Below are 72,089 nucleotides of genomic sequence, written 5' to 3' on the forward strand. Positions count from 1 at the left end.
GGTAAAGAGTGGGGAGGGAAAGTGTTATGGTGTTGCAGACAACTTGCTCCTAGGAACATGACTTCTCCTTTAATCAATTTATTCCAGGTCCAAAAAACTGGTTGTAGAACTAAAACTAAAATGGAGTTGTGTTGGGGACAAACTGGAGTTGGCCCATGCAGGTGTATTAAAGAAAAATGAAACTCAGCCTTACCTACCATAATTTGCAGATATTTACAGCTCTCCACAGAAGTCAGCAGAGGACTCCAGCCAATTTCCAAATGTCAAGTCTGTTCATGCCATCTCCGGTCTTTCTTGCTCCTCTGACTCAGCTACTCTGACCCAAATAAGGAAGGAAGCCAGTAGGGAACCAATCAACTAAAAAGGCAAGTAACTTTTGCATTTGTCCCATAAAAAATACTTTACTAGTCTTTGAGCAACTCATAACTCATTGCTTCAGTAGCCTTGAGTTTCCCAGCTTGCAGGTCAAAATCCTTGCAATGAACGCATCTTTCTGTTTTGTTTTACTTAGTGTGTGGAATTTGGTTTTTGTCATGGTTCAAGTGCAGAAACTGGGCACGTTTTCATTGAGGCAACTGCTCTCAATCTTTTGATCATCGATTCTTAACTTACTTTGGTTGTTCAGACTAAGAACTTGCTATGATGGTTGACCATCCATTTTGCCCTAGAGGTTACATTCTAGTTACCTCTGTGAGACAGGGCCCCTTGACTACACTGCTACCTTGTAGTATCCACCTGGCTGCTGATGTTTAAACGCCACCATATGACCTCTATGTTACAGACCCTTATCATCTCTACTGCTCTCAAGGAGCCTGGTTCTGAAATGTCATCTTCTATCTTCAGCACTGGACTACAGGGAGAGCCACCACTGACTGAATTTCTGAGTCATGTTGATACCTCCCTCACCAAAAGATTCCTTACTGATTTGGAAAGTGGTACACCCTCTGAACTTTCCTGTGGAATATATTCATATGCCCGGTTTTCCACCATTATGTAAGTATTTTCACTCTAGCACATTTACTTCTTTGAGCTTTATAATCCCCTCTTACACTGTCAATCACAGCAGTTCTGGCATTTTTACTTAACTTGGTGCACTGCGGGCAATTGCTTTTGCCATGCTTCTAGATGACATCTTAAGTGTGTTCACACCATCGCCTGGGTTTCTTTTATATGTGAAATCCTGTATCTTGTGATAGTACTCCCAAATTGATAGATTCTCCATTTTTAACTTTATGTTCCAACTCCACCCTCCCTTCTTTATCCAGAACCTTCAGAATTCAGTCCCATGCAGACTTTCCTGGCACCTACTGGAACCTCTTGGCAGAGTTCTACAGCTTCTTTGTTGTCATCTTTCAATATTATCAGTTCCAGAAGTCCCTGGAATAACCTGTGTTGTGACTTAAACCTAATTATTGCCTAGTGGCCAGCAGGGGAAGTGGGGGTGAATCCTGAGAAAGGTGCATTTTAAAAAATTTATCTTTATTATGGAAAGTATTACAGATGTCTCCCTTGCCCCCCTACTGACCCCCTCTGCCCCACTCCCATCCTAGGTCTTCCCTGCACTAATGTCTGTCCATGGACTATGTGTATATGCATATAAATTCATTGGTTAATTTCTTCTCATTGCCCCCTTCCCTCTGAAATACGTCAGTCTGTGGCATGCTTCAATGTCTCTGGATCTTTTTTGTTCATCAGTTTATTTTGGTCATTAGATTCCATACATAGGTTCGATCATGTGATACTTGTCCTTTCTCTGACTGGCTTATTTCACTTAGCATAATACTCTCCAGGTACCTCCATGGTGTTGCAAAGGGTAAGAGATCCTTATTTTTTACAGTTGCATAGTATTCCATTGTGTAAATGTACCAGAGTTTTTTAACCCATTCATCTACTGATAGGCACTTGTGCTGTTTCCAGATCTTAGCTATTGTAAATTGCACTGCTATGAACATCGGGGTGCATATGAACATCTGATTGGTATTTCTGGCTTCTTAGGATATATTCCTAGAAGTGGGATCACTGGGTCAAATGGCAGTTCCATTTTTAATTCTTTGAGGAAACTCCACACTGTTTTCCATAGTGGCTGCACCAGTCTGCATTCCCACCAGCAGTGCACTAGCAGGCCCTTTTCCTCCACATCTTCACCATCACTTGTTTGTAACTTATTGATGGGAGCCATTCTGGCAGGTGTGAGGTGGTATCTCATTGTCGGTTTAATTTGCATCCATTTGTATGTCCTCTTTGGAGGATCGTCTATTCAGATCCGCTGCCCATTTTTTAATTGGGTTGTTTGTCTTCCTTTTGTTGAGTTGTATGAGTACTTTATATATTTTGGAAATTAACCCCTTATCAGATATATCATTGGCAAGAAAGGTTCATTTTATTCCGCAGAGAGGAGTTCTTTGATTATCTCACAAGGAAAGAGGGCTAGCTTTTAATAGGGAGGAGTGGGGCATGTTGGGAGGCTCACCAGGTGGATTTAAGATTTTTCAGGTCTATCAACCATTCCATGAGTCAGAGGCCCATCTTTCCCAACCAGGGTCCTAACCTTGACATATCATGCCTGCCTATGTGGAAATTTTAATCTTCTTTGGAAATTTCCACTTGGCCTTCTGCTACTGTTATATTTAAATCTGGGGAATGGCCATCTTCCCACTGCAGGAGATGAGAACCTGTTTATATGCTCCCCTGGAGGTCTTCTGGCTTTCACACTTAGCTTTGAATTGCTGATTAATCACTCTAAGACTTTCATTATCTGTCTCCAAAATATCAAGTCCCCTTAGCAATAATCAAATTCCAATATTCCTATAGTTATTATTTCCTCCATACTTTGACGACAGTGCATGTTCTTTCCCAGTATACCATCGGTGAAAGTTTTGACAATCGCCCTGCTTTCTTGTGGCAACTATGTTCAACCAGCAGTGGGTAGCCCACTCCAGAATCCAATCCTAGTGTCTGCTTTCTTGGACCATTCCTGGCACCAAAGCTTTTAGGTCGGGTTCCATGGAAAGTAGAATCTGAAACAAAGGTTAGTGCACAGGAAGTTTATTCAGGAGTACTTAGGATCAACACCAGTGGAAAGGAAGACCTGAAAGTAGGATCAGACAGAGGAAAAAACTGGGCTGTGGTGCTGTAGAGGGGGGGGCTGGTGGACGGCTCTTCTCTATTCTTGGGACCATTCTATCTGAAAATCTAGGGTGGATTACCTAGACCCAGAACTGTGCCCTTCCTCAGAGGGAGTGTGAACATTCTGGAAGATTCTGGCCCTTTGTTCCCCTTGTAGATTCCAGAAAGAACCACTGTTACAGCTTTCTTTGAATATGAACTGGGCCCAAGGAGAAAATCTTCAGTTCCTCCTTTACCAAGTCTTTTCGTCACTTATGAGAGGCTGATACCTCCAAGGGTAGAGAACTTCTACAGGTAGAATTCTAACCTTTTTCCTCATTATTTCACCAAAATTTTAGAGTGCTTTATAGTCGCTTTCAAACTGGGAACCTGGAATAGAGTGAAATATGGATTTTAATTCTGACTTTGGCACTAACTGGCTGTATAAACTTGGCCATGACCTGGGGCTCAGGTTTACTCATTTTTTTTTTTAATATATCTTTATTGATTTCAGAGAGAGGAAAGGAGAGGGAGAGAGAGATAGAAATGTCAATAATGAGAGAGTCATTGATCGGCGGCCTCCTGCACGCCCCCGACTGGGGATGGAGCCTGCAACCCGGGCACGTGCCCTGACCGGGAATCGAACCCTGATCGCCTGAATCCTAGGTCAATGCTAGGTCAATGCTGAGCCACGCCCAGCCGGGCAGGTTTACTCATTTTAAAATGACGTAAAAAGAGAAAATCAGCTGGAAACTCTTCTCTAGGTTTACAACTCAGTGATTATGTATCATGACCTCTGAAAAAAGTCAATATACTGTTAACGTACATTTAGGGTAGAAAGTTGTACTGTATATTTTAAAAGGGAAGCTATTCCCTTTGTGCTGATTTGGAATATAGATTTGGTACAAAGATTAAAAAACAACAACACTTTATCAGCTACAATACTAAGCTTGTATTTAACCTTAGCAATTGCAGTTCTAAGGATTGGATAAGAGCTTGACTATGGTCTTCCCAGGCATCCGAACATCCATTTCCCATAGTAGGTAGACCGCCCAGCCTGGGTTGGTGCACGGATCTTTCTCTTGTGCATTTTTCCCTGAGGATGAATGCAACTGAACAAGCAGATAGGGTCTCCGCAGGGGAGTAACAAGTCATCTTAACCCCCCAATTTGCTATGGCTTTAGGGACAGCCCTAATGGCTCTGTGACTTCTCAACCCCCCTCGGCCTTAGCGTCCACATCTATAAAATAACACTTATCTTGCAGGGTTACTGTAAGAAAGAGGCTAGAGGTAGAGTTAACACCACGGAAGTGTATAAAAAAGCATGGGGGGGGGTGGCTAATTACGTCCTTATTGCCAATTTTCTCCATTCCATATTAATTCATTTTAAAAACATCCATACATTGGTTGTATGTTGTCCTTGGGTGAAAAGGAAAAAAGAAGAGAAAGTGGATTAGAGCAGGTTTTGACATTTTTCTCATCCGCTTTTCCCAGGGCAGCTGAGCGCCGGCCGGTGAGATAGCTGGGCTGCCATCGGGCTCTGCGCAGCGGTGTGATCTCGGCCGGCTTCTCACCCTCTCTGAGTCTCAGACCCTCCTAATGCCAGGGACACACAGGGGCTCAGGAGTTCCTGACTCGGGCTGATCATTTTCCTCTCCGTTTCCCAAACCAGGGCGCCGTGAAGGCCGCCGGGGACCGCCCGGCCCGGGAGCCGCGCAGGGGCCCTAAGACGCCGGGAGCAGGAGGCCAGCGGGGAGCAGGGAGGGCGGGCCTGGACTTCCCGCCTCCGGTGCGTGCGCGCTCACCACGCACGCAATCACGCACGCACGCACCGCTGCGGAAGCGCGCACGCAGGCCCAGCCCTCGTCGCCGCCGCCATTTTAGCTGCTGGTTCCGGCCGCACGGTGTAGGCTGTTGTAGCGGGAGGGGTGGGGGTCCTCCGGAGTGAAGTCGCTGCCGTCGACTGCGCCGCCCAGGCCGCCAGCTCCTCTTTTTTACTTTCTTCGTAATCACCCGCTTGAAGATGTCCAAGCGGCACCGGTTGGACCTGGGGGAGGATTACCCCTCCGGCAAGAAGCGTGCGGGGACCGATGGGTAAGCCAGGCCGGGGGCGCGAGGCAGCGGCTCGGGCTTTGTTGGAGTCCCGGCGGGGAGCGGGCCAGGGCCGGCCTGGCGGAGCGGGGCCCGGAGCCCGACTCTTTGTCGCCCTTTGGGCTCGGTTTACTAGCGGCGGGTCGGGGCGAACGGCGCCTCTCCGGGTGTTCGGCCCGGCAAGGGCGCGGGGAGATGTGGTGCGCGGCGGCCGCCGGGCCCAGTCGGGAGGGTGGAGAGGCCTGTCGTGGCCACGAGGGAGCCTCTGCCCGCCTCTCCCCGGACGGAGCTAAGCAGGAGTCATTTCTAGGGGAGCGGGCGGGAGGAGGCCGCGGACCTCGTGGCCGGGGATCCCGGGTGAGGCCTGGGGCCCGGGGAGGGGACGGGGGAGGGTGCGGCGCGAGTATTGTCTCCCAAGGGCAGCAGGTACTTCTCGGGCAGAGGGCCGGGGAGAGGGCCTTGGGGGCGGGTGGGTGCCCATCCCGGAGAAAAGAGGAGGGCGGGAAGGGAGCGAAGCGCGTGGATTCCTGGCGGCCGGTATGGGGGTGGCGGGAGTTGAGTGAGGCGTGCGGACGGGGAGTTCCCGGGGGAAGGGAGAGGAGAGGGCCTGCGGGAGAAAGGAAAACGTGGAGTACACCTGATGGCAGCAGGCTGGTGGTTTGGGGCCCCCCGCGTTTATGCTTTGGCGGGAGAGCGCGAGCTGATTCCATTCAAACACTACAAAGTAGACGCTGGGCAAACTTCCGCTCCCTGCCCACTCTCCCGCCATCTCCTTTATTTCCTGCTTTGGCTCAAGCAGTGGGTAGGCGCTCCTGGGGTAGGAATTAGAAGGCATTGTTTTTGCCAGCAAGTTCTTGATTTCTACCCCACCCGCCGTCATTCATACATAGCTTCTGAAACAAGAAGAGCCTTTTCAAAAAAATGTTTTTAGTATTTATGGCAAAAGAATCGCCCGCGGGGAGGCTGAGAGTCGAAATTCCACACGGAGACTCGTGGTGTTTCAGATTCCTTTCCCTTAGCGTTTCTTTTTAAAGGTACAGATGAATTTAAGGGTGACGTCAAAAGCGTTTCTTGTCCAGTGTGAGTTTTCATTCCTGAAGTGAAGATACTTGGATAATTCAGGCAAAGACACAAAAGCCTGAGTATCCAAATACTTTGAATAGTTTTATTATTTTATTGTGTGTGTCCATGTTTCAGAATTACTGTGTCAGGTTATCTGTATAACTTTTGTGAATTTTTGTTCACCCAAAAGCCCTTCATTTGCATTGATTTCCAGGTAACTGTGTCTGGAGTATAATCCAGAGTAGGTTAGAGTGTACCCTTGATACCTTCCCTTGTATTGAATATGGGAAGTAGAAGTGTGTAACATTTTAATCTTGTAAATTTTTTAGTTTGCAATGTTAGACTTTAGTTTTCTCTCTTTAGTCTGTGCGCCTCCCGCCCCCCAACAAAACTTTGGAGTATTAGAGGTGCTTGTCACAGACTGTTTAGAGCTGGAGGCGACTTTAAAAGAGTGAAATCAGCTCCATTTAAGGGATGAGAAAGGGAGACCCAGAGTTGTTAAGGTGGCTTGTGCAACCTTACACAGTTCACAGCTGGATTTAGTCCTTGACTTTCCATTTTTACTCTTAGCCTCTTGCTTTTTCTATTACAGCACACATACTGTGACTAGTTAAGAGTCATTAAAGCCTATTTTAGTGACATTCGTGATGTGTCAGTAAAGTGGGGAACACTTGGTTCTTGGTTCCTGTGAACCAAAATAAATTATTATCTGGCTCAGATGCAATTGTTGTCTCTCACAGTTCAGACTGAAACAAAATTCACTGGGAGGGAATGAATTTACTTATTCATATTTGTGTGTCTGAGTATCATTTAAATGATTTTCTTGGGATTAGTGGTCCTATTATACGTACATGGATTGGTCCCTTTCTCTTGCAAAACAGATATCCTTTGTAAAACTGGACTTTCTAGGTCTATATGATTGGATCTCTTGGTTATTATATGACATCTACCTGTAATAAAGCCCAAGTTCTGAGATATTTTGGAGGGACATTTGTGTAGTCATTTCTATGTCACCTGAATATTATTTCGCAAAACTAATTTTCTTGAGCAGTGAGCTTACCACATTTAGTAGTGCTCGTTTTTCCCCCTTGCATATTTTATAACTTTAAAAAGTTACTTTTGTTGACTGTTGTGCAGATTACTTTTTTAAAACTTGGTAGTTAGCAGGTGGTTTTATCTGAGAGGGTAGGCTTGTCAGTTTTTGAACTTAACTGCCAAACGTGGCTGTACCATTTCCCCAGTACTGAGGGAGATTTCACTCACAATTCAAGCTTCCAAACTGTATACAGGGTGGGCAAAAGTAGGTTTACAGCTGTGAGTACACAAAACATAGTTTATTCTTGTATTATTTTCCATATGAACAACTGTAAACCTGCTTTTTCTCCATCCTGTGTGGCTTTACTTATTCCTGGTATATCTTAATTTTGGAGAAGTTAAAAGTTTCTGTTACAAACTGACCTCATTTTTCCTCCCATCATTCCACAAATTTACCGAAAAGACAACCTACTGTTGAAGTGTGGGAAAAACTGTTAGTTTTCTATATTCTTCCTGATGAGAGCTTTTTCTGTTAATTGTGGAAATGTGGAACAAATATGCTAATAATAAAACATCTGTAGAGTACATAATACTGTGCTCTGAAAACTATTCTAGGTGCTTTATATGTATAAGCACATTTTCTCTACAGTCCTCTGAAATACGTGAAGTTAAGTAACTTGCCCACAGGAACACAAGAATGTCCATACACCAAGATATAAACAAAAAAAGCAAAACATTCCTGGAAATGTTATTCCTTTCTTTAATCCTTTGATGAACTTTTTTTTTAGATTTCTGAATATTTGTCCACAAATATGAACTATAATATTTATTCAGTGGAATGTTTCAATATATGTTTTCTTTGATTTTTATTTATTCACAAATATGTCAAACTACAGAATAGGTCTCCATTATCCTTTTCGTTGGCTCCATAGTATTCCACTTGTGAAGGTGTGTGATAACTTATTTGACCAATTTCCTGTTCAGTGATGCTTTGGTAGTTTCCCAGTCTTTTATTTTGTAAGTGGAAAGTATGGTGAACATTCTATGTGTACATTACTTGCACACTTACATCCTTACAAAAGAAGTTCCTGGAAGGGAGATTGCCAGATTAAAAAGCAATGCTTGTGTAAAATATTCTAATTTTGATGACTAGTTTACATTTCCATTAGCATTCTAGTTCCTGTTATTCCATGTGGAATTTTAACATGGTATTATAAATTTTTTAAAAAGTACCTTGAATGATAAGCATTATTTCATTTAATTCTTGAAATAACCCACAGGACATATGAGTAACTACGTTTTATAGATGAAGAAATAAATAATTGGTTATCTAGTTAGCCTAAGTGCTGAGCTAGGATTGAGCTGAGAGTTCAGAACCACCTGTTCAACTGTCATATTGTCTCTCTCTGCCAGTGTTGTGGCTAAGCATTATCAAGCACTGTTTTGATAGTTTTAAAGCATTATACCTCTAATACTATATCTTTCATAACAGTGGAACTCCTTTATAATAAAAGTACCCATTTAAAAAAAGAAAACTTGCACATGAGCAAGTCTGCACTTATTTAAGCTGTGGTTTTGAGCCCTCCCAAAATGACCTTTAGTTTTTTTTGTTTTTTTCCTCTTCCGGTTGATGGTAGACAGTTTGAATCATAAGCAGCATTTTGAGGTGATTGCATTTGCCTTCTGCAGCTCAGTGCTGCGTTTACTTTTATAGCAGGACAGTTACCCTCATTTCATGGTCAGCAGTTAATCTTTGTGTCTTCAGAATGTATTTTATGCTGCATAGGCTCTTGAAAAACATCTTAGTGTAGGTATTACTGTAACAAAGCAAGGTGATAATGTAATTTACTTTGTCCATGACTCTCCGTCCGCCATATTTTATACCCTAGAAAGGTTTGGTCCATATGTTAAGTGCTGGTGCTGTGCTAGAAGTATAGAAGTTCCCCAAACTTTGCTGTTTTGTGCCCCCCCCCCCCCCCCCCCCCAGCCTGCGGAGTACTAGAAACATGAGCTCTTTTTATTTAGATCAGATGTTCTTTAAGGTTCTTTTATGTTCTATGATTTTTAAAGATATCCAGTCTTTGAACCATTTGTGGCTACAGTGCTTCTCCCTTTGCTGGGCATGTTTCTATGTACTCTATTATAAACTGTTCCTCATTCACATTTGGAGGTAATATAAATACTTATTTAATTAATGAGCACCTTAGACCAGAGGCAGAATGAAAGAAGCAAAGAAAGGATGACTGATGGCATGTGTTTCAAAGATAGGCTAGGAAGCTCTAGTGTTGAATTGTGAGACTTCAGTTTGTGTGTTTATTAGGTTTTCCTTTTTCCCTTTGATTTCCTTTCTCTTTATGCCAGGTGGGATGAGAGACTTTCATCCTAGCTTGTATGTTCTGTGGTTTTGTAGAAGGTGAGCATTGGCATATGTATGTGAATGTATGTAATAGTGATTGTATATGGGGAAGGGGTGTGTGTGTGTGTGTGTGTGTGTGTATGTATAAAATAAGGCTTTTCTCTCTTACCTATTTATCATAGTAAATTCCTATGGAGTAGAATTATATATTTTGGGAAGGACAAAATCAAATGTAATTAGTTAGCTTATTTCTATAATTGGGGAACCATCCTTCTTCCTGTTGGGTTTAGCATTTTAGCTGTATTCTACCAAGGGGAGTTACTGTTACCCAGCTGATGTGCTGTTACAGAGAATGGAGGGTCTTTTGTACTCAGCTTCTGGTAATCGGGATGTGGGGAATTTGTATGTCTTGTGTGTTATGAATAAGGAGCAGTGGCATTCTAGTGGCTTGTGTCATAGCTCCATGTTTGACTATTTCAAGTCTAGGTCCAAACACCTTGTGGCAAGTTTGCTGTAGGACTTGTCTGAAGTAAACTGATTAGTGGAATGAATGAACATAGTTTATTTTAAAATTATTATTGTGTTAGGGATCTTCTGTAGTAACTGGAAGTAGATACTGGAATTGACTACTTAAAATTGGCCTAAATTTAATATAGTGCACATCTGCAGACTTTTAAGCAACGAAGCTTGTTTTTAATGGGCTATGTTTCAGTTTATGGATGACCAAAGTGTGCATAGATTTACAAAGTATTTCCAGTGTTTCACTACTGCTTTTAAGGCTATCATGCAATAATAAGTGAAACAAGAATAAAAAGTATTCTAGCTTCAGTTTTTCTTATATAGCAATGTATGCTTATTGAACAAAATTTGAAAAGTGCTGGGAAGTATAACTTAAGAAAATTCATTTACAATCCTTTAACTCATATTATTACAGTGTGAGGTAGAATTGCCTTTGTGTCCAGAAGCAGTATTCTTGCTAAATTTTGAACATAATGTTAAGTGCAATAAATACCTTTTTATATAACTTGAAGGAAACTCCAGGAAAGTTTGTGATGCCATTCTTCTCCCCCCCCCCCCCCCCCCGATTTGGTTCTACCTTTCCCCCACCCTGTCCTCAGTATTTAACTTCTAAGGAGGAAGGGATTTTACTTTCAGAAGACTGAGTTCTTGCATTATCTGATGGCTAAAGGTTGTGAAAAGAGACTGTCCCTTAACAGAATTTGAGACATCATTAAAAAAAGGGACATTTATACCATGGAATACTATGCAGCTGTAGGAAAAAAAAAAGGATCTCTTATCTATTAGGACAGCATGGAGGGAACTGGTGAGTATTATGCTAAGTGAAATAAGCCAGTCAGAGAAAGACAAGTACAACATGATCTCATAAGTGGAATGTAATAAACAAAATAAACTGATGAACAAAATAGATCCAGAGATATAGAAGCATGGAACAGACTGAGTGATCCCAGAAAGAAGGTGGGGATAGGGGAGTGGGTGGGGAGAGATTAATCAAAGAACTTATTATATGTTTATAAGCATAACCCATAGACACAGACATTGGTATGGGGAAGACCTGGGGGTGGGGTGGATGCGGGGTGGAGGGGATTAATGGGGGTAAAAAGGGCACATCTGTAATATTTTCAATAATAAAGATTAAAAATAATTTTAAAAAGCAAGAAAGAAACATAGGCATAAAGAATTAAAATGGCAATAGAAAAAAAGGGAAGGATGTTTATGGGTAAGGCATGGAGAATCCTTGTTTATAAAGTCTCTTTTATTCTGGTACTTAACGTAATTCATTGAATTTTATTTCAGTTTATTCATTTGGTGGTTGGACATTTACTTTCTTTGTGACTATAACACTGCTGTGAACATTTTTCATAAAACTCAGAATCTGAATTCTGATTTTTTAAAATTAAATTTTATTTTATTTTTTTAGGAAGGATCGAGATCGTGACCGGGATCGTGAAGATCGGTCTAAAGATCGGGACCGAGAACGTGATAGAGGAGATAGAGAGCGGGAGAGAGAGAAAGAAAAGGAGAAGGAATTGCGAGCTTCCACTAATGCTATGCTTATCAGTGCTGGATTACCACCTTTAAAAGCTTCCCATTCAGCTCACTCAACCCACTCAGCACATTCAACACATTCGACACATTCTGCTCATTCAACACACACTGGACATGCAGGACACACATCACTTCCACAGTGCATTAATCCTTTTACCAACTTACCCCATACTCCTCGATACTATGATATTCTAAAGAAACGGCTTCAGCTCCCTGTTTGGGAATACAAGGATAGGTTTACAGATATTCTGGTTAGACATCAGTCCTTTGTACTGGTTGGTGAGACTGGGTCTGGTAAGACAACACAGGTGAGTTATTGTACACCATGCTACATGTTTTATTAATGTTTAAGTTTACTAAGCGATGTTTATTTAATCCTCATGATCATTCTCATTGTTCGCTGCCTGGTAGGACATCTTGAAGAATAGCTGCTTTGGTGTTTCATGCTTTTTAGTGACTTTAAGAGTGGGAATCCAGTAGGGAATACCTGTTTTTTGTAGGGGAAAATAGTGCTGTTATTTTCTGATTCTATTATATTAAGGATGGCAGAGTGATGCTCTCCCTCCCACTTGAACTCTGGGGTAGTACAAAATTGAGGGTTAAGGTTTGTTTTCCAGTGCTTGGGTGAAGTGATCTGAACCTTTGGAGTTTTTGTTTTTGCTTCTTTCTTTTTTTGATTTGTTTGTTTTTTGTTTTTGTAATTGTTTTGAACCCTGTGAATATTGTCTGTTTTTAAAATGGAAGAACTAAAGTCTACTTACTCATGAACCTCCGTCCATGTTGGTATCCCCTATGCATGCATGTGGGAGCACACATGCACACACAGCTAAACACTTACTAGTATCTTGTTAGTAATATATCCAGAACATTTTTCAAACATGGATGAGCATTTTTTGCTGGTTCCATATAATTGACATCTAAGCTGCTTCTAATGGTGGTTTTGCATGAGCAAGTACATCTGTAGGATAAATTCCCAGAAGTGGAAATTGCTGGGTTAGAGGATTGTTTGTATAGTTGTGATACATATAGCCAAATAGCTTTCTATAGGTAACATATCAGTTTACCTTTCCATGAGTACTCACGAGAGCATATGTGGGAAACCATTACTGTGTACTACTGAACTTGAAGTTTTACAAATAAGATAGGTGAAAAATGGTATTTTAGTGTAATTTTAATTCATATTTTCTTGCTAAGACCGAGGTTAAGCATATTTTCATATGCTCCGGAGCCTGACCCATCAGTTAAAAGTTTCTTGGAGATTACCCAAATAGCAGTCGCTGGCCATTGTAGGAAATTTGGAAAATTCAGGAAAGTGTTGAAATGAATAATGATTACTTAAAGTTATTAATATATTGTATTCCTATTGTCCTGTCCTGTTTTCCATGTTAATGTACCTATGATACTTGTTTATATTTGAGCATACTGCATATACAAGTTATCCTTAAAAGTTACATATGCCACAAATCTATCAATTTGAGTATTTCATGGAGTCATTTTGAAGGCTACAATAGCAATTAAAGTAGGAAGCTTTTATTAAAGTCTGAGCCATAGTGAGTATAATTTTTCTTTTTAAGGGAAGGAAGACTTAGTGTCCATGTTAGGAACTGAAACTGTTGGTTTATTTTTACCACCTGATGGAAATTTAAAGAACTGAATACATGAAAAGACATAACTCTAAAACTTATTAATATAGTATTTTTAATAATTATTTCAACTAGTTTATCTCATTTGCATAGTATTAACAGCACCCATTTAATTGGGTAAAGCCAAGCACTGTGTACTTGGTATAATTTTTTCAACATTTCTGCTAGGAAGTTGTTAGTTACCATTTTACAGATGAGCAAAATGAAGCTTAGATTTATGAGAATCTTAGAGTGATTTAGTGGATTTCCCTGGGTTACATAGTAGATTTAGATGGGCTCAGTATTTAACTTTTCCTTTGTCTCATGGCCAAAGTTGTATTTATTTCATACTGCTATTCTGTGGTCTTCTATGGCTAACTTTACTTCAGAGATGAGTTTCTTTAGTAGCATTTAGTGTAGAGGAGGTCCAGTCAACTCAGAACAAGAGGTTTTTGATTATTTGGGTTACTTTTCTTGTTTGGATATTTCAAATATTTGTATTCTTAGGATTACAGGGGATTTGAGGGGAAACTGAACAGTTAAATAGAGAATTTCAGCCAAATGCTTTTTGGCATACTCTTAGTAAACCTTGACTCAAAACCATTAAGAGTAGGCAGCTATTTTTGGTTGTTATTGTGCCTATCAAAAAAATGAAATTCTCCAAACCGAATCAAGTAATGACTAACTTTTGACTGAGACTCAGCAAAGACGTTTCACATTGCAACCTAATATGCACATATGCTATCCATATGTAAGAAATTAAAGCTAGTTCAGCCAAGGGACAGTATGAGCAAGGGCACAGGTTTAGAGAAGGGAAAGCATTATGTGCGCTGGACAGATAGGATGTTTAAGAAGCGGGGGGGGGTAGATGAGACTGGAGCAGTAGTTTGGGCCTTAATATATCTTGCTGTGGATTGAGGAGCCACCAGAGCTTTTTAATTGGAGGGGAATGACAGTGATTTTTACAGAATGTCCTTTCTGGTAAGAATGTTGATAACAGACTGTGTAGGAGATTATAACAAAATTTCGACTCTGTATAGGGTAGTAGAGTGGAGAATAAAGGATAGCTAGGAGTTAGGGTGTAACTTTTATTAAGTGGGGGCCTGGGCGGAATTAATAAATATTTGGAGGAAGGTGAGAAATAGTTTTGGTTTTGAACTTGTTGAATTTGGGATACCAATAAAATACTCTTCAAGTGGAAATGACTGCTAGGTTGGGGGTGGGAACTAGAGTTAGGATTGACATTTGCTATATTACATAGGTAATATTAGAAGTCAGAAGAATAACGTGTAAAACTCTGTATAAAACAAGAAAACTAGAGGGTTGAGGATCAGTTTTTAGGAAGATGGCCGCAAATGGAGAGAGGGAAGGAACTGAAAGAGAGAAATAGTTTTAGTACATCTGATCTCTGGCGTGAATAGCCAGTAGCCTGCATATTTCAGGACCTACTTCCTTTCTGAATGCTATTTTTAGAAATATGAATAGATGGATTGACTAAACGGTTCTCCAAGTATTGTCTGGGAACCCTTGGAAGTCCTTAAGTTCCTGGGATTTTATTCATGTACTTAAAAACAAACCAAAAGCATTGCAAAACATTCAAAATAGAAGCAGATAAAAGAATCCAGCTGTCTTCTATTAGGCCAGACATTAGAGATAAGCAAAAATGTAAAAACAGTGTACTCTGCTAAATTTTTTTTGGTTTGTAAGAATGTACTTGCATAGAAAATGTTTATGTTAACATAGGATGAGTTTTTATTGTTAGGAGTTGATATTTTAACTATTTCATTTTAATTTCCTAATAAAGTATATCTATTAGTAGTTTGGCATGCTAAGTTATTTGAAGAATGCAGAGTTTCTGAGATCAGAAGTTTAAAACTTCTGAATTAGCCAAAATGGTTTATATCTTGTTTTTAAAGTGGGAGAAAGCTATCCATTTCACTGGAGTGAATTAAAAAATCTGTGAGCATTCTTGCCTTGAGAATTTGGAATTAATTTTAAATAGCTTTAATTGACCAATGGGTTTTTTTTTTGTTTTTTTCTTTGTTTGATCTTATAAGGTGCATTTTGTGTTTGTGAGAGGCTAACTGAAATAAAGATATAAATAAAGCCTTGCTGGACAACCACTTAAACTTTTTGGCTTGTGGGTTTATATACCCAGAGAGCCACTTCTCTTATAGTTGAGTATTTTTGTTCATTTAAAATCCTTCAAAGATATGGATTGTTGTGTTCCTAGAGAAGCAGTGTAACCACCCTTCCCTCCTTCAGATATTTGTCAGTGACAACAAATCCCAAAATTGCAGAAGTAACCTAACTAAAATGTAGTAATAGTACAGTAATCAGTATTCTTTACCAAAAAAATTCCCCCACATGTACTTTTCAAGCATTAGAGTCTGATAGGCTTTTGGAAGCTTTAATGGAGACCCATCATGTTGAATCTATATGACAGTGACTAAAATTGACTTTTGGTATGGTACCAAGGTGTTGCTATTGTGCATACCTCTCCTAGATTCTGCTGACTTATAAAGCAAATTTGAATTGAATTAAAAGATAACAGCTATATAATTACAAGTGGATATGATTCCTATTTTCACTTCCATTTTGTAACTCAAATTGTATAGGAATTTAAGTTACAGTTTCTTAGATTTTTTAAATTTTATTTTTATTTTTGGAAACTAACCTTTGTTATTAAGTAGAATTTTTCCTAAGTTGGATTTTCCCCCAGTGCATGAGAATTGGTTAATGGTGGAACTATTGATACTGAAGAGCAGGGGTGGGGAACCTTTTTTCTGCCAAGGGCCGTTTGGATATTTATGACATCATTCGTGGGCCATATAAAATTATCAACTTAAAAATTAGCTATGGAAAAAGCTCCTAGATTTATTGAATTTTGAGTCCTGCCTGAGGTTGCCTTGGCAGGGCTGGAACAAATGATTTCATATGGCTGGGACTGGATGTTCCCCACCCCTGCTGTAGAGCATATTCAACAAAGCCTCAGTGGACCTAGCCCACTCAGGAGTACAATTATGTCATGTCAGTGTTAGGCATGACCCTTCCTTGGCCTAGAGTGCTCATTCTTTTATAAGTTTGAGTCATAAATAATAATTTGTGGTGTGCCTAATTGAATTTTGTGTTCAATTATTAGAACGTGATAAAATACTTTATGTTAAATATACCTGATATGCAGGCAGAGTAGAATTAATTTAAATGTGAAATTATTTGATAGATTCCACAGTGGTGTGTGGAGTACATGCGATCATTACCAGGACCCAAGAGAGGAGTTGCCTGTACTCAACCCAGGAGAGTGGCTGCAATGAGTGTGGCTCAGAGAGTTGCTGATGAAATGGATGTGATGTTGGGCCAGGAAGTTGGTTACTCCATTCGATTTGAAGACTGCAGTAGTGCAAAAACCATTCTTAAGTAAGTACTATCTTTAAAAATGGACACTTTCTCTTAGTTTTCTGCCTGGTGGAGTCTCAAGTCACCAAAATTTAGAATAGTCCAGAGTAGCATTTTCGACTTATAGGTAGCATTTTATTATGGTTTCTGTTTCTTGGTAGTAATACATGTTCAGTAGACATTGAAGTTCAAAGGTCAGATTTTAGTTAGTTGGTGCTGAATCTTAGGTGAAATGCTAGATCATGTAAATGTGATAGAAAAATAAACTGACATACTTTAGTAGAGGACAGTTACTTTTAGAAAGTAACTGTGTGGGAAGGTATATGACTTATTTAGGGAGAGGGCTTTTAATGTTAATTATACAGCTATTAACCACGCATATATTATGAGCTAAAAGGAGGAATCTTGTTCTGTAATATACTCTTGTAGTCTCTTCAAAGTCCTCATTCCTGTTCATTGTTGCATGGCACACGATTGACTACCATATTGAGCTTTCTAACATTTTATTTGGGTTTTTAAAATTTTTTGTTTTCATCTTACACTTGCATTCTGCACAAGTTGTGATATATTTTGCTTGATGGTAATGCTTTTGAAAAATCTTTTCCTTTTATTGCTTCTGTTTGTTCTGTATATAGTTGACATTTAAATCATTCTCTAAAAATGATTTGTCACCATGTACTCTTCCCCCAGAGATTGTTTCTAAAAGACAGTTTTGGAACACAACGTTACATGGGCAGTAACAGCGAGTCTTTGATGTCAGAACTATCTACAGTGTTATGAGGGAAACAATATATCTGATAGAAATTGTTTAATGTATGCAGAAGTAGAATAGTATAATGAGCTTCAGTGTATTTGTCGTGCATCTTTAACCATGGCCAGTCTTGTTTCATCCATATCCCAGCCTTTTCCTCTCTTATAATTTGAAGCAAATCCTAGACATCATACTCTTTCATCTGTAAGTATTTCAATGTATATCTCTCAAAGATAAGGTTTTAAAATATAGTAACTGATATCACAACTTGAAATTTTTTCTTAATCAAAATACCCATCTACTCATCAAGTTTTGTCATTATTTTTTAGTTTTTTTTGTATATATTTTATTTTATTAGAACTTGAGGTTAATGATTTCAGTATCATTTTGATAGCAGTTGAATTTGTGTGTACTTAAATCATCTTGTCTGTGACTTTATGAGGCATGTTTTTGGCTTAAACCTTTATCTTCATTGAATAAATCTTTAGTGATAATCACATTATTGATCAGTTATAATTACAGTGTAATTGACTAAAGAATTACATGAACAGAATGATAGCTTGTGGTTTTATATTACTTTAAAATGGGATAATATCAAGGACTTTAGGATAATAAAGGGGCAGATTTTACTCATTTTTAGGAGGAATACTCTGACATTTGGCTCACTATGCCCTGGACTTTTCTTGGTAAGCCACAGTGGAGCAGGGAGAAGAGAATTTGGAACATGGGTGATGAGAAAGTTATGTTCAGTATTGGGGCAGAGAGAGAGTGTGTGTGCATGTTGTGAGTGAAGTGGTAGGTTTTCAAAAGATGTGAGCTTGTGAAAGATTCTGGTTCAGTTACTAGGGAGTAACAAGTAACATATTTGATAGCTCAAAATGAGAGTGTTTTGGCGTTGCGACTTTTTTTGGGGGAATGGTTTCCAGAGGTTACAACTAAACTTAAAAAAATATTTACTCCAGACAGGGTATAGTTATTGGAATTTCTTCTTGAATCTTCTGAAGAGCTAGAAGCTAACCTAGTATTGCGTTTAAGTGATGTTAAGTCTTATTTAATAGTACAGATCTAATGCTGGTTTTGACTAATGGTAATGCTCCATTAAACTGTTTTATGAATCCCTAGATATATTTTGTATTGTCATCTGTCAACTCCTATCTTAGAACACAGATGTTAAAAACAGCTAAACTCTGAAATGAATAAAGATATATTTTTAAAAAAACAAACAAAAACAGCTAAAGCCTTAACTAAATGAGGGTCAGCTACATAGTTAATTGGGTAGGAAGAGTGAATACATCAGACAACTATCAGTACCCACTCTCCATTAGCTATATTCATATATAGATTTTAAATGTTTATGTGAAGCTTTTAATTTTTACCAGAGGAGGATGGTAAAGACTAATTTCTGAAGTTTCTGCCTTAGGTACTCAGAATTTAACCATTATCTTATTTGATTCATTGTTGACGATAATCATGTGCTATTTAAATGTTTGTTTGAGAGTACTTTAGCTAAATTCGTTTATCTTTAAGTCATCTCTATACAGATGAAGGTTCCAAAGATAGTTTCTTCATTGTTTGGGACACTAACATAAATTTTAGATTCTAGGTCTAATATTGCATCATTTTCAGAGGATTGGGTCTAGGATAAATTAGTGCACACTCTGTTAGGCTAACCTTAAATAGCTACCCTGTCCCTGCATGCTAGTTAGTTTGCAAAATCACCACTGCTAAATGATTTCATTTGTTATGTGCTTGTCTAGGCTTATCTTTTTTTCCTGAAGTGTTCCTTTTGCCATCTTGGAAATTATGAAACAACAAAAAACCCCACAATGAGGTAGCTAAACAAGAGCAAGACTTGAAAGATAGCAGCCAGATTTGTTACTATTTAGGAAAATACCTTAATTTATTTTTAATGCATTTATATTAAAGGAAGAAGAGGTTGATAGGCTTTTCAGTGGATATTAATTTTTTTTTTTTTTTTTAATCTTGATTTCAGAGAGAGGAAGAGAGAGGGAGAGAGAGAGAAACATCAGTGATGAGAGAGTCATTGATCTGCTGCCTCCTGCACGTCCCTGTCCAGTGATCGAGCCCTCAACCCAGGCATGTGCCCTGACCTGGAATCGAACCTTGGATTTCCTCAATCATAGGTTGGCACTCAACCGCTGAGCCATGTCAGCTGGGCTGCAGGGCTGCAGCAGATTTTAAGAAGCACTTTGTAGTTGGAGTTGTAACAGTTTTTAAGAAATTCTTTTTTTTTCTTCTTTTTTTTTGGAGGGAGTTGATAATTCTTTAGGTAATAAAATAGTTGGGTAGTCTTGAACCTTCTGGAAAAAACCATAGTATTTGAAGTTGTTAATTTGATAATTAATTTCACTGTTATTTTAGGTGATGCTTTTTGATTTTTTTCCCCCCTAGCTGCAAAATTACTAATCTCTTTTGATATTGAGGGAACCCAGTAATTTACACAAGTAATGCTTAGTCATTTAGTTAATACTGAGTACCTCCTGTATGTCAGGCAGTGCTAGGTACAGTAGTAAAAAGTAAATCTGGTTCTTGTCTCCATAAAGCAAATAAAAAATAAATGTAAAATTTCAAATTGTCATTAGGCTTCTGAAAGAACATTGGGGTTTATATGAAAGCATAATTTGAGAGCTGAATTTAAGTCAAGGCCTGAGTAGAAAGTAATGGTTAGCCTTGTGTTACAGGGTGGATACAGAGCTTTCTAGGTAGATAGAACAGCTCCCCCTTTCCCCCTGCCCCCCAGGGAAAAATAATCTTTTTGACAAGGCAATGTCTGTATATTTAAAGTATCCACTTGGTTTATGTAAGTCAGCACTCCATGCCAGATCCCTTTTGAGATATAGGCTAATTTTGGACAGTATGGGTGATCACACATTGGTTTTTCTATCTCTCTCTTGCCTAATTGGAGTGTAAACCCTTTGGGAACAGAAATTGTGTCTATATCTGTGTACTTGCTTTGTACACAGCTCTGTTTTAAAAAAATAATCTGAGGACAATGGAAGGGGTAACTGTGAAATTTGCCAGTATAATATAGACTGTGGGAGAATTTTCAGCATAATCATGAAAAAAGGGTAGATTTTTCATGGAAAGACATTTTCCCTAATTTGTTAAAACTTCTCTTGGTGGAGAGGGTATAATGACAGGGTGATTTGGTGTACATAATTTGTGGGGTTTTTTTTGAATTTTTTGCTTTTGGATATCAGATTCATTTCAGTTTTGGAATCTGTCATAAAGGCTAAGGACCCGATCTGGGTTAATGTTTATGAAGCAAAATGTGTTGTACCTCTCTCATGGAGGACACGTGTTTTTATATGTGACTTCAGGACAAGCTTCTAGATAATCAAGAAGTGTTAATGATAAGACATGGTAGAAATTTGTAATTAAGTGACAGTGAGAAAGGAATAGTCTTGGGTTTCAAGGTGTGATGAGTCCCTTGTAAAGCTTGAGGGAGAGAAGTTTTGAACAAATCAGCTACAGAGATACTACTCAACACAATATGGATTTGAAACTTGTAGAATTTTTTTAATCTCCAAAAGCCAATCTAGGCAAGAAGATGAAAGGAATTAAAAAATAGTTGACAAACCTAAGAGCCTAGGGCAACACGCTATGATTAGGAGCTGGTTGGTACAGAATCTTCAAGGTTGACATTAGGGAGGACTTACCAGATGCTGCCACAGGAGATTCTTTGGAGCCCCTGGAAACAACAGTTTGAAGCACCAAGTGCATAACAGCTACATAGAGATTCCAGAGTGGTGTCCAACACAGCAATCTCATTTTAAAATAGATACTTGAGAAGAGAATCAAAGGGAAATAGATCTAGAACACAGACTTCCGAATCAGTGCCTGGTTGTGTGCCAGCTCTGCCACTTATTAGCTGTGATCTTAGCTACATTAATGAACTTCCCTGTGCTTAGTGCTTTTTTGGAAGATGGAGCTAATAATAACTCTCATAGGGTTGTTCTGAGATCAAATATATTAATTTGTATACAGCCCTTAGAGTAATTCCTGTCACCCAGCAAGTGCTAAGTCAACATTGCTACTCTTACGGCTGCTCTTGGTGGTGGTAGATTTCCAGTGTGAAAAATTATTGGATCCTATTACCAGTTAACTCAGTTATCCCAGTTAATTAGAAAGGGGCTTATTAAACCAATTTAGTGAAGTTCCTTTTAACACAACAATTGAATTACAGTTTGAGGGTTTTGACTTGAATTACACCTTGACATTACTTCTCACTATGAAATAGATGAATGAATCCAAGTATTCTTTTAAGGCTGGAGGTAAGCTGTGGAAATAGGCCTGGTGCTTTGGAGATCATTAATTATACAAACAATTATATACTAATTATTGAGCATTTGTTATATGGTAGGCTTGAAGTTAGATAAAGGCAGTTTTGCTGGATATTTAGAAATAGGTGTTGGGAATAAAGAATAAATGTTAATTCACCACTTAAGCAGTTCTTATCAGAATAATCACTTGTCACTCTAGAATTAGAAATCTATTGGCTTTTGTTAATTTATAGAAAGCTAACTTGATTTCCTAAACGTCTGCATATATTATTACATATGACCTTTGTGCTTATACTTACACCCTGCAAGGTATTAATTATAGGCCTTTTGTTTACGGTGCCAATGTCTTTAAAAACAACCTACACATTGATCTTAGCTTTTTGTAAATTCTCTTGGGATGGTAAAACATTTTCTTTAAAACCTGTGAAGATCTGAGGAATGGATAGTATATTTTGGGGGGAAAAATTTTTTTTCTGTTCTTCTAACTCTGAAACACATACCGAATATATTTTAGCTGTTTGCAGAAATAAAGCTGTGTGCTTTGGCTGCTGATGTTAAGCACTTTGGCTAAGAATCATGAGGTGATACATATTGCAAATGTGGTTTTGATATTTTGTCTGCTTTTTGTCCCATTTTTTTGGTGTAGAAATGCATTAAAACATTGCAGATTTCAATTTATTCAAAATACTATATGGTGCCTTACCATGTGACTGTTTATATCTACTACTTTGTTCTCATTGTAATGATTCATGCTGTGTATAGTGCTATTGTGATTACGGTAAGATTAGTGTTGCCTCATACTGTATAATGTTTATAATGTTTCGCTAGGAATATGTCGTTCAACCAAAGCCTATATAAATCTTTGTTTATCCCTTTCCCAATGAAAAGAACATTAAATATATAAAGGAACTGTTGCTAGTGTCGCTGGCACTGACTTCATTCGGGAGACAAGCTATGAAGCAATTACTGTAGTTTGGGTGTCACATGCATTAGAAGAGGGCATTTTATCTGAGCTGAGAAGGATGGAGAGATTTTGATAGGAATATTAGATTTTAAATACAGTAGAAGTTACCATGCTGCCTTGGTTTACAGCATGCTTAATGTCTGAGTAATTTTTTTTTGTAATAGCCTAGATCTAAAGAAATAACTCAGAATTCCATTTATTTAATAGTTCAGTCCTAACAACTTACTTATGTTCTAACAACTTAATAGCCCTTTAAACAAATGCCACACTTAAATTGAAAGAAAAAAATCCTGCAATATTTTAATTTCATTCTTAATTACTGTTGTTTACTAATGTGATGTCTGTGCCAGTTGAACACTGCAGTGTCTTAAGTGTTGGAATCAGATGGGTACTGTCACCTTTATTTTCTATACTGATTTTTGTCTTGTACAGCTGACCCTTGAACAACATGAGGCTTAGGGTGGCTGGTCCATCATGCCCATCCATGTCAAAAACTTGAGTTGTCCTTAGGTATCCACAGGTAATTGGTTCCATGATCACCACCACCACCCCTTCCCTCCCACATATGGCAACAGTTGGTGTAGATCACTGTATATCATTGGTCTTCTGCATCTGTGGACTCCCAGATGGAAAATAGTACAGGTATTTATTGAAAATATCTGTATAAGTGGACCCATACAGTTCAAAGCTATGTTGTTCAAGGGTCAGCTGTACTTGACTTTTTAATCATAGCAAGAGTCCAGCTTTTTAAAGGTGACATCATGAAAAGGAATGTAGCGTCATGCACAGTTGAAAGCCAGTCCTACGGTATCACATGTCGAGTGTGAAAAACTAATATAAATTGTTTTGAATCTCTAAAGGCAGAACATAATACTCTCTAGAAATAGGCTATCATAAAACAAACCGAATAAATTTTCTTTATCACTGAAGTAGCCTGTTTATACCCAAGAAAGTAGTTTCTTCTTCTCTTGACCGTATGTATATACAGTTAAACACAGCTAAAGAAGAGGGGTGCATTCCAGGAAATGTCATTATATGATTTTGTTGTGCAAGCATCATAGAGTGTACTTACACAAACCTACCTGGTATAGCCTGCTACACACATAGCTTCTATGGTATGCCACTCGGGTGTGGTCTGGTAACGTTATGCGCTGCATGACTGTACGTTAATGTTAAGGTTATACAGTAATCTAAACTCAGATTGTGCTAGGAGTTTTATATAAGCTGTCCTTGAGGAGATCTTAATACTGAATTACAAAATGTATTTTTTTTTAAGCTATGGTGTTCACATTGATCAGGTTTGTGAAATTGTCTTAACTTCATAGAACTATATAATTGAGAAATATAGTGCTAGACATTTTGAATCCCAAAATGGCTAGAAACTTTATTTTAAGCTGACATGTGTACTTAGAATAGATAATCAAATTATTTTTTTTTGTACATATGGTGTATAGAAGTAACATTGGAAGAAATTGTTTTGATGAAGGAAGATAATTTGATGACTTCTGTCTGTAGTTATTGAATAAGGACAATAGCAGTCACTGTGAGCATGTTTAAAATTGTTTTTTCTTATTTTGGTAATCAACCATTTTATAGTGTTGACATTGAAGGATGATTAGGGTGTTTAGTCTCACCATATTTAGTAGTGAAGAGAGCTATGGGTTTAAAATTCTTTGTATTCTACATAGTCTGTCTTCTAAAATAGTTCTTGAGAAGTGAAAGTTGTTATAGCTTTGTTCTGTTTTCATTCAAAAAGTATTTTACTGGTAGCTATACACAAAAATATGTTACATGGTGCAGGGGGAAAATGAAAGAGTAATTGTTGCTTTTGGTTTGGTCGTGATCTCTTTCAGAAGTCTTAATCTGTTGTAACTGAAGAAATTACTACATACAAACCGGTTTGTGTAGGCATTTTAATGTGGGTGGCTTTCTTTAATAGAGGCACTCATGTGACTGTAGTGGGTTAATCTAAAAACTTAGTTGTAAATAGAAAATTTATACAAACCTTAAATGTTTTATTTTTGCTTTTTATAAATCTGCTGATGAAGGATCAATCAATTGACTGCCTCCTGCATGCCCCCTATCTGGGATCAAGCTGCAGCCTTGGACATGTGCCCTGACTGGGAATCAAACCGTTAACCTCTTGGTGCATGGGATGATGCCCAACCAACTGAGCTACATCTGCCAAGCTAAAATGTCTAGTTTGTTCATTCTTTTTTTTTAAATATATTTTTATTGATTTCAGAGAGAGGGAGAGAAAAACATCAGTGATGAGTCATTGACTGGCTGCCTCCTGCACGCCACCTGCTTGGGATCAAGCCCTCAACCCAGGCATGTGCCCTGACCTGGAATCAAACCTTGATCTCTTGGATCATAGGCTGACACTCAACCACCGAGCCACACTCTCCAGCAAAATGTCTAGTTCTTAAGGTGGAGTTTGAACTTATAACACTTGTAAAATACACAGGTGTTGCTTTTCTGGAATTCAACAAGAGAATTTAGTCTTTTGGGAAATCTGGAATTTCAGACCCCTTTCATTCTTTTATAGTTACCCTCACCCATTTGATAATTCTTATGTGTGTGTGTGTGAGACTCATCTTTTTCAAACTTTTCTGAAGCATACAACTTAGGATACGTACATGCAACTATTTTTTGTGCTAAGAGTTTATTTCATGTCAAATGTAATTAGTCCAACTGGTAGGGACAGAAACGTAGCTATAATACTACCGTACGTTTTATAGAGGGTAAGGTTATCTCAACTTATTAGGTGAAAGAGTGTAGTGTAGAATTTTACCATATTGAATATTTTCCAAGTGCCAGGAAGTTGGTATACTAGGTGCTTTCTATACATTGTTTTGTTTGATTTAAACACTAGCCACCATATTCTCATTTTACAATGGAGCATTAGAAAAGCTGACCTTGTTCAAGGTCGGACACAATTAAGAAAGTAGGAACTTAAACCTATGCTTGTCTTGCAACAAAGATGCCTTCTTAAGCACTGTATATGTGTTACTCCTTTCCACCCTCATTCCTTATATCCCCATGTAAATCTCTGTGCAAGTATTTGTAAATCTCTCCTAGGTAATAGGGAAAGCAGTAAATCTAATTATACAGATTAAACAGTGCCAGTCATTTATAATAGATACTCTTTGAAGCAGATACTAAGAATTCTTTTGTTCATGCTGAGGCAAGTTTTGGATTATTTAGAAACACAGTTTTTATTTATCAGCATATTTAGTTATCCAGGATAATGCCTGTACTTTGAGAGGTAACCAAATTTTAACAGTGTTGGAATAGCACTTAATAAGTGGGATTTTCAGAACAAATTAACTTTAGCATTTATAGCAGGGCTGTTTCAAGACATACCACTGCTGCCCTGGCCTGTGTTGCTCTATTGGGTGTCTTCCCCTGCACCAAAAGGTTGCAGGTTCAGTTCCTGATTGGGGCGCATGCCCTGGTTGAGGTGTGGATCCCCTGTGGGGGGATGTGCAGGAGGCAGCCAGTGGATGTTTTGCTCACATTGATTGTTCTCTCTCTCCTTCTCCCTTCCTCTCTTCTCTAAAAATCTATTTTAAAATCTTTAATAAAAGGACAAAGAGCTACTGGTTTCACTTACATTGAATTTTGGGGATTGTTCTAGAACAGTAAGTATAAAGTTGCCTCATTCTTTTTAATGGCTGCATAGTTTAACTAATTCTGTTGGTGGACACACGTATTTGCAGTTTTTGTTATTAAAAATTGTTACTGCCCTTAGTACCCTTACAACGTGTACACACACTTTTTTTTCATGTGTACACGGATGTATAACTAAAATGAGTTTCCTACAAATGAAATTAGTTGGTCCAGAGGGTATGTTTGAATTTTTTTTTATTTTTTATTTTTTATTAACTGTTGCCAGATTGCCCTCCATGGAGATTTTATCTACTCTGACCACTAAGGAATGAGCAAATGGGCATCTGTTTTTGTACCCTTGCCAACACTGTGCTGTGGAACTTCTTTTATCTTTGTCAGTATTGCAAGTGAAAAATGGAATCTCATTATGGCTTTAATTTGCATTTCTTTTGTATGAAATTGAGCATCTTTACGTGTGTTTATGAGCCCTTTGTATTTCATTTTGGAATTTGAGACTTTTTTCCAGAAGCATTGTCACCTGGTTGACAATCATTTTGTCAAGTACTATTTAAAATGCACCCCAATACTAGTGAAGGTAAATTTGAAAAAATATGCGGTATTATAGGATTAATTAAATTTGATGTCTTCATATTCTTTGCCTCTCTATCGTTGGTTGGCCTTTTTCTTAATGATTTGTAGGAGCTTTTAACAAAATTAGCATTCTGGATATAAGATGCAATTTTTGTCCAGTTTGCTTTTTCTTTGCTTTGTTTCTGATACAGAGGTGGGCAGAAGTAGGTTTACACTTGTGAGTACACAAAACAGAGTTTATTCTTGTATTGTTTATTATTGCTAACCTGCTTTTACCCACCCGTGTACTTCATGCCATGTAGAAACCTTGAGTTTTATACAAGTATGTAATTAACAACTTATTTTTCTTCATTTTTTTTTTGTTGCTGCTGTTAATCCTCACCCAAGGATATTGATTTTTTTAGAGGGAGAGGGAGACAGACATTGATGTGCGAGACAGATCCATTGGTTGCTTCCTGAAAGCTCCGTGACCCAGCCTGAATTGAACCTGTGACACTTTGAACACTTTGATGCTCTAACTTCTTAGCCACACCGGCCAAAGCAGCAACTTATTTTGAAACATTGGATTGTGCATCATGCCCTGCCCAAGATTTTTAAAAATAATGTAATATTTGTATTACAGTATTTTAAACATCTTTAATCAACCAGACATTTGGGGGGGGGAGGGGGGAGGTTCTAGAGAGGAATTTAGGAAGGTGCTCCCTCTCCCCTTCTCTCTTCCTCTCTCCCCCTCCCTCCCATCCCCCAACCCCTGCACAGCACCAAATAACATAGCACTAAGTTATTGGGGATTATTTCCCGACATAAACAGTTTTTTCATCACTCATAACTTGAACATTAACCAATGACATTTTAAAAGTTATGAATAATATATAGTTTACTTTAAAAATTTTATGGCATTCGTTCTGGAAAACATTTTCTGTGGATCTTTTTTCCTTTATGATTTTTTAGGAACCAGGCAACCTGAGATGTTTCAAAATATATAAACAAAAAACTAGACAACAAAAAACTGTAGACAACACATTTGCAGTACATAATGTTTTACCATGCTTTATTTATATCACAGTTGGTGATGTTGACTGGGGTCAGGGCTGGCTGTTGGCTTGTAGTTGTATTACGCCATTTGTGTGTGCCCGTTGCAAAAATACATAAGCTAAGTTGATACTAAGCACACTGGGTTTCTTTTGGTTGATTTTCTTTTATTCATTAAACAGTTGTGGTTGGAAATATGAACTCTTTGTAACTTCAAGGATTTTTATTTTATTTATTGAGCATCTACCTTGCTTAATCTACCTCTTCTACCTCTTGTTTAACGTAATTAATTTAGACTAGTTCTTACACTTTGGCAAGCATCAGAATCACATGAAAGCTTGTTAGAGCAGAGTGCTATGCCCCACCTTCAAAATTTCTGATTAAGTAGGTCTGGGGTGAGGCCCAAATTTTGTACTTCTAATCACTTCCCAGGTGATGTAAATGACTTTTTAAGTGAGTCCTTGTCCTAAAACAGTTAGAAAAACACTGGATAATAGGGTACCCAGAGAAATGCAGACTTCTTCTGTCCTATGCAATTTTTGTTTACGTTACTGAAACTTCAAAATTATATATCACCATTTTATTATTGTAATACCCTATTCTTGTGACTCACCCCTCAGCCTGGGTAAATATTTCATTCCTTCTATAAAACATAGTAAAAGTTTACTTAAGTAAAGGAAAATGGCTGCAGTTTTTATGGGACCACCAGTATTTGGCTCTGCCTTTTCTGTACTGTGTAAGGTTACTTCGTTTTTCACTTGTGTGTTTTTTGTGTGTTTTGTTTTTTTTTTTTAGCAAAGGCGTTCATGCATCTAGCAGTACAGCAAATTACCAGCTTTTGCTACACACACACACACATACATACATACATACATACATATATTTATCTGGGACTTTGGAGAAAGTGTTAGTATATGAGGGGCCCAAGATTGGAATTGGTACACTGATACTTAGTCTTGGTAAGCTGTTTAATGGGTTTTGAGATCCTGGAAAGGTTACCTGCTAATTGTTTTCTTCACTGTAAAAGCAATCAATTTGATTGTATCTTCAAGAGATGTTCCAACTATAAAAATTTCCTTTTTCTTGAAGCTCTATTGTATAAATGGCAGTCTTCTCATATTAACTGGTGGTGTAGAACATAAATGTAGCATCTCAAGGAATTGGGTCTCACTGGGTAATGATCAAATTAATAATGAGGAATATCCAGGAGTCTGTCTCTGGAACCTAGAAGTAAGAGGGTTCAGGCTTATGCATAGTTGTTAATAAAACAAGGCAAATAATAGCTCCATTAATCTAATTCACAATACTTACAATCTGCTATTTGTAACATTTTCCCTCTTAGAAAAATGTAAAAGAATGAGTGTTTGGGTCAGCTTTGCTTTTGAATGCCTCTATATTGTTTAAAGCTTGATGAATGTGAAGAGGTAAAAGATCAAAGTAAAGATAGTGGCTTTTTAAAATAAGTTTTAAGGAGTTTTCAAGCTAAAAAGTCTGATACTTTATCATTTGTGACTTTTTCTCACATTTTTAATATGCAAAATTTATATGCATTTTACAATCTATGAGGGTCTTAAAAACTGTTGGCAATTTGGTCGTCATTGCCTATGAATGCTTCAACTTGATCTGTCACTTCAATTAAGTATTGTACAGTTTTGGAACTATGTATTAAGTTACTTGCTAATTAAAATGCCTTAAAAAACGTCACTAACATTCCATATTGAAATAAGTAGGCTTGGAAACTGAACAGCAGGTTGTATGTTTCATAGTATTTAAGCAAATATTTGTTGTTGGAAGAGTGACCAAATTGCAAAGCAACAGACAAGAGCTTTGTTGTGAATCGAAGGAAGTTACAAGTAGATAAAACTATTATGTTTTGCTATTGAGACAATGTGCAAAACGATTACCTAACATCTGAGGCAGAAGAAATTTTCAAATGTCCTGCAATAGATCAAAGACATTTCAGAGCAACTAGAGGCTGTAATGTAGCTGATTCATGCACTGTGCTACACTATTGTTAAGGCATTGAGTCAGAGTTTAATTGACACTTTTTTCTTTCATGGTTTTAATATAAAATAATCTTGTGGATAATGCTTTGTCGATTCCAGAAATGTGTTCAGTTGAAATAAAGAGGATTCATTTCTTTTGTACATTGTCAATTTGCTAAACTTACTGCTTCAACAGATGGCATCAGCTAAGACTGTCAAGTTGGTCTGTGAAAGATTAGGTTAGACTAATTTGTGAAAAATAGAGCCAAAATAGTGAAGTCATAAGTGATGACTTCAGATTTTATACTGCTTTTAAATCTAAATAAAATCATGGATTTGTATTTAAAGGAAGGAGCTGTGACTTCAGCATTTGCAGGCAGACTGTTTTGTCCAGGCGCCAAACTAAAGTAGTTGTTTTGTATTAGTGACAGTAATAGCCAGAATGGAATGGACAGGAGGTGGCTGACCCTTAAAACCAATCTGCAAACCACCCTTCAAGTAGGGCCTGGATTCCATATTAGCTCACTTCTCTTGAGCCATCCCTAAGCCTGGTTTCCCTCTCTTTGGTTCATTGATCTAGCTGGTGTCATATGGCTCTTCCATGTATATTTGTCTGCATTTCCTTATTACTAATGCTGCTTCTCATCTCATTCCATGAATGTATTCCTTTTTGTGCTTCTTTATGATTGTTTCATTGCATTGGGTGGGGTAGGGGAAAGAGAGAGTAGACTCGTGTGCTCTCTTAGGCCTTTTGAACCAGGAGTCTGCTGTAGTGCAAATGGAGAATTATTAAGGCTTTTAAAAGAAATGCACATTTGCATATAGTAATGTTTTAGTGATAATGATGTGGCATTTTAAAGCAACTTACATTAGAATGGTTTCTTAGTTTTGTTTCGCGGGTTGAATATTTGTATGCTTCGAATTTTGCTTTTGCATTTGTGTGAAACCATGTGATCATTATATTTTGTAATCAGACTTGTTTTCTCAGTGCATTTCAGTATTGCAATAATACTTGACTAGGCCTGATAATGTATAGCTTGTTTGATATATACTCTAAAAATTTTTTCTTCAAGCTTAATTTTGCAAATGATTATGAAACAGGAGCACTTTTGGGCAAAGGTTTTGGGTAAATTTTGACTTATCTGATGTTTTTGTATTTATTTTTATGCAAGTTTTAGTTTTAAAATTTCCTAAATGAACTTTTACCAACCACGTTCTTTGTGAATATAGATACATGACTGATGGGATGTTACTTCGTGAAGCTATGAATGATCCTCTCCTGGAGCGTTACGGTGTAATAATTCTCGATGAGGCTCATGAAAGGACATTGGCTACAGATATCCTCATGGGTGTTCTCAAAGAAGTTGTGAGACAGAGATCAGATTTAAAGGTGAAGTAATTTCTTTACTCATTTTATTTATAAAATGTACATATAAAAAACAGGGAACACAGTGCTGATCAGTAACTATAAGAGAAGCAACCACTGAGTACTCACATTGATGGTTTTCTTTCTAATCTACTTTGCTTTGTCTTCATTTTAGATTTTAACTATACTTCTACTTTTGAGTAATGTATTTTTAAGCCAAATCTTTTTCATTTCTAACCCACCCAGCTGTTGTTTAATGATCTATAATATATGGTAGTTTTGTAACCCTTCTGCTCCAAAGGTTACAGAGGTCTTCTCTAAGGTTCAAATCGTTGTCCTTGTCTCAGCAGTGCTGGGAGGGGCAATAGCTATACCCAAAACAACCCACTTCTTAGAAATTAATTTGTTTATCCTAGTGCTTTTTTGATTGTTTTTCTGTTATACCAATTTTACTCTGACTAGTGTTACTATGTTGAGAAGGGTTTAAAACTGACTAAATGTTCTGTTTCTTTTTTTCTTTTCTTTTTTTTATCTTCATATGTTTTTCTTTCAAAAACCAAATTATGTTTTAAAGAATGTATTTGAGGAACTATATGAGTGCTACCATTATTGTTGAAGCTTTATGAGCTATTGAAGTTTTGGGGAGAAAGTCAGAGTAGAAATTAAGAACTCTAGAATGTTTTATGGGGAGGGAGGAGCCTTCTATTTAAGTAGATTTTAAATGGGTTATATAATGTATGATTTACACAGAAGGACTATAATTGCATAGTCACTCAGACCTGGACCTGAACAACCTTTTGTAGTTGTGGCTTTAAAAAGAAACCTATGTTTATTTTAGGAATCTGTTAAAGAAGTCGTGCTTATCAAAAGGGGATTTAGAAGAAGGGACAAAGTTTATATCTGCCATTGATTCTTTTTGTTTTTCTCTATGTGCAAGATTCTTGTGTTCTCTTTAGTAAATGGAGCAGTAATGATAATACATATTAGTGATACCTTTTACTAACCCCTTTTATATATTATGTAATTTTATAAACTTTGGTTCTTAAGGTATTGTTTCATGAAGATAATATAGTCTATGTATTGGGTGTCAGGTTTATTTCTAATTTTTTTAAATGTAAATAACTTGCTATAGCTCTGTCTTACTGTATTTGTTGTTTTTAATCACAATTTATTAGTTTGAAGACTTGTAGAATTTTTTATAACACATACACTATATAGAACAGGAAACATTACTTGTTTTTCTTTAAGACTACATAAGAATCCTTAAAGACAACTTCAGATAATTTACTGTTTTTTGTTTGTTTTTTTGTGTTTTTTTTTTTTTTTTTTTTTTGCCAGGTTATAGTTATGAGTGCTACTCTAGATGCAGGAAAATTCCAGATTTATTTTGATAACTGTCCTCTTTTAACTATTCCTGGACGTACACACCCTGTTGAGATCTTTTATACTCCTGAACCAGAGAGAGATTACCTTGAAGCAGCAATTCGAACAGTTATCCAGATTCACATGTGTGAAGAAGAGGAGGGAGATCTTCTACTTTTCTTAACTGGTCAAGAGGTATTGTCATTATTTGCTTCATTATTTAGCCATTGGTGTATTATTTCTATATCTAACAACTTTTAAGAACTTGGCATATATTAACCATTTTTTAAAGTCTCAATGTTTAAAATTTTTCTTCAACATGATTGTATTCGTGTATCACAATATAAACCTTATATAATCCATGCACTCTAAGAATACCCTTTTATACCATTAGTGTTTTTGTTCTAATTATCCTAAGAATGTTAAGTGCTTTGAGAATTCAAAGATTTAGCAATTTAGTCTCAATTTTGGAGAGACTTGGGTGGTCCAGTAATATGTGGTAATTTGCAGTTTTGCTGAGGTATCAATTTAATCACAGCTGATATAAAATCAGATTATGGTAGTTATTTGAGCTTGCGAGTGAGTGCAGATAACTTAGGTGCCCATCTACCATCAGTGAGTGCTTTTGTCTTCTTCCACATGCTCATTGAGGATTGAAAGGAATCACTGAAATTTCTTAGAATTTATCTCATTTTAAGATACGAATTTTAGCCCTGTCAGGTGTTGCTCAGTTGGTTGGGCATCATCCAGTGCACAAGGTTGCCAGTTCGATTCCTGGTCAGGGCACATGCTTGGGTTTTGGGCTTGATCCTCAGTAGGGGGCATGCAGGAGGCAGCTGACCCATGTTTTACTCTCATATCAATGTTTCTCTCTCCCCCACCCCCTTCCTCTCTCTCAAAATCAATTTAAAAAAAAAAAAGTTTTTATTATTTTTAACATATTTTTATTGATTTCAGAGAGAGGAAGAAGAGGGAGAGAGAGAAACATCAATGATAAGAGTCATTGATTGGCTGCCTTCTGCAACGCCCCCTGCAGGAGGCCAAACCTGCAGCCCCTGGGGCATGTGCCCTGACCGGGAATCGAACCGAGATCTCCTGAATCATAAGTTGATGCTCCACCACTGAGCCACACTGGCTGAGCAAAATATGTTTTTATTGATTTCAGAGAGGGCGGGAGAAGTGATAGAGAGAGAAACATCGATGAGAGGGAGACATTGACCAGGTGCCTCCTGCAGGCCCCCACTGGGGATGGAGCCTGAAACCCGGTCATGTGCCCTGACCAGGAATGGAAGGGGGCCTCTTGGTTCATGGTTGACACTTAGCCACACCAGCTGGGCTCTGATAATCAATTTTTAAAAACCTTTTTTTAAAAAAGATACAAAGTTTATTCTCCGGTGTAGCAAACTCATTTTTCCAAACTTGTTTCCAAAAAGATGTTTATAGGTGTGCTGTGAAATTCTTAAGTGCCTACATAAGTTCAGGAAATACCTGGATAAAATAGTTTTTATAAAGCCATTTAAGAAAGGTTTTTCTTAGAGTTCATCATTTGCTCTAATAGGCTTTGTGAATTTCTAGAATATGCTTCTCAAACTAATAAGCATGCCAATCACTTAGAAATCTTGCAGATTCTGATTCAAAGGTCAGGTGGGGCCTGAGATTCTGTATTCCTAATGAGCTTCCAAGTAATGCTGCAGTTCTCAAGGGATAAGTAGCAAGGTTCAAGAGTGAGTACTGCTGTTCCATTAGAACTTTTTTTAATGCTGGAAATATTCTTATCTGTGAAGCCGTCAATGACATGACTTTTGAGTATTTGAAATGTGGGTAGTGACAGGAGGGACTAAAGTTTTATTTTACAGAAATTTAATTAATTTTTAAATTTAAATATCTACACGTGGTGCCCCTCTCTCCTGTTTGTTTTTGTATGACCACTGGTTAATACTTTCTTTTACATTTTTAAAGGGATGTAAATTAAAACAAAGAATATGCAGCATGGATGATATATGGATGCAAAGCCTAAAATATTTGGGCCCTTTACAGTGAAAAATCTGACCCCTGCTCCAGAACATTTTTGCTCAGGTGTGGTCAGTGGATTGCCTGCCTAGGGGAGGAGAGTTTGCTAAAACAAAGGAGGTTCTTGACCCTGTTCCAGACTTTTTGAAACAGGTGAAATTTAAAAGTGAAATACAGGAATCTGCATCTCCTACCAGCTCCTCAGGCCTTTTTTATATTTTCTTAGGTTTAAAGTTCTCTTCTCCAGAGGAATGATTCAGTGGCTGTGGTCATGACTGCAACCACCTAAACAGTGTTGTGGGAAATTGCCCTAGTTATTTATCTCAGCTGTCTGCTATTTTATTGCTTATCTCTAGAATGTGAACTCTCTTTGTGTTCAGTTTCTACAGGGATGCTTGGTATATGAGTAATTTTTTTGTCCATTTCTTCAGTATTGTCTGTATGATTTATAATTTGTGCCCCATTGGCTATAGTTTCTTTTCTGTAAAGATTTTCAACCTTAACACTATTTACATTGAAAATCAATTCTTTGTCGTGGGGGTGTTTATTAGTATCTCTGGCCTCTACCCATTAGATGCAGTAACTCTCCCTTTCCTGGTTGTCACAACCAAAAATGTCTACACACACTGCAGATGTCCCTAGAGGGGTTCAAAATCATTGTCAGTAAAGACTGAATCATACTGTTCTTTTGTGAAATAAGATGTGTAGTGTAGCAGATTCAGTTTTACAGATAAATCTCTGTTGATAATAGTCTTCCTTTCTATGCATTTTGGATGAAAGAAATTTTGTGTATTGTGTAAGCAAGAGTGCTTTTTTTGATGGCATATAAACCATATTTATCCTGTAATGCTGTGCTGAGGTATTCATTTTGTCTTTTTGTGTCTGGTCTTGATAGTTTCTCACTTCCTCCAAAATGCATGGTATATTTTGTTAAACCACTATTTAAAATAATTATGTTCAGATAATCAAGCATATTAGAATTCTGTCAGAAATATCAGATGTCCTCATCGTGAGGACCTGAAAGACTTTTATGAGTTGATATTTTGTGCAGTTGATATTTTGGAAACTTCCTATAGCTTGGGAAAGGAAGGAAGTAAACCCTGTGGTTTCAAATGTGTCCTGGAAGGGGGAATATAAAGTCTTTCAATAAAGTGTCATAGTAATTGTGAACTAGGTTTAAATGTGCCCTTTAGATGACTAGTCTTGAATTTAAAGGCCTTTGAGGAGAAGGTAGCAGAGAACCTAATGTACTTTGTTTCATTGATTATATATAGTAGCACTGATTTAACGATATATAAAATAATTACCATTCCTCGTGTTCTTTACCCTTTGTTATTTTTTCTTAGTTAAAAGATAGAGTCTGGGAATTCATTACTCATAAGTTTGAATAGCATCCATAAAGTATATCTTGTGAAATTTTAAAATGATTTTAAAGACCATATTATATATTACCATTTTGACTACTTAAGCAATATTCCTCTATATAATCATCTGACTTAATTTGGAAGAGATCAGTTTTAATTGGTGAGAGGTTAGGAAAGGTTTGAATTCTAGAATGTTTTTTATGTTGTATACTACTGCTTAAAATGGGACTTACGAAGTCTTTTGGGGAGCTACACTATCGAATTAGATAATATAATTGAAATATCAGTTTGTAAATGCATACTTGAAGATGTTGAAACCCTTCATTCTTTAAGCAGTATTCTTTAATTTGCTGAGTAAAGTTGACTTTTCCACATGTAGTGAGTTCAGACTCTTTGAATTAGTAGGGTCCAAATTAATTTATTGACGTATGATACTTTTGGAATTGAAAGTCTTCTCAAATCAGATACTTCTGGCTGAATTCTCTGTATTGCTCATGGCTGAGCAGATGGTTGCTTTATGTTGATGACATGACTGCCAGTGAGTTTTGTGGTCTTCTAAACAGTGTATCAACTTTATGACAATTATGTAAACTTCAGGAGAAAATTTTGTTGCAGATTTTTAAAATTTAGTCTTTGCAGATTAGATAGTTTACTCTCAAGTAACATTGTAATTATCTTCCTGTTAAAATTCTGGAATCTGCAAATGTACAATATTGGGGCACTTTCCAATACTGTATGTGAAATCTGGGTGTTTGGTGACTTCTAACCATTTATTTTCTGGTCAGATATATGGCTTAAATTAATAAAATTGTGAATATTCTGAATATTGGCAGCCATTTTCCCTTTTTTCTAGAAAAATCTTGTTTTGCATTTATATCTAAACTTTTTGATTTGGAAGATAGCTAATTTTGTATTTGCATACCAGTAGGGGGCATGCTAATCTCTGTACAGAATTTGGTATCAGTACTTTAAAAAATATATATGCTTCATTTGTTATATTTTTTTCTTTCATTGAATAATGTTCTTTTATTTTCTTTTAGAAACTTTAGGCCTCAAAGAGAACTAGTAACATCTAATCTTTAATAGTAATTTTCTGTGTCATAATTTTCAAGACCATACCTGTTGTTTAAGAAAACTAATATGCTTGAAATGGATACTTAAAAAAAATTTGTTTTGGTCATCTAAGAACTTTGCATGCTTTAACACACACAAAAAAGCTGCACTGCACTTTAACTTAAAATCATTTCAAGGAAAATTCTAGTTTGAAATAATGAAAATATGGAATAAGTTTGCCTGCTAATTTTTTTTCTTTTGTAAAGAAAAATCATTGTCTTTGGGGTTAAAGATAATTTTTTTTGATAAGGATAATTTATGATTGGGTCATTCATTGGACAGGTTGGCAAATCACTTGTTCAACATACTTTTGAGTTTAACTGAATTAATGCTCCAGTGACATTTAAACTACATCTCCCTCCTGATTTTTAAGTTCCTTTGCCAACTCCACCTACCTTACCTCTCTGTGTCTCTCACACTCTCAGTATTCATTGTGTCTCCTCTCTTTAAATCTAGATTTGAAATGCAAATATATTGAAATAGTTTTCTGTGGTGGGGAAATTTTTGAAAGCGCTTTAAAGATATTTGGGTTAGCCTAGTTCTTAAGTATGTTGATACCGTAAAGGTGTTTCTTCTCATTAGGAACAATGAAACAAATCTTCCATATAATTGCATTAGTGATAACTGGACATTAAAGCCCAGTTGGCTTCTTTAAAAATCTAGCACATCAATTTCTTTTAGATTGTGAAAATTGAAAAGGTTATGACCGCAGTTAAGTATTCCTGGGTGAGAAATTCAATTTTAGTACAACTTGTTGAGAATTAATTAGGACATCCAACTTTAAGAAAAGGGATGTGGAGTGCCAATAAAGCAGTTGTGTGTGTGTTTGGCTACAGAAATCAAAGTTTTTAAAATTATTTTGGAAATCCCAATGAGATTTGCTAAATTAGTTTTGATTATGTAATTGAAAATATGCCACATAGAAATGGGATTATGATAAATACTTAAAATGTTTCAGGGTGTATTTGTTTTGTTTTCAGACTCACACTTTTATTTTGTAGGAAATTGATGAAGCCTGCAAGAGAATAAAGCGTGAAGTTGATGATTTGGGCCCTGAAGTTGGTGACATTAAAATCATTCCATTGTACTCTACACTCCCACCTCAGCAGCAGCAACGCATTTTTGAACCTCCGCCTCCAAAAAAACAGAATGGAGCAATTGGAAGAAAGGTAGCATAGAAGTGTTATGTATACTATGCTCACTTTTGAGATGTCAAACTATATAGAATTACAAAGGACTAAGTTATGGGTGATTGTGAACTAGCTTGTACAGTACGAAATAATCTATATTTCAAAAATAAATAAAAGAAACGTAGTTAGGTGGAGTTTTGTGTATCTTTTGACCTGAGAGGAAGAGCAGAACTGCTTTCCACCCCTTAACAAGAAGTGTCCCCCCTTAGCAAATGGAAGATTGGCTAGGGTGAATTAAGAAAAGAGGAATATGGCCAAGTGCTGTCTTTCCGATAAATCACATGGCAAAACTAAGTACTTTTTCTTTAATGCCTTGGCTTTTTCCTGGAATTTTCTTTAAGGTGTAACCAAATGTCATGTCCACCGGTGTGAATTGTTGATTGCACAGATCTCTAATAACAGTAGCACAAATTACACTGCATAAATATATGGGTTTCTTGAGTGCGGGAACTGTGGCTCTTTTTGGTGTGGGTGTGTGCCTGGCCCAGGAAGGGAGCTTGGGTTTTCCAACCCTTTGTCTGGGCACTTTGTTAGGGATGGGGAAGGGATCTGAGTTCTAGTGTGAAACAGTACAGCCATGCTTTTATATTTTAATAGATGGTGGTTCTAATAGATTCTTTGAAAATAAGTTTGTGTTTTGATTGAAACCCACTAGGATGGTGGGGTCAGCTGACTTGAAACCCTAGCCATTGGTTAAGTTTTTTAATGGCTGCATGTGAATTCTTAAACATGGCTCTGTAAAACTTAAATGAGCCAAAAACACTTGAATCGTGTGCAGCACCAGCCTATTGGAATGTGAATTAATAGGAAATTGATGGAGGCATTAACCATTTTTTTGAGTTTTTCATGGATCAGCAAGGTGGTGAATGACCTAAAAACAGTCTGACCCTAGCTTCATTATGTTGAACTTTGTCTTTAGAACATGCTAAAATATTTTTCTTTTGTTACTTTATGCGCATTCTGAACTTTAGTGGGGGGGGGATGGAACGGACCTGGGACTTGAAGTTTTAAGGGATACATTTTAGTATACAATTTTCAAGTTGATTTGTTGACTGAAAAGTACTAATTCTTTGTGAAGTTTTTAGCATGATTTTATATCAACAGATGTATGTAAACTAGCTATTTCTTAAACATCTCTTTAGTAAAGAGGAGTTAATGCATCCACCACACAGAATATTTGCCTTTTCTTGAAATTACATGCATTTGGTATATTTGCATTTGTTTTAATTTTACAATGGTGTTTTATTTATTGCTGCATAAAATTAGCATACAGCAAGATTTACTGTTTGTCTTTTCATGTAGTCTCTCCATTCCATTTTGAGTTACTTTGAGAAATACGGGTCCACACTTTTTAATCTTATTTTACATGTGAGCCCTTCTTTGCTCTGTTAATTTAGGTGCCAGTTCAATACATGATACATTTTGTAGAATCTACACCTTAAACCCATGGAGTAGAATTTGTTCTTTTAAAAAACAAAAACCAACAACTTGTTTTGTGTTCTAGTAAATCCTAAGAATATTGAGGAATATTTTCACTGAAAAGAAAAGAGGTTCCTCAGCAGCTGGTTGTAATATATATAGATGATGGGGGACCGTTGTAGTCCCCAAGGCTTGGGTTTACCTTGACTTTTAGTTGAGAATCAAAGCTAAGGGTCACAGTGTCACTTCATCATCCATTGGTGGTGCTTCATTCTGTTAAAGCTACAGGACCTTTTGCTGGGAATTCATGTTGTCTCTTGGCATGAGTCAACTTCATCTGGAGGTTAAGAAGAGCACTGTCATAGCCTCCCTGGATGATACAGAAAAAGGGAGGACTTCCTTGGCAATTGATACATCATTCTATTTTGAGGAAAAACACTTTGAATCCCATGTTTAGGGGAAAATGAATTTTTTTTTTAATGGAAGGGTTGTTCATAGAGGAAGATTTACTCATTGAGTCATATGTTTTTGATGCTGAGTAGGGAAACTGGAAGGAAGTGGGAGGAGTGCCAGTTTTTAGCTGGAGATAGCTGAAACACACTGGTCAAGCACTGACTGGCAGGCAAGATGAGCAGGTGACCATGTGAGACCCAGGGCCTGATTTGCCCAGTGAGAAAGGGAAAAGGGTTGGTGGGATTGTGGCTAAGGAGAGAAGGGTAAGAATTAGGGCTCACACAGATTCTATGAGGGAAAGTGGTGGATACCAGAACAGGAAAAACTGGCAGTCAGTTGCTATTTTTCTATTCTTTTTAACAGATGCCACAGCTTTAATAATATCCTGTCTCCTTATCAAACAAAGGACTAGAGGCCGATGTTTGATTCTTCTATCATGAATTTATTAATTAAACACCACTGTGCCGGTTACTAGACTGGAACTTTCATTCAAGAGTGTTTACTGTCCCTGATTGATATTCACAGTTAATTTAAGATTACATAGGAACATTTAGGGATTTACTTTCTGTTTTCAATTGTGTAAAAGAAAACATCTGATTCATTTTTTTGTTAAATTGCTTATGTACTTTGTTCTAATAAAAGGATAATAGCTAACAATAGAATATAATATGCATTGAAAGGTTTGGAACAAAGAATATTTAATACAGTTTTTAAAGTTTCACCAAATAATTGTAATTCTGTATTAGTTTATATTTGTTGGATACCTTTTGTAAGGTAGTGCCTTATTTGTTATTCCTCATTGTATTTATGTAAAATAGAGTTTGATTTGTAGTAAAACTAACAAAAGCCTTTTAGTATTAAAATTTTTAAATGTTGCCTATATTAAAGATAATGTTTTATGGCCATCTGGGGACTTAACTAGCATTCCTTTTACAAATAGTTACTTATTTTTATGTAGACTTTTGACATAACACTAATGGTGAACTATTTCATGTTTTTAATGATTAAGAAAGGTTGAAAATGCAAAACATGTATTTATTTATGTGAGGGGATAGATATTTTTGCCTGTTTTGATAATGCTTGTTTATTCAAGTATCTGACTTTAAGCTACAGCTACAGTATTTTTGTACATGCATTAAAGTTTGCTCATCAATAGATCACTTCTAAGTATCTTTTCACTAAGACATAATTGGTGCATTATAGATTTGGCGTTATTAAAATCTAGCAGCTATTCTTCGATTTTATTTAGTTTTCACTAATGTTGTCCATACAAATAGCTGATTTTTCTGTATACCTAAAATAAAATAAAAACACACAAAAAAGCAAGCTATTGGTACGGAACATAAGTGCTTTAATAAAAAGTTCATCTGAGTCTTATTAATTGTTTTGTGTGCAGTGATACATTACATGTCATCCTTCTGGAGATTGTATACTTTTCCAAACATCTACATTTGATTCTCATGATCTGTCTATTCTTGGATTCTAATTTGAGATTTTACCCACATGTGCCATTCTGTTTAAAGTGCTGAGTTTTGGTGATAGAAAATTTTCCTTCGGTAATGCTTGAAACTGTAGAAAGATGTACATGTGTGGAGTTGGATATTAACCAAGGAGTGTTTTTATCAGGGAGATAAGTGCGCAGTAAACTTATATTGCTTTATTGATGTTTTTCTTTTTATGCTTTGTTTCTATTTGAATATTCAAAATGTATTAGATTTTGTTGAAAAAGGAAGTCCTATAATGAGGTAAATGAAATTTTGAATTCTTAAATATTAGTTTTTTTATAGCATTGGCCATTGAAGAGCAAACCTTATTTCAAGTTTATTTACTGGATTGATTTGATGTTAGGGAAAGTTAATGGCTAATCTTACTTTCATTTGAATTTTACTTGTAATAAAACATGTACTGTTTATTTTTAAACAGGTAGTTGTGTCAACTAACATTGCGGAGACTTCTTTGACAATAGATGGTGTAGTATTTGTGATTGATCCTGGATTTGCCAAACAAAAGGTACTTATTTTAGTATGATAGTCGTATATTTTATAAATTAGTGTTAGCTTAACAGTAGTTACTAGCTACTCATTTATTGGCTAAAATTTACTGTTTAGAATTATTTTTGTTTATGGTTTTTAGACGACTGCTGTATGAACCCTTTGTGTTCTCTCTGGCTCTCACAAATTAAGCCCATGTTTAATGTTTAATCTCAGGATTTTTTAAAGTCTTACTTCTTTTAAAGGTTTCATTTTCTTTGTTTCTATATAATGGTGAGTGTTTTGTTTTGTACGTTTATTTAAGGAATATGGGGGTAGTAATAGTACAGGATTATCATCCCTGCAGATCAGTTACTTATCAACTAAATTAATTTCTATTATGTGACACACATAGTATTTGAACAAAGGTATTGTGTTAATCTCTAGTTTAACGGTACTGAATACCAAGCATTTTGCCAAATGAAGTGACTACTCAATAAATATTTGTATGTTTTATTATTCAAAGATCTTTGGTTACATTTTATAGGTATGATTGAGAGAATCATTGTACATAGTATTCATATTTTTGATGGAAAACTTTCCCTTTAAACTGAAAGCATGTAACTGACTTCTGGTCCAAGTTTAAAATATTTTTCTTGATGCCCACTTTGAATATTAGGTGTTGGAATTGACAGGTTCTTTTCAGGCAGGAGTCTTCAGCACTATCCACTGTATAAAAGCAAGGTAAAACTGGTAGAATTAATTACAGAGATAATCTCAATTATTTTAAATTCAAAAGGGTAAAGGTGGTCTGTGTTAGATAAGAGCTTTTCCATGTTAGCTTGAGTGTTTGAGAATGATGGAATCAGAATAGCAGAAAAAACATTATGGCAAAGGATGAGAGGTTCTGTTTCTAAGGGCACGATTTGTGGTGGTCATTAATAATATGTTTATTTTGGGATTAGGTGTGGGCTTTGGGCACTTCTGTAAATCACAGTTTTGTGTTTAATTGAAGAATCATTCTTCTGTTATTTCCCTTCTAATAGGTGTACAATCCTCGAATCAGAGTTGAGTCCCTTTTGGTGACAGCTATTAGTAAAGCTTCAGCCCAACAAAGGGCTGGTCGTGCTGGACGTACCAGACCTGGAAAATGCTTCAGACTTTACACAGAGAAAGCTTATAAAACAGAAATGCAGGTAAGAGGTTTACTGTATCCTTCCTGTTTGGAAGGTTAAGCTGAATTTGTTACCGGAAGAAAATTGCTTCATTGAGTTCATCTTGCCTTTTGGCACCGTAAACTCCTGAGTTTTTTTCCTGAGTCAGATTATGGTGTAATCTAGCAATGCAACTGTTGTTACAGTTTAAATTTAAGGTGGACAGCAGCAGTGACACTTAGAATCCTATAAAGATAGTTCATAGAAAGTGATTCCTTTCAAGTCTATTCTATAAGTATTTTTCTCATCTGAGTCAGTGGTGTAGAATTCAGTGCCAAAGTAAATAGCTAAGGAGGCAGAGAATAGATATGTTTTGTTTTCTGGAGCAAAAGGATTAAGTAATATTTAACACAGAACAAACATTTTTGTTTTTTGCTAGGATAACACCTATCCTGAGATTTTGCGTTCTAATTTAGGATCAGTTGTGTTACAGTTGAAGAAACTTGGTATTGATGATTTGGTGCATTTTGATTTTATGGACCCACCAGGTACGAATTCTCAGCATTTTTCATCAAATCTTAACCAAAATTGGATCTCTTTCTCTGTATCCTGTTTAGTACATACATTAAAAACATTTTACCTTTTCTTCCAGTAAGCATCAAAATAAGTCCTGTGTGTTAGCGTTAAAACTAAGAGTGACAATTATATGAATCAAATTTTTCCCCCTTCAGAATAGCTAAATTATTCTGGGAATTACTGACTAGGAATGAAAATGTGAGAAATTTTCTAATTTATTTTTTAGGAAAAATAGTTTCATGAACACATTGTTGAATGAACAGTTACTTACAAAGATGACTATTTTAACTACTAAACAGGAAAGTTTTGTAATTTTGTATGATCCATTGTTTGCTAGATCTCTGTAATTGAATTTGATGACAATTTGAGTTTTTAGTTTGGTCAACTATAGAGTGAAAAATAAGACTGCTTATAATACTTTGTACTTTGTCACGCTTTTGCTTGCCGCAGGCAACTTGTCTAATAGATTACCTTTTCCCCCTAGCTCCTGAAACTCTGATGAGAGCCCTAGAACTTTTGAATTATCTGGCTGCTTTAAATGATGATGGAGATTTGACTGAATTGGGATCGATGATGGCAGAGTTTCCTCTAGATCCACAGCTCGCTAAAATGGTTATTGCAAGTTGTGACTACAACTGTTCTAATGAGGTCCTATCTATTACTGCTATGTTGTCAGGTAATAGAGGGAAAGGAACTAAAAAAAACCCAGCTCTTCAAAGTTTGGGTGGACTTCACTTTTGGCTTTACTTTTTAATATTTAGTATGATAGTGGATTTTATAGATGGTTTTAAGGAACTCATTTTGTTTCCTAAATATCTTGTAAATAGCTTCATAATGACATAGTATTTAGAAAAGTAAGTTCTTGTGCACAAAATATAGTAAAACCATTGGCTGTCTTCAGTGCAAATAAAAATTGAAATAAGAAAAAAATAAGTCTGAACACAGTTGTAACTGAGTTCTTTGCGCTTTATTACTGACAGTACAAGAAGAACTTTGTTCTAGTACTTCACACTATAAAGTCAGCCTGAGACAATCCTAAACTATCATTTAAAGTAAACTTTTTCTACTTGCATACATACATATTTCAGTGGCAGTCAAAGATGAATTTCAAGCTTAGTATCAAATAAATAGAAGTAGTAATGTATAATTTTAGGCTTAAAATCTAACCTGATAATTCTTTTACAATGGAAGACAGACGCTTGATAAAAGATATATACAAGGGAGATAAGATTGTTAATTTTGAAAATTGGAACATTAACCTGAATAAATAGTGCTGTTTAGTAGCAGTAAAGCTTAATCCACAATTGAGTCGTAACTTGGAAATTACATTTTCCAAAAAGAAGAAATGTTAACGTACAAAGGTACACTGATTGTTTTAGCTAAACATAGGAGTATTTATTTTACTAGTTTTAGTACTGGGGAGAATTGACTTCTAGTCATGGAGCGGTTTATTGGTCTTAATTATAACTTAATGCCTCAAATAGTTCAAAATCTTATGGAATTAATAAGTTGAAAAATTTTCTAATTACAAAAATTTTGGCCTAGTTTAGATCTATGGTATATTTTAATGGTGTGAATTTTTTTTATCTAAGAACTAGCTAAAATGTTTTTGCAGAGTTATGACTGATCAGACTCAGAGCAGATGGGCAGGGCAGTATATTAAATCATTTTAATTAAATTGTAGTCTCACTTGCGGAGGTGGTGGTAGGTTGTTGTCTGCCTTTCTTATTATATGTTGTTTGTTAGATTCTCCCAGTGTGCTTATCCCAAGATTTTAGTTTTTAGATAAAGTGCAGGACAAGAGTTAACAGATTGTTTGTGTATTTATTGTTACCTACCCAGTTTTTGTTTTTCCTAGTTCTCTTATCAGGCATACAGTTACCATTGTTTGAGTTTAGAATATTAGTCCCTTAAAAAATTGGTCATTGTGATGCAGTTGAAATCTTCCAACTACGTGTCTTATTTGTAATAGGAGTTCTACAAAACATAGGACTTACTGGTCATCCTCTTCACGTTAAGGGAGTGAATACTTATGTGCAACAGTTATTAAGCATGGCATTTGTGGGGGGAAATGCTGAAAGGTGAGGAAGAAGTCATGGAACAAAAAGCTTGCTGAGCTTGGAATACTTTGTTTTCCATTTAAATAGTTCCTGAAGTTTATAGTGCAAGTCCCGTCGGGCAGTGCTCCTTACTCCCACTAACTGGTAGCTCGTTCACGTTAACTGTCACAACCATCTGAGATTTCTGTACGCTAATGAATTACCTTGCTTCAGTCACATTAAGCAAGACTTAATATTTACTGTGATCATGTGTCATTGTCTCTCTTTGGCTTCTTTGGCATCTTTTTAAAGGGGAAACTGTATGGGAAAGAGTAATTTGATACTGTATATGATTTCATTGTCACTTATTCCCATTATCTTCTATTTGAACAGATAATTTATTTGAATTGACAAGGTTTTAACAGCTTTAAAAATGTGTTTACAGAGTCCCAAGCTGTTAAGTATTTTTATTTTCATATTGCTTTTATGACTATGGAATTGCTAAAGTGAATTAAGGAAAGTTGTATTTCAAAAAATGTAGTGCACGCTTTGTAACAACTTAAAGTTTTATGTGAATTAATATTGAGGCTCTAAACAAATACTGTAGTTACATATTTTGATGACCCTTGAAATAATGACTGTTTCAGACTAATTGTCAACTTTTTAAATACTGGATTTTGCTTTTATATTGAGGTTTTGATTTAAATAACTTTTTTTTTTTTTTTTTTTTACCTTGGCACTTTACTAATCTTTTTATTAAAATGCTGGAAAGCTAGGCTGAATATCCCAGCCTTTTTGAATTTTCTTAATTCAGAGGCGGTTTAACCTTCCACCACTACTGCTATCATCAAAACCCAAGATTTCATGATATTTTTTATGTTACGTATGCTTCTGCTCACCGGTGCTAATAGTGATACCCACCAGTTGGTAATAGCCACAGCACTAGGGAAAAATTACAGTAGAAATGTGGTAGTAGACTGGTTGGAAAGTGGCCTTTAGCCCTGCAGTGGGCAAGTGTAGCTTCATAATTTTCATAGCCATTCAGTAGATTCAGTGGATGGCCTTTTGAAAAATTACATGTAGCTAAAAGGCTATTGACACCATAATTCTGGTTATTGGTAGAGCTATCAGCACTGGTTTTTGAAATAAGTTGAGCTTTCTAGTATCTTGATGGCCTTCAGAATAGCTGTTTTGATGCCTACTTTTAGATCTAGTTAAAATAATCAGGTACTCTGTAGCTTTGAAACCCTCTTGTCTTACAGATGTGGTTAGGTGTTGATGTACCAAATCAAGGTAGTACAGTCCAAGATGCAGTTGGAGGCCATCCTGCCCTGCCCTATGCTCTGTGAACTGACCTAGCTAGGCCTTGTTCCTCTATCTGTGAATGCGTGACTCATCGATATGGGCGTTTGTGTTGGGCCCATACCAACCTTGTTTAGTCCCACAGTGTTTTGTTCGCCCCACGGAGGCCAAGAAAGCCGCGGATGAGGCCAAGATGAGATTTGCCCACATAGATGGAGATCATCTGACACTGCTGAATGTCTACCACGCTTTTAAACAAAGTAAGTGTAAAACCAATTAAAGGCACTCCTTTTGTCCAAATGTCACGTGCATCATATATTTCTTCATTTCACTTTCATGTACTTGGGGCAACTTTACATTGGAAATCTAGAGGTACTTTTTAGAAGAAACTCCTGATCAACATTTAAGATAGAAGTTGATGGGTTTTTTTTTAAACTTTTGCTTTTAGGGAGGTTGGGCACCAATTACAGAAAACTGGAAAATACAGGGCAATAAGAATGAAATATTTGTATAAAATTTGCCTCAAACATACAGAATTTTTATATACTTCCCTCTGTTTATTTCCATACATTTTGCATTTTTTAATAAATAGTTATGTATCATTTGCAGAATCATTACTATCTAATATTTTTACTAATAAAAGTGCTTTTACATAAAAATAAAACTAACAATAGAAAAATGGGCAACAAATATTTACAAATGACTGTTCTTAGGCTACAGATAGTTGTAAAATCCCACGAGGAACAAAGTTCAACTTTTCAAGAAGTGCATTATTATTAAGTTACCATTTTCTTACCTGTGTAATTGGCAAAGGTTAAAAAAAATCAGCTGTGTACAAGTGGGTTTAGTGGAAAAATCTACAACAGATGTGGGAATATAAATTGTTGTCTTTGTGAAAAGCAATAGATCTTATGTTGTCAAGAACCTTAAGAAGTCCATACTCTTTGACCAAGATATTATCTTTTAGTATCCTGTGGGCACAGATCACATATGATTATGTCCCAGAATTATTTATGATAGTTAAAAAAGGAAGGGGGAAACTACCTAAATGCTCACTAATAGACAGGTGATTTAATGATTTATGCTATAGTCACATGATATTCCAGCTTTAAATCATGTTTTCAGGGAATATTTAATGACATGGAAGCATTTTACAGTTATTTGAAATTGAGGAAACAGTAATAATAAATTATTGCTAGATGCTGTTGGAATGCACCATTTATAAAATTAAATGAGAGGAAAACTCAAAAGAGGAAAAATACAGAAATAACTGCACAGTCCCAGAAAGTGTTTTGATTTCTACGTATCTGCAAGCTAACCTGTTGGACAATGTAGGATCAAAGACAGTCCTACTGTTCATCATCACCTTTACCAAAATGTTGGGGTTCTCAGTCACTCTGAGTTTGTGGCTTCTGCTAATAAGTTAGATTTTTAATTTATAACATTGGTGTTCACATTTTGCACCTTGTGTTTTATTTGTAACTCATTTCTATTACCTCATGATAATTCTATTGACACTTCTAAAATAGTCTTGACTTTGGCACACTCTGTAGAAGTGGTGGTGAATTTATTCATCTCAGGGTCCAAAAAGTGCTGGAGGGCCAGTATGTAGAACAGAGAGCATAGCAGCCAAGGTACTCACATCCATGGTTTACCTGTGAACCCTGGTATTAGTTCAATAGAATGACATCAGGTGGAAAAAAAGTGTGAAACCCTTTTCTGCCCAGTCTAACAAATTTGGGGCAGGTAAGGGAGGTAAATGAAAATCCAAGAGGTGAAAGTCAGTACATAGTTGCTTCAGGCATTTATTTTGTCTTTCTTGTGCCTAAAGTATTTTCAGTGCTTAATGTTAGAGACTATCCTTTCAGGGACAGTTCCTGTTGTGTGCCAAGCTGTGTCATACTGGTTGATACTGTGTGACCATCAGACACATCACCTACTCAGACTGACAGCTGCTGTAAAGGGAAGGCCTTGAGAAGGAACAGATTCACTTCCATTGTGGTTCTCAAAATCTTTTCATAATACTAAGATACTGTTTTAAGTGGAAATTAAGATTTCTAAAGGAGCAGTTTCTTTAGCCTATTACTCTCACAAGATACTTTAATTCTTTTAAAATTAAGAAATTGTATTTTGTCATTTAAGCTTTTGATAAGTAGTAGCACAGCAGCCTATTTGGATATAATAATTTTGTTATGAAAGTGAAATTTAGGATTGATGTTAGAACTGTATTTTGCTTTTAAATATAAATGTGACAGTGTAATATATGAGATTAGGAACTTAAAGATTTGAAAATGACAACATTACTAAATAATGTTTGTTCTTCATTCATACTTAGGAGATTTCTGTGAAAATACTGGAACAGTGTGTGTGTGTGTGTGTGTGTGTGTGTGTGTGTGTGTGTGTGTGTGTGTGTGTGTGTGTGTAAAAGCTTTTTCTAAATACTGGAACAGTGTGTGTGTGTGTGTGTGTGTGTGTGTGTGTGTGTGTGTGTGTGTGTGTGTGTGTGTGTGTGTGTGTGTGTGTGTGTGTGTGTGTCTGTGTGTGTGTGTGTGTGTGTGTGTGTGTGTGTGTGTGTGTGTGTGTGTGTGTGTGTAAAAGCTTTTTCTACTCCTAAATAGGAATAGCAGAGGAATGTCATGAACTAGAATTGTAGCATCCACTCATTAGTGCTACTATCTAACTTCTAGATCTGTTTGGTTATTTCATAGCTATTGAATTTGTACTGTTTTCACTCATGATTTCTAAATGATGCTATGTTGTGTAATTAATTGAAACAATAAGTATATTTGAAAAACAGCAAATATATTTCTAATTAGTCAAGAGGACCTATTTTATTAGATACAGTGGTTGATTACATAGTAAAGCTAAAATTCATCTTCATACTATTTGTTTAAATAACACTTGAAAAACAACTTGATTTGAGTTACTTTGCAACACCTTAATTTCTCTGAAGTGTGTGTGTGTGATTTCACTCTGAAATTGTTTGGCTTTAGATCTTAAGTATAGTTTACCATATTGGTAAGAAATATATACCTAGAATTACTTTAAGAAAATATTTCTGTTTTTTAATTTTATCCCTTCCATTTATCAAATTATTTCTCACAAGTTTAGATAAATAATATCTGATAGTTCTGTATATCTTGACAACTTAAAGTTGTTCTTTTGTTACTCTTGTGTATTCTAAAACTTTAGAACCTCAGAAAAGCTGCACTCCAGAGTGCAGTCAACACTTTTTATAAGTTCCCATTTTTATTGTCTTAGTTTTGACATTTTCATTGCCTTTCAGCTTAAGCAAAAACATCTCTAAAGCATACTTTCTCTCTGTTTCATCTTAAAGATATTCAGCGCTTTATTTTAAATGTCAGTAAGTTCAGATGGGTACCTTTTAGTTCTCATTCTAAATGAGTTAATTAATGGCCATTTTAACACATTTCTTCAATTTAAAGATCCATTTTACTACCTCCCTACCCACCCATTCTGTTCACGAAATGTGGCTGCATTTTGTAGTAGGTAAACATTTATTAATATATCTATTGTTTCTCTGAAAATCTATTAAGAAAATGAATCTTATAATTGATAGAATTCTAAAACCAAGGAGAAAAGAATATGCCAGAGATTCATGTATATCACAGTAGCTGGAGAAGGATCACCACACCTCCAATTTTTAGGCCCCACCCTTCTCTCCATTTCACAATGGCCCTCTTAGGTTTAGTTTTCAAAGGGCCTCCTTGTGATTATCTTTGGTACATAAAGATGTTACTGTATATTTTACATTGTGCTACAGCTTGAGTTCTTAGATGAGCAACGGATTAGTGGGACCTTTGTCAAGGATTCATCACTGGGGAAATTCCTTTGACAGTAAATATCTGGAGCAAAATTACTTGGAAGTGCTTTATGAGTGGGGGTTCTGGACAGCCTTGTAACTTTATCACTTGCATTTTAAACTCTGTCCAACACTAAGAGGTACATGGTTCACAATTGGGTGGAGGGATTAAGAAGTGCAGATTGGTTGTTAAAGAATAATCATGGGGATGTACAGTACAGCATAGGCAGTACAGATGGTGTCCGACGAGTAGGAGATTTATCAGGATGATCACTCAGTAAGTTACATAATGTCTAATCACTGGGGTGTCCGCCTGAAACTAATAGAGTATTGGATGTCATTGAAAAGAAAAAATTATTTAAAAAATAATCAGCCCTTCTTCAAGGCTTCTCCAAATAAACATATAATCTTAGTTTAAAAACAACAACAAAACAACCGACTTTAAAGTTTTGGGTCCTCTACCTCAGGCATAAAGAAAAAATACACAGTAATTTAAAATTCACTGTTACAACTTTTAAATTGAATTTGAACATCTAAGGTTGTCTTTTCTTGGAAAACGAGGACACCCTGGCCAGTGTGGTTCAGTTGGTTGAGCACCGTCCCATCTCCCGAAAGGTCACGGGTTTGATCCCCTGGTCAGGGTGCATAAGGGAGACAACCAATCCATGTTTCTCTCTCTCCCTCTCTGTTCCTCTCGAAAAATCAAAAACATTTTTTAAAAAGAAAATGAGAAAGACATGGCATTTTACCAAATTCCTTCTACCCTCCCCCCTTAGACCATGAATTGGAAACAATTCATTAAAAAAGGTTTATTCAAAAATCATTGTTTCATCATCCAATAGCCTAAAACCCTACAGATTTTTAGTCAAGTTGATAATGTTGTGATTCATTTATAAAGATGATTTGGGTAAATCCCCTTTCTGGATTATTTAGCTTATACTCTTTATAACAACTTTCCTTTTTAATTAGATGATAGACCTTTTGGATGATTCATGTCCCTTCTTTTTTTTCCCCTTCAACTTTGTAGATCATGAATCTGTTCAGTGGTGTTATGACAACTTCATTAACTACAGGTCCCTGATGTCAGCAGATAATGTACGCCAGCAGCTATCACGAATTATGGACAGATTTAATTTGCCTCGTCGAAGTACTGACTTTACAAGCAGGGACTATTATATTAATATAAGAAAAGCTTTGGTTACTGGTTATTTTATGCAGGTATGTGAATAATACAGTAATACAAAATAAATATTTACATAATATTGTTTACTTCCTATAATAGTCCTTGGAATCCACTTAAACACAAAAAGTCAGTTCAAGAAAGCCTATGAATATTGATCTTAAATGTTATGTCTAAATTCTCAAATGAACTAATATACTAAGACATTTTATGTGTCTAATGAATAACAAATTCCCTAAATGGCAAGTTACCAATTCAGTTAGGTAAAAATCAATTTTAGAATTACTTTTTTATTAAAGGAGTATTTATACCAAATGGATATGTTGTCCATTTTCAGGTGGTATTAGCAGCTATTTCCTCAATATAAATTTCAACCCTTGGTAAATGTATTAAAAGTTTCCTTGAATCTAGATCTCCATTGGAGATATATAATTGTTACAGGGTACTAAAAGGAAACAGTCGTCTGGGTGGATCCAGAAGTATAGTTCACTTTTCTCTTTATGTAGTAACTGATCACTCCAGAATTCAAATACTCAAACAGTATATTTCATTCACAGTTCTATAGTGATCATTGGTATTATAACAGACATTTTGTGTTACAAAAGCCAAAAATGTGTTACTTTTGAGCTAAGTAATAAAGATGGAATAGTTTTAAGTGTGCTATGTGGAGGCCATAGGAACTGAAGTGAAACTTTTTAGGCAAATTTAGTGGACATTTATTATTTTAAGATTTTATGTTTATTAGAGTTAGGTATGAATAGTAGAGTTCAGTATGAAGATTCTCCAGGCTCTTAATTATATTTGTAATATATACTAGTGTACACTAGCTTCTTTATCACATGTTCTTAAACTGGCTTTTAATTCAAAGAATATGGACAAAGCTATATTCAAGCATTATGGATTTCTAATTTTCTCTTAAGATTTAAATTTCTTATAAAATGGGCATGCATTATAGTACCTTGCTTTTTTGCTTCTCCTTTTTTTACTCTTTATTTTTTACTCTTTATTTTTTATCTTAAATGTAAATCTTCTAGTAATTGTTCATCTCTATAGTTGTCACCTGCTGCTAAATAGGTGACATTTAGAATCCACTCAGATAGTCTTTGGCAGGGAAAAGGGCCTGATAGTATATATAGCAGGCTTTCTGGACACGTCGGATCCCTGTTGAATCTAACTACTAGGCTGTGCCTGCTTTTCTAGTGAGAAAGCAACCATGGACAAATGGGCATGCCCGTGGTCCAATAAAACGTCCCTGCCACTGAAATTTAAAATTCATGTGATTTTTTTTTCCTCAGTATCAAATGTTGGATTGGTTTGTTCTGTTTTGTTTTGATTATCCCCTCCCCTAATCATTTAAAGATGTATGAGCCATTCTTGGCTGACAAGCCTTTAAAAAAACAGGCAGTGAGTTGCATTTGGCCTGCAGTACTTTGCTCATCCCTGCTTTTATCAGACAGTGATAAGTAAGAAGAGCCATGGCATAAAAAGCAAAAGGGGAGGCCTGTGTGTTCCTAATTTTATATATATATGTAGGTAGCTTTATACCACTTTTGCTTTGTAACTAGCACTTCAGAACCAGTGTGTATTAATTTATTGGGTTTTGGTTTCAGGTGGCACATTTAGAACGAACAGGGCATTACTTAACTGTGAAAGATAACCAGGTGGTTCAGTTGCATCCCTCTACTGTTCTTGACCACAAGCCTGAATGGGTGCTTTATAATGAGTTTGTTCTTACAACAAAGAATTACATTCGGACGTGTACAGATATCAAGCCAGAATGGTAAGCTACACCTTTTGTTCATTGGCTTTTGTTAGCATTTTGCTCAGAATGGAACCTGACTTTGTTATAGGATAGATGTTCTTCCTGTCCCTCTTAAGGGAACTTGGTATTCTATATACTTTGGTGGTGTGTAGTTAGGGACTTTGACCTGATAGTATGGTTACCCCTTACAATCTTTGCTGAGAGGAGAGGAGGATTGTTGGTATGGGCATGGGCAGGATTTGGAACCAGATATAAAAAGCTTCAGTTGACTAGGATCAAGAGTGTTTTTGGAGCCATTCTCGCGCTGTTGTGATTAACGCAGATTCCCTGGCTCCAGAAGTCAGTCTTTATATTTTATCTGTCCCATTATAATTGGCTCCCAGCTATTTATTATTTATATGTTGGTGCTTTGGGAGCTAAGCAAATGTAAAAATTATACCTGTCTTTGTATCTTAGCATATTTGATTTTACAAAATGTAATCAAAACTGATTGTGTTATTTTAAGCAAAATTAGCACCACCACCGCTACCCTTTGTGTGTGGAAGTTGTGGGGCTCCTTTTTTTTCTTTCCCTTCCAGAATCCATTCAATAATATATGATGGCAAACATCAGCCAAGAATGGTGGGACTGAAAGCATTTATTTAGTTGATGTCACTTGCTATATATTGTGAGGCTCCTTTCCTACAGTGATTTATGACTTTTGACACTTAAATTGTATAGGACATTACCATTTTATCTTATGTACTTTGTTGAGAAAAAATTGTATGGCTAAACATTAAAAAGATTTCAGTCAAGTGTATTCCTTGGGGTATAGTGTTATATTTATAGTTATTAAAACTTTGAAAATGAGAAGATCCAATCATTTGAATACCAAGATATTTCATTTATAGGATCTGTACTGCTATAACCTTGGAGAGGTTGGTTAAAATAGTGTTCTAGAGTGAATAAATGAATCACTTTATGTTAGTAAGTATCTTTATATTAATGTAAATAAAAGTTTTTGGTTTTTTTTTTTAATTTATCTTGAGTTTATTTTTAAGTTTATAGGTACTTCAACATCAGAAAACTTACAGCTTACTAGAATCACACATTGCTAAAAGAGGTGTTTTTAAGGAGTAGGCATTTATAATTTTAACACTGATGTGGATTTGTAGATTTGCCTTTACCAATCAGTTTATTAATGAGTAATGCCTATTCTATTTTTTCCCTCCTCTGGACAGGTTGGTGAAAATTGCCCCTCAATATTATGACATGAGCAATTTCCCACAGTGTGAAGCAAAGAGACAGTTGGACCGCATCATTGCCAAACTTCAATCCAAGGAATATTCACAGTACTGAATCCAGTGCTTAGAACTGAAGTGATTCAGAGGACAGCTTTAAAAGATGAGTGGACTGAAAGTTCAAGTTGTGCTCTTCACGTTGGTTCAATAATGGCCTTTATTTGAAAGCTTTTTAATTTTTCTTTACAGTAAATATTCCATTCTGATTTCATAAATTAAACATTTATGCCTCCCTTTTGTGTTGACACTGTAGCTCATACTGGAAAAGTCGATCAATGTTTTGCAGTTTATTGAAAGTAGTTCTATATATAACAATGTTATAAGCATTTCTTTAGAAATGGTTGAAAATGCTTCTAAAATGTGATTATCGACCATGGTATGCATGATCGTTGTAATTGTTGACATTCCTTTTTAGAAGTTGTGAAATGTTACAACTTGTGCTTATGTAGACACAATCTTCTGTCTCAGTACAGAGGCACTGACTTCAATAAAGTCTATTTATACTAATTTTGGCCAAAGCACTTTGATATCTTTGTTCTAGTCTCTTTAGGTATGGCTTCTTCTCTTCCAGAGTGTGGTGTGTTTTTTTGTTTTTTGGGGTTTTTTTTCAATTGTAAGTATACTCTCATTACATATTTAGCATCTTCCCACAAGAACTGCTCTTTAGATAAAGTAGTCTGTCTTTAAAGCAATATTTTTAAAAACATAGCTTTGCACTTTGTTAGGTTAATCAGGATGTGATATGATGGGGTCAAGTATGTAGCTTTTATTCAAAATTGGATCCCAGAAGACAAAATAATGAAAGGAGAGCTTTCGCTTCGTCTTAAAGTTCATTTCATGAGGCTGATAATTTATTATTTTGTTAACCACATTTTAGCAAATCTTTTTGTTAGGGAAACAGTCCAAGCACTCTAATCTCTGAAACAAATGTTTATTCGTATTAAATAGGTAGTAGGGAATGATATTATATTGTAGATCTTGATTTCAGTGTTGGATGTTTTATGTGATGTACAACAGTAATTAGTATAGTGTGTAAAATGTGCATTTGACTTTCCATTTCCTGTAACAGGCTGTAGACAAGTTACAAACCCTTTCTAAACCATAAATAAAATGTTTGATGTGACCCATCAAAGGGTCTGCAATCACTTCCTTTCACTCGAAGACTAAATACTGTACTCATTAATGCCTGGACACCCTTCTTCTACTTCTTCCCTTTTAAAAATCCTTAAGTGTTAAAGGAAATATATAAGTATGTGTATAGTTGGAATTTAAATGTACTTTGAAGCATAATTCTAGTATGTGACTTGAGGGAGTTAGTTGGGCAAATTAAAGAGTATTTCAGGTTACTGACGTACTTTTTAGCGTAGATAGTTGTTACTGAATGATGCCTGGTGGCTTAAAGGAGTTAATGTGCTTATGTAAGTATCTGATTTTGTTCCCATGGAATAATTTACATGCTGAAATAATATTTTAGATTACATTTAAATTGGTTAACATTTTATCCTATATTAAGTATTGGCAATGTTATCTGCTAGAGTTTTTTGGAGTTATGTTGTGAAAGGTACTTGGTCAGACCTTTTCATTAAAAAGGCACCTCTTGCCAAAGTTATATGTTGCCTGTTAAAATTTATAGGACAGGTGTACAGTTTGTAAGACAATTGCATATTTTTATATAATCTTACTATTAGCCAATTTTAAATGGGTCTCAGTATAGTTATATGTATTGCTGAAACTTGTGGTTTTAAAATCTGATGCTATGCCATTAGGTTTTCTTAGAAAGAAATTAATTTATAGAGCTCCTGATAAGTAGAACACAGTTTGGTATTTGGTAGTTTCTAGGAACAGTATGTGTTCTTCCCACCTTGTTAAGTGCTGAGTGTGCATTGGGGGGCTACATGACAAAGGGAAAGCAAGCTGAGCTTATGTTCCCTGTCGTCATGCCTGCTCTCTGCCTTCAGTTTTGCAAGGCTGGCCACGTCTCACCAAAACTGGTAGTTTCTTAATCGTTGATGTTATTGGCAAAGGTATGGCTTTAAAAACTCGTGTTCTCCAACCCCTTTGTTTTAAAGATTTGGCAACTGATTACTAAAATGGTTATAATTTCCCTTGTTTATATTAGGTGGTCCCAACTATGAAATGAGTCCTATGGTGTATGTAGAACAAGAAAATTAAAATTTTTTCTATAATGTGCAGAAAGTTGTTTTTGAAGATTTTTTGAAATGATCTGTCTTGAAACTTAGAGCAGCTTTTTGTTGTGATTATGGGATAGGGAAAGAGGGCTGTCAACAAGTAGAACCTTTGACTATAAAAGTTGAGGAAACAAACACGGGGAATAGGACAGGACAAAAATACATCCTGTAATCAGTTCACTTAGCCAGAATCCAGAAAGCCAGATTACATTCTATGCTGAACTTTTTTAATGTAGCATATGACTTAGTCCTAGAATTTGGGGCTTATGAGGTACCTACAAACACTTGGGATTGATACTTTAAAGAAGACCATTACTTTTGAAGAAAGCTTAATTCTGTTAGAAATGCTGAGCTAAAATTAAAATCTATAACTTTCTGATTCTTCCTTCTAGAGCAAAGTTAGCTAAGTAAGGACTTTTCGGCAGCACCATTTGAGTTAACTGTCACCTTCCTTTATTATTTAGGCTGAATAGCCTGTTTTCCCCTCAGCCTTCCTCTTTAACACAGTTTCTAGCTATCCTGAACATTACCGATCAACCTCTGCCAGGCGTTCTTTGGATTGTATTAAACACTATGGTCTAAAGTGGAAAGTGTGCAGTGGACCCTGTAATTCCCAGGGCACCAGACGTGCTATCATTTCTGTTAATGTAACTTATGATTAACATTATATTCAAGTTTGATAACATAAAATTTATAGTGACCATTCCAGCAAGCATAGCACGCTTTTGGCTCATATTAATCTTAATATAAATTTAAGGCATCTAATTATTACATGATGGTTTTGGATGTTGCTCAGCTGAGAAAAGACCCTGGGCAGTGCTAATATTTGGAGACTTCACACATTTAAATGCATCCATGGTTCATCAAATAACCTTTAAAATATCAAAGACATTTTAAAAATTGCTTCTTAAAATGAGATAGGAATATCTTAATTATGCATAGTTTATAGTGAGAAACTAACAAATACATTGTTTTCAAATGTAATTTTTATCAATATTGAATTTTTTAAAAGACATTTGGTATACACTTCATTAAACATTGATTTAAATTTTATAGTTTCTTCTATAAAGTATGGGGGGGATTGTGTTCTGGTCTCAGCATTTTTAGTAATGCCCTAATGCCATTACCTGCGGGTAAAATAGCCTTGGAGATCACCATTGCACAAGTGGTCAAGTAATTTATCTTGCCATCGCCAAGGCAAACGTGTTTATTGAGCATTTCTTGCTGCAGTGACTTCGATTGGTATACACTGCCCAGATTATGGGAACTTTCTTACTTTGTTTACCTGAATTCTTTCATTTGAACTTGATAATTCCTCATTTTTAGGATATTTGAATTTAGCCACCAAAAAAAACGCTAGCACCTGTATTATTGGTTTAGCCCAGACCTGAGAGTTACTTATGTTTGGCAAGTTTCTTTAACTATGTGGACATACTTTATTCTGTTTGAAAAGATACTCTTTTTTGTAGTCTTCACTTATACTTAATAGTAGACTATAGAAAATGTAATCTGATGGAGAGCTCAAGTCATAAACATGGGAGAGTCACATTAATATGTGTTGGTTTTATTTTCAAACACTTCCTCCTGACACCATTTTGTTTTTCTTTATTCCGTCATAGAATTTTGGTGTAAACAGCTTAGTGAAACGGATCGTAGTTCATTTCATTAAGCACTATCTCTGGAAGGCATTGTGTGAGGCTATAAAATAGATTGATAATTTGGAGACCATCTCGAATTACGGTCTAGTTGGGGTTTAAAAAATATGTGCAAAGACCTGTACTATAAAGAAAGGTAATAGTGAATGTGATAATGAAAAGGTCAAAGAGTTAACAGTTATCAGAAAGGAAAGGTGGGTTATAAGGCAAATATTGAGGAAAGTGGTATAAATAAGCAAATTAAATGGTTAGGCGTGAACCATTGGAAGTGAGTGCTAATGGCTGAGATTAGTTTACATTCCTGCTTCTAACCAGTTGTCATGTCAGAATGCCTGATGGTATTTCAAACAAAGCTGAAAGTCCAAATTTATATCTAAAATCTCCCTATTGGAAATGATAGGTTTTGTTTTTTTAACTCTTAAAGCTGGGTTCTGGGCAGCCATTTGTAACTTCTGGAGTAAGTAATCAGGAAATCTTGTGGAGGAGGTTTAGTTGGACCTCAGACATGATTTCAGTAGCACTAAGGATTTCTTAGATGATTGACAGCATTTCAGGCCATGGGCTTTTTCAGTCTACAGTTTGAAGCTTGACAAATGTATACATTTGTAGAATCACCCATAGACAACATTTTCATTATGCCAAAGGGTTTCCCCCATCCCTTTGAAACTTATCCCCACTCCAGGTGCTTGGCAACCGCTAATGTTTCTGTCCTTTAGGTTTCTCCCCAGAAAGTCATAAATGGAATCATTCTCTGTAGTGTTTTGTGTCTGGTTTCTTGGGAGTAATGCTTTTAAGAATCATTCATATTGCATATATCAGTACATTCTTATTGCTGAAGAGTCCATTATGTGTGTGCCATGTTTGTTTCTGTCTTTACCAGTTGCTAGAAGTTGGTTATTTCTAGCCTTTGGCTATTATGAATAAGCAATATGCATACTGGCCTCTGTGAATATTGGTTCACATTGCTCTTGAGTAAATACTTAGGAATCAGATTGCTAGGTTGTGTGAGGTACATGTTTGTTTAATTTTACGAGAAACTTCCAGTTTTTCAAAATGCTACCATTTTGTTATCCTGCCAGCAGTATATGTGTTTAAGTTTCTCTGCATCCTTGCCAACATTTTATAATTACCAATTTTTATTTAAAATGTCAGTCATATTTCTAGGTATATTGAAGCTCATTGTGGCTTTGGTTTGCATATCACTAATGATACCTTTAGTGATGCTGAGCACCTTTTCATGCCTGTTTGCCATTCATACCTCTGGTAAAGTGACCGGTAACGTCCTTATAATTGGTTTTGTTGAGTTGAAGAGTTCTTTATGTATTCTGGATCCAAGTCCTTAACGAGATAATGTTTTCCTGGCCTGTTGACTTGGCTTGTCATTTCTTTGATGTCTATCAAAAGGCAGAACTTTGAAATATTGATGAAGTCCACTTTCTTTTTTTTCTTTAATGGTTTATGAGTCAAGGTCCAGTTTTGATGGTGTGTTAGGGAAGCAGCAAGGAGTCTAGTTTGAAGCATGATGTCTCAACTTAAAAAAATAATTAAAGATGACAATGTAGGTGACACAAACTATTCCACAGTTCACAATGCAGACCGTCTCCTTTCAGAGAACCGCAAAATGGGGTGGAAGGCAAGAAGCTTTTATAGATTAAAGAACAAGGAAGAGAGAAGATACCTGATGTCTGGGGCCACAGTCAACCTCGTTTGGGGTGAGAAGGCCCAGAGCTGGCTTGGCGTTTGGGCATTGGCTGGCTATACTGCATTTATAGGGGCATAAGTGGTAGGTACCTCAGTTTCAGTTTGCTGATAGGGCATCCTGGGCAGATGTAGCTCCATGTTGGGCCTAGAAATTTATTTCAACAGTCATGGGGTGAGGACAGATGAGGCTGTGAGTTTAGGTTGAGAGAGGTGGAGGGCTTTCAAGGCTAGGCTAAGAGTGGATCGGATGTCAGTGTAGAGGCTGGGCACTGAAGCCACTTAGAACCGGACAGAATACAGGTGATGGCAAGAGACGAAACTGATGAAAAGCAAGGAGTCATCAGGAATAGCTGGTTTAGGGCATATACATGAAGGAATGGCTGGGTGTGCCCGCTGGGATCATTTCATGTTGCAGGGAGGCGCAGTGGATGAGAGTTGTGAATCTAGACACAGGCTGCAAACAGCCGAAAGAGCAGGAAGTAGTCTGGCCATCTGTTTTGTGTGACCATTGTGGGATATGTTCAGTCAGAGCCACTGGTTAGAAATGGAGAGGTGGTATAGTTTTCAAATTTTCCGTAGATCTGGTAAGAACAGGCCTAGTAATCTGCACTGGGTAGTGGCTGTCCCCTGTAAGTAGGCACTTGACCATCAGTTTTCCAGATCCCTTTGCATGCCTTCATTTACTCCACCTACCTGCTCTGCAGGTGTAGCTCAGTATGAGGGGTTTTGAAGTAGAAAAAGCTTGCAAAGTATACATTTTTAAAGATAGAAATCACTTTATATTTAGGCAAAACTTCCACCAATGTATTGAGACTGGGATTGAGACCAAGCTTGGTGGCATTAGTCTTGGAAATGAGAAAACTTCCTTAGAGTAAGGTAAGGATAGAAGGAAGAATTAAGGGACCTCAACTCACATGGCTTCTTGAGGGGAGGGGAGGGGAGTGTATCTTGATGTGAGTGTGAGGCAGGTTGAGTTCAGGTTCAGAGGATGGGAGTAATGTCCGAAAGAGACTTGTCGGGTGATTTGATTGTGAATAAGCTGTGGATTATCAAAAGGATTCTTTAGGTCACGGGTGGGTTTTGATCTTAGAAGTTGACAGTGAGTTAACTCTAGGTTTCTCTTCTGTGATCTGTAACCTGGGAACTGAAAACGGAGCCCCAGGTTGTTGGTGGGTATGGTAGACGTGGAGAAAAGGAAAGTGTAAGATCTTGCCATTAAAAAATCATTAAGCAAAGCAAATGTTCTTAATGTATACTTAAGGTTTAATGCATTCTGTGTACTTATATTTGGGTGGTAACTACACTCATGAACTCACTTTAGCATCAGTGAACTTCCCTTGTGCCTTGTGTCCCTATGATTTGGGGTTAGTGGCATTGAACACATTCTCCTCAGTAATAGATATGATGTCTTTACTGAGAGTTGTCTTCATTTCAGCTCATAGATTTGTTATTTATACGAAGAATTGTACAATGGAAGGGAGTTTTTTTAATATATCTTTATTAATTTCAGAGAGAAGAAAGGAGAGGGAGAGAGAGAGAGAAAAACATCAGTGATGAGAGAGGCATTGATCGGCTGCCTCCTGTACGCTCCACCTGGGGATCGAGCCCGGAACCCGGGTGTGTGCCCTCACTAGGAATTGAACCCCAATTGCCTGGATCCTAGGTCGACGCTCAACCGCTGAGCAACTCTCGGCCGGGTGGGAATTTTGACTTGGCAAAATCTGAGGCCTGATCAGAATGAAAAGAGGTATGCTATCAATTTTAAGGAGTGACTTATTTAAAACACTGAATGGAAATTTATTTATGTATGTTTTAATCTATATTATATAAAGAAGTAGAATTGCTAAATTAGATGCTGGTGACCATTTCAGCCCTGGCACTGGTACTAATTAGTGCCTTATCAAAGAACCTAGTACTCGATTCACTGGGAGAATTGACCAATGCTAACTAACATTCTTCTTTAAAAGGGAAACATTTAATTTTTAAAGAATAACAAACTTTTGCAGAAAATTATAATTGAAATGATTAAAATTTCCTCTCTCAATTGCAGTAGTGAGTATATAACGTTAGTTTGCTTTTCTTTGTATAGCTCAGGTCTGCTTAGTACAAAAATACGACTTTTGTAAAAAATTTACTTAAAAATTCTTAAAGCTTCCTATTTAGGCCCTGGCTGGTGTGGCTCAGTGGGTTGGGCATAGTCCCAGTTCACTTCCTGGGTTGTGGACTCAAGCAATCCCCAGTACGAGGCGTGCAGGAGGCAGTAGATTGATGTTGCACTCTCTCTTTGATATTTCCTTTTCTCATTGGTGTTTCCCTCTCCGTCTCTCAAAATCAACAAACTGTCCTTTAAAAAAAAAACCCAAAACTTTATATTTGGCTGCTTTGTGTAATTGTTGCTTCCCAAGGTTAATTATATTAATGAAATTTTTGTAATTAAAAATATAATCTTTTAAGAAACGGGAGTTTGTACAGAAATGCCAATTGCTTTAGAGATGTCTCCTTAAAGGAATGTAATGATCAGGATCTGCTCATGTCAGTTTTGTACAAGGTATTTTGTCAGGGGAGAAAAGTCTGTGAAGCCCAAATTTCCCCCAGTTTTTTGTTTTATTACTATAGAGAAATATAATACTGGTACTTTTTAGTACAGGGGACTTTTAAATGAACAGGTAGCCCTTGGACAGCAGTCCAGTCGTGTTCACCACGCAACTGGAAGGTAGACAGGCCGAAGGCAGTAGAGATGATCAGGCCTGTTGGACAAAGAGAAAGCGATCAATAGCAACTTCTAAAGTAGTTTATAGGGACTCTTAAGAGTCCTTGGTCAGAACTGAACCTTGTAACGAGGGTGGATTGCATTATTCCCATGGTTTCCAGAAGTACTGAGGCCCAGGGTTGCGTGGCTATCAGCAGAGCTGGCATTCCTCGCTCTCCCTCTAACAGCGCCCGGGACTACATGCCTTCTCCCTGGGCTGTGCAGGGGGTTTGCCTATATAAAGCCTGGTTGGAGTCCTTGATTCGCTGCATGGTTCTGGATTGTGGTGCCCATGGTAAGTTTAGAACATTTCACCCGCGTTACCTATTAGGCTCCCGTGTGAGTGATGTGATTCTAGTTTTGCATTCTGGTTTAATATGCGTAAGAAAATGGGAAAGACCTGGACTGCATCCCGGGTACATAGTGGTGCTGCAAGGGTCTGAGAAGAGCTGCTGTTACTTGTGACTCGCGTCTTTATTACAGTGTGGATTTTCAATGCAACCATTTCTTGATTATGTTTTTAGAGTGGATCAGTGATAATACTAGTTAGAAGTGAACAGAATCCAAAAGCTACTTGTTCAGGTTTAGGATGATCTTTCCACACCAGAACATACCACGTGTCGTCTTGGCTATACACACCCAACGCCTTTCCCTGTGACGTGGAGCCATCGTGATGATTGGCTGTCTGTCTTGTGCCCGTCATTGGGGTCTAAACATTTAAGGCTCTGTTGGTGAGCTCCTTATGAAGGGCTGGAGCCGAGTCATATTCATGTTCCCCTAGTACCTGACGCTTTTCAGCTTCTCGTGTTGTCTCTTAATAGCGCTGTTTCCCTCCTCACTGGGGTAGTGGAACTCCTTAGACCTGTCCCTTTACCCAGTAGGCCAGAAACCAGGTTATCCAAAGAGTGGGGCAGGGATATGATGTAATGAGCTTTGTAAACAGACCGATTGGTTTTAGATCCCAGCTCTGCCCTTATCCAGCAGTGAGATCATGAATTTGTGACTTACATAACCTGCTTCCTCGTTTGTAAAGGGAGGATTGATTTTAAAACTTTGCCAAAGGATTGTTTTGCTGAATGAAATAATATATAAGTAATACCTGGTCCAGTGGGTACCTGTAAGTGGTAGGTTTTCCTATTTCACTTTTGCAAATATGATGAAGTAGGTATTTCATGGGGCTTGACTTAGGCGCATTCTTTACTTGGACTTGGAAATATTTATTGTGACCTTTCAGAGGTCTGCCTTGCTTAATTAATCCCTGACTCAAGGATTCTTAGTGCAAGTCACCTGGAAAGAAATTCCCTTGTGTAAACAGCAATACTGCTGTGAATATGACCAGATTTCGGCAACCTGAATGCTTTCTTTCCCTGATTATATGTCAGGGTTGCTTGCAGGGAAGTTTCCAAAAGGAATGTGTGGGGACCACAGACTTTTCGCGGATAATCCACACTGTCTATGAATTGACTGTTTATAGATGCTGCACTGTCATCTGCTGAAGTCGGTGTCTGGTTACAAGTAAATGGCTGGAGTATTTGTCTGCAGGGAAGCTCTGTGCCATGTACTCTGAGGACCCAGCTTATGTTTTCAGAGAATTCACTCAATTTGTTTTGACCATTCTTTCAAGTTTCATCATGGAGTTTGGGCTCAGACAAGCAGGAGCAACATTTTGAACTGTCTGAGAATTTTTTTTCTTCTATAGCATCTTTTTCCTGCCCCACAAGGGAAAGAGAAAAGTAATTCAATGACATGAGTGAAGACAGTCACATGTTACATTTCATATTAGAAAAAAATATGACTGGTAGTGTTTACATAGGTGTGATATCTGGAGAATGTCAAAATTCATTGTGAAAAGGAAGGTTAGGTGTCTTTTGCCAAATTTATCTTGTTAGTAAACATAAACACTACTGATCATATAGTCATATCTTTTCTTGTTTTATTGGAATAGTACAAAGACCTACTAGTGATCTAAAAGTTTTCCGTGGTTTTTGGATTTCCCACAAAATTTCTAAGCCTGCTAGATTTATGTTTTAAAGTTTTGCTCTCTATTAAAAAATAGAAAACTTAGAAAAACTGATAAATGGCAGTTCATCACTTTCCCACGTTTTATTTCCAAGTCATTATCTGGTTTCTGAATATGGCATTGCAACCCTGATTTTTTTTTTTTTCTTTTTTTAACGTTCTGCACTAAAGCATTTGAGATAAGTCCTTGTGTTGAGGAAATCCTGAATCCTAGCGCCGGGGGGTTAAAAGAAATGCAGTGACAGGCTGTGAAATAGTGTTGTCATAACTTATCAGTGGCTAGTAAATAGGGTAGTTGCCTTCTGACACCATTTTGAGTGAAGGCGGTTTAATTGCGTTGCCTCTGTTTAGATAAGCATTTGGGATGTGTGAATGCTGTGGTTAAAGTATTTCCATTCTATGAGATTTGATTTCTCAAGTGATTTTTCTTTCTAAGTTCCTCTTTACTCAAAAGTTACTTGGACAGTGTCTTTCACTGTATGTGTACATGGGAAAACATCATCCATAAATGTACGTAAATCCAGTGACTGTAAAAAATCAGAAATTTGCAAACACTTGATTGATGGTTGGTGATTTACCTCCATGCATCATTCCCCCCGCCAAAGGAAAAAAATCCTATGAAAACAATTAAAGGTTTCTCATTACGAATTTGTAATTTTTAGTTGTGTTATTTTTCCTTGAAGAAGACTCCTTCCCTGTTAAGTGAAGATTCTTGTTTCTGGGCATATCACATTCATGCTTCCAGCCTCATTGCTTCTCGTAGCATAAACAGTAAACACTTAAACCACTAAGCTTTACCACTGGCAGACGAAGGCTGCAGCCATTTGAGCTAATTTTTGCATGCTTTGTCAATTCACATTTTCTACTAGGTTGAGAATCCACTGTGGTTTGCAGTGGTGATGGGTTTTATCCTAATGATTCAACCTTTTCGATTTTTGAAAGAGTTTTAACCTTAGCAGTCATGTAGCACTTGAAAATTCAAAACAAGAATTTGGCTATTAATGATTGTGTGTTGTTTTTGTGGACTGGGAGGGCCAAATGGATGGATGGTTTCTGTTGCAATTGCAACAGCTGTCAAAATCAGACAGTGCTGGAAGGGACCTCTGAAATCACTGGTTTCAAACCCTCCTTTTCAAAGAAAGCCAAGGCCCTGAGATAACTAAGTTCTCTTCAAGGTCATGCAATTTGCTATTTGTTCATTCTGAGGGTAGGCTTTTCTCCCTATGTAGTTGTATACCTTGTGGCTTTTATTTATAATCCCAGTTGATTCCTGCCTTCCCCAAGTAAACAAAAACCTTTTGAACTGTGCCAGTGTCATAAAGAGAATTTGGATAATAGTTAACCAAATCATTTTTTTGTGTGTGTTTTATTGGAGTGGTTTAACTGGAGGAAGTTTCAACCTTTGGTAATTTTAGACTTTTTTCTAATCATTTTATTAGCAACTGATACAGCTGTGAAATCTTGGCCCTTTACAGCTAAAAATGAAGTATATTTCTCATTAAATTTTTAGGTAATGCTTTACCATTCCTTGACTTTCTTAAGGAAAACTGTTGAATTGTGGAAGAAAAACATGTTTTGATTTGCCCTATCATTTTTTGAACACTACTTTTATGTATCAGGTACTGTGCTAATTCAGCACTTAGCATCCACTAAATTTCAGTTCTTTATAACAGCCCAGCCACGGAAAATGGGGTGCAGAGAGATTATGTAACCTGAGTAAGGCCTAGGACTAGTAAGTGAGAGAGCTGGCTTTGAAATCTCAAAGGTGGGTGGGAAGAGCGGGGGCCCCAAAGCCAACTAATTTATCTCTAGAGCAATGTTATTTCCCTTAATCCACCTTGCTCCACCCCCACCCCCTGCAGAGCTGAACTTCACTATCATATCTGTGCCCCTTGGGACGTGCTCTTTTGAAGGCCCAGGATTTATGTAGAAACCACAGTTCCACTTCGCCCTTGGCTCCCATCCCTCCTGCCCCTGTCTTGCCAAGTTTGGCAAATGTCAAAAGTATACTCAGTCACACCATCTGTATTTAAGTTTTCAGTCCTTCCATCCCCATCTGGGGTGGTTCCCCTATTTTTTCTGATTTGCTCAGCTATGCATTTTGAAAGGTATTACATATATTTATATTTATTATATATGGTATATATATATTCCCCCTGCATTTACAGGTGTTGCAGAAAGCTTTCAGGTTACCTGACTCTAGAATCGCTGGATCTAGAAGTTGACCACTCCCCTTTAATCTTTAAATCAAGAAAAAATATTGAGGTCACATCACTGTGCTGTCTAATGAATTATTTGTGCAGGTGTAGGAAAGATAAATATTTATTGATGTAATCAAAGGAGTGAAGTTTAGTAAGCTTTCCCTGACATTGACATACCTGGGCCATCCAATTTTCCACCCTTTAACAAATCTCCCTTGAGCTCTTGGCATAATTAAGTGGGCTTGATAAACCCTCTCTACTTTTTTTTCCCCTGAAGCCTGACACCCAGCAGTCAGGCTTTGAAACCAGAACATTTCCTTGCCTAGGTTAACTAAGAGAAGTGAGGACTGTTCTTAGCCCCATGCCTCTCACATTTTCATCTCCCCGGGGAAGTGATGGCTGAAGAGCTGATCCGGGGCCAGCTGGGGGAGCCACACAGGTCCTGAGAGGAGTCTAAGCAGTTCCTTCACAGGGACTTGCCTCGGGAGCTGGGGAATCTGAGCTACTTACTCGCTAAACGTCCGTGTTAGACTGTTGAGCTTCTGTTTACTTCCTCATGTGTCGGACAGTAATAAAGTAGCGTCTCACCTCCCCCCCGGGGGGGGGGGCGGCAGAATCTAAAGTCAGTTCTTACAGCAAAAATAATTTCATAGTCAAATTAAACCTCTCCAAGAAGTGGTGTGTTATAGATGCATGCTGGGCTATTTCAACGGGGGGGAGGGGAGCCCAGTTTTTCCTCCAGTATTGAAAAATCACAGTATTTAAGCTGAGAATCAATATAATGGGCCTTCACTCAGAGGCTGTTTTACAAAAACCAGCAAAACGGGAATTCTGCTCAGAAGAAACACACTCTTTGAGGAGCAGGCAATCTTGAGCAAACAGCAGATCACACCTATTTCATACACTCAGGGTGCTTTCAGAATAGTAGGCAGAGTTGTTCAAACTGTTAATATTGGGTTTTCTGTTTTTGTTAGTGTTTGCTGACACCTTATAATTATCACATTTAATTAATTAATCGCTATCATGGATATTGTGAGAATTACATTGGATAATCATTGTGACAAATGCTTTGTAAACTGTAAGATCCCTGTGGTTGTCATTAATGTGATTCTCCAACTATTTCTCATTCTAGGCTCGGGGTAGGTTTTCATATCCCCCTTGAAGTTAGGTATGGCCACATGACTTGCTTAGGCCAGTGGGGTGGAGCAGAAGTGACAGGGTCACATCTGAGTGGAAGCAGTAAATCAATGTTAATTCCGGTGCTCCCTCGCCCTGGGCTGTGGCAACATCCAGAGTGTGGTGACCAAAATTCCCACCTGACCCCAGATGGAGATGAGCAAGAAATAAACCTGCTGTGGAAGCCACTGAGGTTTGAGGATGTTTGTATTACAACATAACTTAGCCCATCTTGACTGATGGACACACACGCATACGGGCCTTAGTGGTCTTTTGCTATTTGACACAGGGCCTGAGCCAATCGACAAGGTGAAGGTGCAGTTTGAATACAGTATTTAAAACTAATACTTTCAAACTCTTAACAGAAAAAAGATAGCCACAAGATCCTTTAAGGATATGTTTAAGACATGCCCTATTTCCACTAACCTAACATGAGCATTCATAGAAAAGGTGGGAAATTGCTACTCAGGGAGCCCCTTCTCTGTTCCTGGCATTGTGCTAGACCTAATTGCACAAATGAGCTCATTCAATTCTAAGCAGCACTGGGAAGAACCTTGGGTATTATTTCTATTGCTCAATATAGAAAGTAAGCCTGAGAGATATTAAATGTCCCAGGTCACACAGCTAGCTAATAAGCAGATGAGAAAATTATTTTAGAGGGCACAAAATGCTACTTTAATGTACAGTGACAATTTCAGCTTAAATCTAGAAATTGGATAGGAGTACCTGCTTGCTGAAGACGAGTTGCCCAGCTTAAGGATTAATTACTTGTATTCTGAGTTTAAAAGGGAAAATATAAGTCATCCCCACTATACCTTGACCTTTCTCAATGACCTTGACCTTGTAAAAATTCACCCTGATGTAAACTTCAACATAGCAAAGCCCTAACTCCTCAGTGGCCACTCCTAGCAACTTGGAAGTTAATTTATTCCTGTTTGGGTGGGAATGTTGGCTGCACTTTGTTTTACCAGAGTTCTGTTTGTATTGCCTGATTCATTTCCCCTCATTGACATATATTCTCTTAAAATAGAAAAGACCAGCAACCTACAATGATGTGTTACCAGAATACTACACTTTTCAAATTCGGTATTAAAAAAAAGTTGCTAGGTCAAATACTTATAAATATGTTCATGTTTAATATAAAATAGTATGAATAACTGAGATCAACATTTAATTGCTTAAGAATGTCATCACTTACCACACATTCTGAGGCCAGCCGTCATATTTTAGTTTGCTACACAGCTATTTTAATTCATCTTTGCATTTCTGTGCATGGGCATGGAACGAGAGATGAACAGTTTGCCATTTTCTAATAGGGCACTATTTTATAATACGGCTAAGAGCTAGTTTTTTGGTTTTTTTTGGTTTTGTTTTGTTTTTTTTAAATATATCTCTATTGATTTCAGAGGGATAGAGAGATTTCAGAGGGTTAGAGAGATAGAAACATCAATGATGAGAGTCATTGACCAGCTGCAGCCTGCAACCCCGGCATGTGCCCTGACCGGGAATCGAACCCCGATCGCCTGGATCCTAGGTCAACGCTCAACCGCTGAGCCACGCCTGGTCGGGTAAGAGCTAGTTTTAATCTTGCCCCACCTCAGACCAAATAAATCAAAATCTGTATGTTTGGGCTCCATAATTTATTTTTCAAAACTCCATATTTGGTTCTAATGTGAATCTAGGGTTTAGAACCATTGGGTTAAGTATCATGAGCTCTTGCTGATGAGACAGACTTGGATTCAAATTCTGGGTCCACTGAAGAAGTTACTTAACATTTTAGTTTTGCCATCAGTAAAATGGAGATAGTATTAGCATCTACCCCATACATTTGTATTAAGTATAGAAGTATGTAATATATGTCGATCAAGTACCCAGTAAATTGTTAGAACCTGTGAATATATTAGCTAACATTTTAGTAAGGACTTTGCAAATGTGATTAAGGATTATCCTGGATTATTCAGCAGGCCCGAGGTAACCATAGGGGTCCTTATAAGAGGGAGGCAGGAGGGACACAGGAGAGGATGTGATGACTGAAGCAGAGAGAGGTTGGGACTATTCCAGGAAGGGGGCATGAGCCAAGGAATGCAGGCAACTTCTAGGATTTAGGGGAGGGAAGGAAACAGGTTCTGCTTCAGAGTCTACAGAAGGAAAGCCAGTTTATTGACACCTTGATTTAAGACTCATTTTGGACCTGGCTTAGAACTGTAAGATAATAAATGTGTTTTATGGCACTGAATTTGCAATAATTTGTTATAGCAACAATAGGAAACTAATACAACTTGTATCACATGCTTTCCCAAAAAGCTATAAACTAATATGGTAATGCCTTCTGGTTCCCTCTTCCTAGAATGCCCTTCCCTTCAGATACCCCCATGGCTCCCTCGAAACCTTCAGGTTCTTAGGCTCTTAATATAAAGTAGTATGAATAACTGAGGTCAGCATTTAATTGCTTAAGAATGTCATCGACTCAAAGGCAGATTGGTAACTGTCTCAGACTGTGGGACCTGGCTGCCCAGGCTCTCTACTCATATGCCACCTACTCAGAGAGGTCATTTCAAATAACGCACACGGTCCTATCATGATTTCCCCTTACCCTGCCTGATTTTTCCTCCCGGCACTGATTACAACCTGACATACATTCTTACTTATATATGAGAGCAGAGGCTTGGTTTTCTTCCCTTTGCCTGGCACAAAGTAGGGGGCTCTATGAAATATTTGTTGAATGAAGGGAGGAAAGATCTTGCTTGTAGCATGAATCCTCTAACTTAAAAGCCTCCTAAACGACATTCCCACTTCACCTATATTCTTAGTACCATAGTTTGTACATTTCTTCTTGAATCTTTCAATAAAACGAGGGCACTCTGCTTAAATCATGGACCACTTCAAACATGCAGCAGGTTGCCAACAACAAATCGTCATTAATTCTACACCACAAGTAAGAAAACCAAAAGTGCCTGGTCCAAGGCCAGCAGCTTTTAAATTCATGATGGGGAGGGGGGGTGGGGTGGGGGTTGGGCCGCTGCTCTGGGCAGAGGGCAGAGGTGAGCCTGCCGGCTCGCCTGG

General features: G+C 37.0%; 1 protein-coding gene across 1 annotated transcript; it reads left to right on the forward strand.

Annotated features, from left to right (window-relative positions):
• The first annotated feature begins 5,023 nt into the window (after window positions 1-5,023).
• On the forward strand, window positions 5,024-55,843 carry DHX15 (DEAH-box helicase 15). Its single transcript, XM_016218224.2, has 14 exons — window positions 5,024-5,199; window positions 11,589-12,024; window positions 16,562-16,755; window positions 31,204-31,363; window positions 32,678-32,896; window positions 38,190-38,357; window positions 42,174-42,260; window positions 43,267-43,416; window positions 43,814-43,922; window positions 44,435-44,626; window positions 47,429-47,551; window positions 52,142-52,332; window positions 53,905-54,074; window positions 55,277-55,843. Exons 1-14 carry the CDS (start codon window positions 5,129-5,131, stop codon window positions 55,392-55,394), a joined length of 2,388 nt encoding a protein of 795 aa, XP_016073710.1. The 5' UTR covers window positions 5,024-5,128; the 3' UTR covers window positions 55,395-55,843.
• Window positions 55,844-72,089: the final 16,246 nt, after the last annotated feature.

The sequence above is a fragment of the Miniopterus natalensis genome, chromosome 1 (genome assembly GCF_054644295.1).
Source record: "Miniopterus natalensis isolate mMinNat1 chromosome 1, mMinNat1.hap1, whole genome shotgun sequence".
NCBI classification, from domain to species: domain Eukaryota; kingdom Metazoa; phylum Chordata; class Mammalia; order Chiroptera; family Miniopteridae; genus Miniopterus; species Miniopterus natalensis.

Coding starts and splice junctions, on each gene's coding strand:
- DHX15 (XM_016218224.2), top strand. CDS start 5,129: ATGTCCAAGCGGCACCGGTTGGACCTGGGGGAGGATTACCCCTCCGGC. Junction 5,200..11,588: donor AAGCGTGCGGGGACCGATGG/GTAAGCCAGGCC, acceptor TTATTTTTTTAG/GAAGGATCGAGATCGTGACC. Junction 38,358..42,173: donor ATGGAGCAATTGGAAGAAAG/GTAGCATAGAAG, acceptor ATTTTTAAACAG/GTAGTTGTGTCAACTAACAT.